The 72,089-nt window shown below is 40.5% G+C and overlaps 2 protein-coding genes across 2 annotated transcripts in view; one reads left to right on the forward strand and one right to left on the reverse strand.

Moving 5' to 3' along the window:
• The window catches only part of LOC145775285 (tuftelin-interacting protein 11-like), a 13,606-nt gene extending 2,340 nt beyond the window's left edge, over positions 1-11,266 (forward strand). The window contains exons 3-17 of the mRNA XM_082586542.1: positions 1,981-2,123; positions 2,296-2,495; positions 2,759-2,970; positions 3,127-3,286; positions 3,406-3,516; positions 3,601-3,702; positions 3,805-3,893; positions 3,969-4,062; positions 4,385-4,561; positions 8,141-8,256; positions 8,747-8,898; positions 8,963-9,039; positions 9,325-9,501; positions 9,821-9,898; positions 10,119-11,266. Coding sequence (XP_082442668.1) covers positions 1,981-2,123; positions 2,296-2,495; positions 2,759-2,970; positions 3,127-3,286; positions 3,406-3,516; positions 3,601-3,702; positions 3,805-3,893; positions 3,969-4,062; positions 4,385-4,561; positions 8,141-8,256; positions 8,747-8,898; positions 8,963-9,039; positions 9,325-9,501; positions 9,821-9,898; positions 10,119-10,355 — 2,125 coding nt within the window. The 3' untranslated portion in view covers positions 10,356-11,266. The remainder of the gene's footprint in view (positions 1-1,980; positions 2,124-2,295; positions 2,496-2,758; positions 2,971-3,126; positions 3,287-3,405; positions 3,517-3,600; positions 3,703-3,804; positions 3,894-3,968; positions 4,063-4,384; positions 4,562-8,140; positions 8,257-8,746; positions 8,899-8,962; positions 9,040-9,324; positions 9,502-9,820; positions 9,899-10,118) is intronic.
• Positions 11,267-19,023: 7,757 nt separating this feature from the next.
• Positions 19,024-41,029, reverse strand: LOC145775413 (alpha-(1,6)-fucosyltransferase-like). The gene is made up of 14 exons (XM_082586706.1): positions 40,866-41,029; positions 39,505-39,646; positions 39,258-39,374; positions 35,999-36,136; positions 34,625-34,743; positions 33,990-34,063; positions 33,734-33,893; positions 27,694-27,802; positions 24,426-24,657; positions 24,129-24,245; positions 23,016-23,157; positions 22,530-22,706; positions 22,274-22,421; positions 19,024-20,226 (listed from the first exon to the last, which is right to left on the reverse strand). The coding sequence occupies exons 1-14, from the start codon at positions 41,027-41,029 to the stop codon at positions 19,921-19,923; spliced, it is 2,145 nt and encodes a 714-aa protein (XP_082442832.1). The 3' UTR covers positions 19,024-19,920.
• Between the last annotated feature and the right edge of the window lie 31,060 nt (positions 41,030-72,089).

The following is a 72,089-nucleotide window of genomic DNA, read 5'->3' on the forward strand; positions in this document are numbered from 1 at the left end:
ATGAACGAGTTGCGATGCTACAATCCAACACCAGACAACAAAATCTGTCATTTTTACATTGTTTAATGTCTACAGACGTTGAATCAATGTAAAAATGACTGATTTTGTTGCCTGGGACATAGCAAAATCTACCATTTTGTGTCGATTCAATGTCATCAGATGTTGAATACACCCAAAAACAACATAATTTGCTACGTAGACGGAGCGTGCGTTTAGCTTTATGCGCTTGCAAACATACTCGATGTCGCTTTCGAGTCGAAACCTCTGCACTCTGCAGTGAAATGTTGCGGCAGTGAATCGCTCGCTGTGAAAATGAACTTGAAGTGTTTTGGATCCCAGCGACCTCGGCTCCAGCAGAGCGATCGTTTTCAAAAGCTAGCCTGACCGTCACGAAGCTGAGATCTTGACTGACCGGTGACCATGTCGATCAGCTTGTGTTCATAAACACCAACATGGGCCTGGAGCTGTAGACGTTATTTTGTGTTCTTTTTTCGAAAATTTTCATGGCTTTTTTTTACGTTTTCTAGCGAATTTTCATGTCGTTTCTTTCAATAAAATCTCATTTTGCAGTTTGGTGAATAGTTGTGATATTCGAAATTCGGAAATCGAAAACAAATTGAATTTCGAATATTCAAATAATCGAAATTGAACACCCCTAGACAACGCTCTACTACATGAAAACATTTCTATGAACCCTATAGCTACAAGTTGCAAGCATAATGGTGTGACTTTGCTCGTTATTAAACCTAGCCGGGGTTTTGACGGAAAACTAAGTTACTCTTCACTCAACCCTACCACCCGGTTGAATATAGGCTACGGTATATTTTTAACTTGATAGTTAATGTAGTTATTATTTGACTTAACTAAAAGTGAACTCAGTCATGTTCGGAAACTTGAATAATTTATTGACAAAGCTTTTGCCGACGCAAACCTGGACTAACAGCAAATAAAGGCCAAACACGCGCATTGAAATACAATATACTTTTTCCGTTCAATGTAACATTTTGTGTTAAAAGCATTGCCGGTTTAAGCAGCTTCACTCACGGAAGCCATGACATAGTTTTTTGTTCAATGTAACATTTTGTGTGAAAAGCATTGCCCTACCTGCCAAGCTGATACAATCTGCAGATTTTACTAGGAATAGCACCTAAATGAACGGGCGCCCCAGTGCTCCGCACCTAAATATCCAGACGCCACAGTGTGCGTGCCTAATTGTCTGCGCCTAAAAGACTTGCTCCCAAATGGAGAGAGACTAGTTCTACCATTAGCATTTTTTAAATTTTTATTTATTGACTCTGTTTTCTAGCTTCAAAAGTATTTGGAAAACTTGGTTTCAAAATGCCCACATTAAAGTATTACATGCACAGTCCTAGTTACTGGGGTTAATGACCTTCCTCGGTGTGAAGACGAGCTTTTAACTATTTCTGGGCACCTCCGATACTGAAAAGTTTGAGAGGAATTTTTCTTAAATTCTCAGATCTTGTAGTTTCTTCATGTTTATTGTGTTACACCAGATTCTTACTCCGAGGTTAAAGTTTTATGTTATTGAGGGTTGCAACGTTCGGAGAGAAGAGTTGCAAGATTTTTGGTTTTGCAACGATTGAAACTTGGAAAGGGTGACTGGGGAACTAGCTATTTGTAAATTACTCCCGCTTACTGAATGTCGTTGAATGGGGTTCATCAGCGCATTGCTCAAACACACTGAGGATTGAACCGTTGTTTCTTGATATTGTTGCATATTTATCTGTTTATTTGTGGAGCATTAGGGATGACATCTATTTGTTCTTGCATGTGGCCAACCTAGGGTTGTTTGTAGTTTAAAAAGTTGTTTAAGTTTTACCTGAATAGTTGATTTGAACAACTCACGTCACATCCTAAAGCACTCGTTCGTGCAGTATCGATAAATTGATACTTATTTGGCCATTCAGTGTCACTCATCTAATGAGGTCAATTGTATTCACTTCTTGTCCTTGTGTTCAGGACATCAGGGTTTACAAAATCAAACAAGGTTTTAACAACTGTCCACCGGGATGCAGGAAAGAGCTACAGCATCCAGAACAAGGCAAAGAAAGAAAAACTTGATTCCAGCTTCGGTGGATTTGAGCGCCACACTAAAGGAATAGGTGGGCAGTTAATGCGCTTCAGCATGTAAAGTGTGATATCGTTAGAATGCACAATTTCAAACACTCTTCGCGTTTCAGAAAAGTTTAATAGTTTTGAAGTTCTCACATGGTCAGTGCTAGTTGTGGCTTTCTATTAGAAATTAGATTAAAATTTTAATCAATAAATCTTCAGGAATGAAACTGATGCAAAAGATGGGCTACCAATTTGGAAAAGGTTTGGGCAAAGGAAACCAAGGAATTTTAAACCCAATTGAAGCCCAAAAACGTTTACGTAAAGCGGGTTTGGGAGCGGCGGGGTCAGAACGCACGAAACAATCGTTTATACATTTTCCCACGCAAGACTCTGAAGAGGAAGAAGATAAAGAGTTTAAAGTAAGATGAATTGTTTCGGAACGACCAGTTTGGATTCAAAATCTTCTTCCAATCAAGTTGTTTCTTGATTGTCTTCTCAAAATGTTGCAGGTTTTCAATTTTGGTTCTTGTGATGCCCTTTTTGCCTTTTCCATGAAATACTTATAAAACAAGTTATTGCAATAAAATTGTATGAAATATCGATAACAGTTAATAAATGAAAAAACTAAATAAGTCTGACAGTTCTGCTTGGGCACTCAATTTGTTCGTGACAACTTTGTCAGGCTGAGCTGACTCAGTGGAAGAAAGGAAATGATCCGAAAGCAAAGAAGCCGAAATATAATTATAAAACAGTGGAGGATCTCAGAAAGTCCGGAAAAGCGATGCTGCGCAAGAAAGATGCTGTGGAGGAGCCAACTCCGGTAGGACCGCCAAGTGCTCTCTCAAACGTGAAAGTGATTGATATGACTGGCAGGGAGAAGAAGATATTCTCTGGGTGAGCAACAAACCTTATGCTTTTATGGCGTTTCCTGTGTTTCCAGCATCGAGTTATTGTTAATGAAACAAGTTATTGCATTAAAAATGTATGAAATGAGTTAACAAGATTGCTTTGCTCCAGATACTGAGCAAGATGTTTTTTTGTTTGTTTAAGGTATCACGCCATAGCCGGTCGGGTCACTGTGGGATCGGATGCTGACAGTCCGGATGAAGATGCTACTTTCCATGGAGACAGAAAGGAAGTATTTTCTTGTCCCGAACTCCTCCACAATTTGGATATGTTGATTGAGGAGACTGAGATGCGAATCCTATCGGTAAGTTTGTCGCGCAAGGATTTCATTCATTGTAATCTGTTTTTTGAAACTATGCCCTGTAACACTGCGTTGTGATGTAAGACAACGCATGTGACGAAGCAATGACGTTACTTTGATAGAACGACCGTCAAAAGCGCCACGAGGAGGATAGATCGGTGAGCCTTCGTCACCGCAAGGAGGAGCTCGAGACTGTCATGGCCAAAGAGAATGAGGAGATGTCGAGGATGGAGGTGAGAACTCCATGGGATGTTGTCGATAGATTGCTCATACCAGAAGATAGTTGCAAACGCTCACCCAATTACTTTGCTCGTCAGGTGTTACTCCGCACTATTCAGCAGTGTGAAGAGCGGATGAATAGCAACGAAGATCACCGCGGTTTACTCGACCATGCAGCTGACGTCATCACCGATTTACAGGTTGCAGATGATGCGATTGTCTTCCAATTGTTGTCGTGATGTTGTGTGACAATTCACCTTGCTTTCAATTACTTTTCCCATAAAACTTGTCTCTTTGTTCAGGAGAATTACTTCGCCGAGTATAGAATGTTTGAACTCGGTGACCTCGCTCAAGTCATGGTGCGCCCCCTACTGGTCAAGTACTTTGCAAAGTCAGTCATCCTCTTCTATGACTTGTAATTCATCAGACGACTCCACTAATTGACTTGTTTTGTTGGTTATTTTAGTTGGAATCCTCTTGACAAACCTACGTTTGGGATTTCTGAAATGAAACGGTGGAAGAAGATTCTGGAACACGATAAATCTTCTTACTCTCAGCAGGTTGGCAGCATTGTGCATATACTGACGTCACATCTGATAAATGCGGAGGGATTCACTTTGCGCGCAGTAGAAATATTTTGTGTGGTGCTTTGTTTCTGTGCGGAATCTTCCATTGGTCAGTAGCTGATTTGAAGTAAGCCAGTTAGTAAGCCGGTAAATATTTAAAAAATGGCCTCATGCCGGTAACATGCAAATCATGGATGTGCAGCTGAGACGCTGAGTTCATTTACTTTGTTCTGTTGCGAATGGTTCCGCTTGGTGGCGATGTTTTTAAGTTGCCGTAAAATTCTGAATCTTTTAATTTTTTTGTTGAAATCTTCAGAATGTCTCAGATGACACTGATCTGTTCCAACACGTGATGTGGGAGGTATGGATGCCACATGTTCGCTCTGCCATCCTCTCATGGGACGCCAGGGATTGCGATTCCGCATTGGATCTTGTAGAATCCTGGATCCATCTCATTCCTTCCTGGATGCTCGAAAACATCCTCATTCAACTGGTATGTTCCTCATTCATCCTCATTCAACTGGTATGTTCCTCATTCATCCTCATTCAACTGGTATGTTCCTCATTCATCCTCATTCAACTGGTATGTTCCTCATTCATCCTCATTCAACTGGTATGTGTCTTTCTGCTGACAAATAAACAAAAATAATTCGCACAGCAAAGATGGCAACGAACTACCAAAATGTCACCAAAGTCAGCTCCCACACGAACACATAAGAAAAACACAAAAATTAAGGAACGTAATACCGGTACTTAACACAATACAGTGAAATAACAAAAACAAAGCAACATAAAGGAATATGTGCAAAGAGATAAGCAGATGATACGTCTTAGGAGTGATTACTGTAAAAAAAGTTTAAGAGACTTTTAAATTTAAAATTACTGTAGGATGTTTTTTTTTCTTTTATAATTTGATCCCATCGCAACACTCCATTGAAACACAGAATCTTCTTACGAAAGTTTGCTTTTATAGATGGCAAATATGAATCATTATTTTTGTTTTGACGGATGCTATACCGGTAAACTTTATTTACAAAAGCAAAGCAACCAGCAAAGGCCCGTGGCAGCATTTTGTGCACTTATTTGTACATAAACTTTGCAGTCTCTAATGTAATAATCTTAATTTTGAGCACATTAAACTTATGATAAATATAGGTGATCTTGACGAAAATAGACACAGCCAGATAAGCTTGTTCTGTATCACTTGAGTTGGAGCAAGTAGTGTAGAATTTGCCCTTCCACGGTTTATAACGGAGTATTGAAATTTGGATGAAAACAAAGCATCATATAAAGTTTTTAGTATTGTTAATGGAGCAATGTATCTTAGCTTAAATGCTATACCACAAACCTTTGCAAGCTGCTTTCTAAGATTAATAATCTGACTATTTCATTGCAATCGTTCATTCAAAGTTACACTAAGATAGCTCATACTTTTCTTTCAATACTTTGGCCACTGATTGGCAAACTAAAATTTTCTGCTGCACTTTGTTTATTGCCGAGAATCATATATATATATATAAGTTTTACTCTGGTTTTTTTACTGTAATTTAATGACAGCTTATTGGATTTCATCCACGCATCATTTTTTTCTATTGATTTTTTTTTTTCGGAGAGATGACAAACATTTATCAGACATATGGAAGTTTGAATCATCAGCAAAGAGTGCAGTTGAGAAAGAAAATGTTTTTGGAAGGTCATTCACATATAGAAGAAAAAGCAAGGGACCAAGGATTGATCCCTGTGGGACACCACATTCAACAACATTGAAATTAGAATTCTTACCGCTAATTTTTGTACTCTGCATTCTTTTTGTTAGATAAGATTTTAAAAGTTTTAAAAACTTGCCCCTGAAGCCGTAATGGTAAAGTTTTTATAAAAATATGTCATGATCAACTGTATTGAAGTCTTTACTTAAATCAACTAAAACCGAGCATTTATATTTGTGATCATTCATGTTAGAAGTATCTGATGCTATAATGAGCCTCAAAGCAAATAAAGCTTTACATGCATTTTTGAAATACCTTCCAAATTTATCAAAATGGCTAAAGAAAATATATGCCCTCTTTTCACAAAAATACAGTGGATGCTCTGTTTATATTGAGAAGAATGCAGGAGGAATACCGAGAGAAGCAGAGAAAACTATATATGTGTTCGTCGACTTAGAAAAGGCATTTGACAGAGTACCAAGGAAAGTGATGGAGTGGGCAATGAGGAAAAGAGGTATACCAGAGGTATTAGTGAGAGCTGTGATGTCTATGTATGAGGATGCAAGAACAAAAGTGAGAGTTGGATCAAATTATTCAAACGAGTTTTTTGTGAAGGTTGGTGTACACCAAGGATCAGTTTTGTCACCTCTGATATTTGCTATTGTGGTTGACGTTGTAAGTGAAGGAGTAGGGAGGGCTTATTGAGTGAAATTTTGTATGCAGACGACCTGGTCTTGACAAGTAATAGTATGGAGGGACTGGAGAGAAAGTTTGAGAAATGGAAAGAAGCATTTGAAACCAAGGGTATGAAGGTGAATCTTGAAAAAACAAAAGTGATGGTGAGTGGAGCAGAAGGAACAGTTGTTGAGAGCAAAGTAGATCCCTGTGGAATATGTGGCAAGAGAGTGATGAGAAATTCAATGCAATGCAAGGAATGTGGAAAGTGGGTACATGCAAGATGTGCTAATGTCAAGAGAACCGCAACAAGATTGGCGAAGTGTTTTGTTTGTGGGAAATGCAGTAAAGGAAGGAATGAAGTGGAAGGCCATGATGATGAGTTCTGCCATGGCATCGAAGCAGTGACAGACTTCTGTTATCTGGGTGATCGGATAGATGGAAGTGGTGGATGTGAAGCAGCGGTGACAACAAGGGCAAGATTGGGCTGGGCAAAGTTCAGGGAATGTGGGGAAATGTTGTATGGCAGAAAATTTTCACTAAGGATGAAAGGAAAAGTATATCGGAGCTGTGTGCGGCCTGCAATGCTATATGGTAGCGAGACATGGGTATTGAGAGAGAGTGAACTGGCAATCCTGAGAAGAACGGAAAGGTCAATGGTGAGAGCAATGTGTGGGGTGAAAACGAGAAGGGAAAAAAGGACTGAAGAATTGTTGGATATGCTAGAGATGAGAGAGACCATAGACCAAATGGCAAGGGCAAATGGAGTAAGATGGTATGGACATGTGATAAGGAGGTAGGAAGGAAGTTTTCTTAGAAAGGCACTAGATCTAAAGGTAGATGGGAAGAGGAAACGCGGTCGTCCAAGAAGAACGTGGAAACAACAAGTGAAGGATGAATTTAAAAAAGTCGGACTGAAGGAGGAAGATGCAAGGGACAGGGTGAAATGGAGAAAAGGGATAAAAACAATTGCTGCGCGGAAGCAATCGGCCACCCCCACTAGTGGGGAACAAACCGACGATAGATTATGATGATGATGACTAAACAATGGGTTTTGCAAGAAAACTTTCCTGATATACTCAAAAAGAGTCTGTACCAAAAGTTACCTGCGCCAAAAGTTAGTTCATCTTTGCACTTTACGAATTTGCGATTAATTTTTTTATTGCTATGCTATTGCTATTTTATTTTTATGATGATTGCCAACTTTTTCCAAAATTTTATATAAATAAACGAATGATTAATTTTATTATCAATTGTATTATTTTAACTCCAGCTCAGCATGGTTTTCGTGACAATGATTTAACAAGTTTAGCATTAGCAAATATGTATGACGATTTGCTTTCTATCTCATATCAGGAAAGCTAAAAGAAGAACATTTGCGGTTTAACACACACGATTCAAACTTAGCGTTTGAATTTAGCTGTCATGGAAGCACCAATATCCGTGACGTAATTATTTTAGGTCGTTTGTTCCATCATCGCATTTTAACTTGGTTCAATTTCATCTCGGGAAGTTCTGAATGTTTCCAAAGATGCAGGTGTTCGGAATAAGTCTGGAGATCTGCTCATGGACATCAGCTTCCATGGTTTGCCTCAATGTGCTGAAGATGTTTTGACGTCAGTTTCTGATGTTTGCTATGGGATTATGTGCCGGATGTGATTCATTCTTCATCTAACCTCAAACATTCGTAGGTGCTTCCCCAGCTTCAAATCCAAGTAGATGGTTGGGATCCCCTGACTGATTCCATTCCTCTCCATTCTTGGATCCATCCCTGGCTGCCTCACATGCAGGAGCGTCTCGAACCATTGTAAGTCTGAGGTGATTTATTGTGGCTGCCTCACATGCAGGAGCGTCTCGAACCATTGTTAGTCCGAGGTGATTTATTGTGGCTGCCTCACATGCAGGAGCGTCTCGAACCATTGTAAGTCCGAGGTGATTTATTGATGCTTGAAATTCTTATAATTTCTTTCTGCTCTCTTTACGATAGAGGTGCATGGAGTCAAGTTTTCTTGTATTCCTGCTCCACTCTGACTCCAAAGTCTGTTACTCCAAATTCCACTTCGACTCTGGGCGTAAACCATAAATCGTGGTCCTGCCAGTGGTATATTATAATGAAATGGGAGAACAAGCACTTTTTATAATCATTTTGTTAGCCCCACCATAGTTTTGTGTACATACAATTCTGCCGAAACCCGAGACTCGGCTCACGTAGTCCAAAACTCCAACTCGTGTACACTTCTGCTTTACCAGAGTCAACATAATTTAATGGCTACAATCGTTTTTGTCGTTATGCTTAGGTACGGACCAATACGTCACAAACTTGCATCGGCGTTACGTCTGTGGCATCCACGCGATCCCTCGGCCCGCATCATCCTGGAGCCATGGAGGAAGGTGTTCAGTCGTGGAAGCTGGGATGCCTTCCTCATCAAGACGATCCTCCCAAAGTTGGGTGAGTTGATGTTGCTATGATCAGCGTGGATGTGACGTCGAAGATTAATGAACGGACTTTGCAGGGGAAAGCATGCGAGAGATGGTCATTGACCCAAGAAATCAACAGATAGAAGACTTTGAAGCACTGCTTGCCTGGGAGGTTAGTGCGTCGTTGATGCTTTTTGTCGTCAAACAGTCTGTTCATGCACAAATCTAACAAATTCTTTTTTAAAACTAAAGAAATTCATTTAATTTTGAAACATCATAACCGCGCTATAAAAGAGTTCACGTGTTGTGCCTGGGCATTACTCTTTCATTGCCTGGTTACGATGACGTGTATGTTGTACAGGGCATTGCTCCTTTATAGCCTGGTTACGATGACGTGTATGTTGTGCAGGGCATTGCTCCTTTATAGCCTGGTTACGATGACATGTATGTTGTGCAGGGCATTGCTCCACTTCCCAGCCTAGTTACGATCCTTGAAAAACATTTCTTCTCGAAATGGCTGAAAGCGTTAAGTGTTTGGCTGAACGGGCGGCCAGATCTGGATGAGGTCACAAAGTGGTACGCGGGATGGAAGGAAATGTTCCCGACTACGTTCTTGAATAATTCCTTCGTTAAGGTCAGTGATTGTTCTTCCTTCAACCAATTGCCCGCTGGCTCTGCATAGCTGATGATGCTGTGGCGCGATGCATCGAGCGACATTGAGGACTAAATCACATCATCCACCGAATCGTGAAGGTAGTCACGCATGGATGACGTAGCAAAACATTGACTGCAGTGTCGTGGCCTGTTCGGTGTAACCTCCTTAAGTTCTGAGTCAATTGGGATTGTCTTGGTTCTGCATGTCCTTTGAAATCATTGGTTTGATTCCTGGAAGTTGAGCATATTAGATTTGCCAGGAATACCTGTTCCAGGATAACTTATTTTTATATTTTCAGGATCGCTTCAAGCAGGCTTTGGAAATCATGCATCGAGCCACTGGGGGGAGCCAGAGAGTGCCTACCCCTGACACTGAGGTAATTGTGACGTCATTATCAATATTTACTAAGAGAACGGTAACCTGCCTCTGACGTCAAGATCTACAAGATTGAGTTTCGCTCTCAGCAAGATCGTTGTTTGCTTCACAAGTGCAGATGCAAACAAAGGCAGAAGCATCGTTTGTACCGTCACTTGTGAAGTGAAGATCTACATATTTGACTCGGCACCTAACGTTTGTGACGTCACTTGTTGTTGCAGAGCTACGAGCCGAAGTCGTCGAAAGTTCCCGCCGCGTCGGTGCCGACTACTTTTCGTGACGTCATACAGATGCGCGCAGAGGAGCGCGGCGTTGTTTTCCTTCCTCTGCCTAAGTCACGTGACGGACAGACTCTGTACAGACTCGGCGATGACGTCATATATATAGATAGCGGCGTCGTCTTCCGCAAGGTGGCGGACTCCTACGTCCCGGTGTCGCTGCAAGAGTTGTTTTGCTGAGTGACGTCATCATGGAACGACGTTCCTGAGGCGACGGGAACGTTGCGATGATGTTTCATCTTATTGCTCATACGTCACAGGGTGACGTTGACGGCGGTCCAAGTGGAGAAAGCACCTAAATTTTACATCAAGTAGTGCGAACACCGGTAGGAACCACTCAGCCGTGACCGATCGTCATTGCGAGACTGACATCCGGTGTTGTGTATGACGTAATTCGACGCGGTTTTAGTCTTTTGACCTCACAATAGTCGGATGCGGCTGCGTGGACCGAGGAAAGCAGCGTAGGATCGGCCTCAACTTCGATGCTGGTTTGAGCCCCACCCAGGTTGGAAATCAATGCTCTCAATTGTCAGTATCTTCATTTTTGTTTCGGGTTTATTTGAAAGCCAAATTGAAGCAGTTTTGCATCGTGCAAGTTGGTAGCTTACAATCATCATTGTGATGCAACAATGTGAAAGTATTTCACCGTCTCGGTTCAGTGCTCACCACAAGATGACGTGGCCACAGCATTGAAAGCAAGAAACTGCACAACAAATAATATTTCTAGAGATGTGAGAATTTTGTAGACTCGATAGAAAATATCGACGTCCTTGATTTGAGCGGGTTCGGTTCTCACTCAAGCCAAAGACGTCCACAATTTCCATCAAGGCGGAATTCACCTGATGGCCCAAACAAGGGTTAAACTCGAGTTGGCGACTTCCATTCCTTTTAATCGTGACCTTAATACAAATGATCGCCTGTTTGTGGGATTTAACTCACGCTATGCTTTCACTTGTGTCGACAATGATGCCAGCGTAGCGGTTACTTGGTCACCCTCCCTCCAAAAAAAAAACGAAGAAAAACATGCATTTTTCTTAGTTTCTGTAAAACGCTTTTTCGCTATGTTTCATCTAGCTTATCAGCGGGATAAATAGATAATGAGCATCTTCACGTGGTCCCTCTCCTGTGAGTAGCCGAGTTCAATTACAAATGAAAATGCGAAACGAAGCTCATCAACAAGACAGAAAAAAAAGAATAAAAAGCGGGATAAAAATTAGCAGTACGGTAGCCTACAGTACCGGTACATAGCCTACTGTAGCTTATAAGATGTGCATTTTTGTGCCCTCAAAAAAGTGCAAAACAAGATTATCAGATATTGTTGGCCCGCCTGAGGAAATGTTTGGACAGTCCTATTTTAAGCGAAACCGATGGACTGTTCCTCTGAACTGAACACTTGCATCAACGTATAAATATAACTTTACTATCTGCAGAGTTAGCTAAGCAAACACAACTACTTTTTTTCCTGTATTTTAATATGGCGAAAAAGCCAATTGAATAAATGAATGGTCCGGACATTTTTCTGTCAAAATATTGAGTCACGATAGGCCAATAGAGGGAGATCTCAATGGTGGAAACAACGGATTTGTGTAAACCGCTTCCTAGAAATAAAAAAGCTCATAGAGGTTACTGTTTCTCACCAATTTTTTCGAAAACGTTGGAATTATGTAGTTATCTTTCATGTTATGTATCGTTTTTGAATTATGCAATTCGATCGTATCAAGTTGCTATCAATGACGTCAGCGTAAGTAATCGATAAAATCAACTTGGAAGCATGAAAGAGTTTCAGAAACTAGCGGGTCCCTGTTGGCGGAACAAGCGCCAGGTCTGAAGGTACAGATGGATGATTAGTTATGAATTTAGTGCAGGTCCTTAGGGGAATCTTTAGGCAAAACGTGTTACACGTTGTTTTTTTGCAGTTGATCAACCCAACTTTGATTTTAGTGGGTGCCGCAACTTTTGGGTCACGTGATCACCCCCAAATCGGGGATTTCTCCAGAAATCACGTTTCAGCTCTTTTTACAACATTTTTGTGTAATTACATATTTGATTTTTGTATATTTTAACTTAAAATGCACATACAAATAAGTAAGACAAAATAATTTGATTGATGACGTCATTATTACGTCATCACATATATGTTTTTGCTTTTTTAACCTATTTTGGTCGTTTGCTGTTGGTTTTAGTTGGAGTACCGGTTACTAAAACCATTTCACAATTTTCCTAAAAGTAGTTTCGTCATGATTGCATCTTTTATGACGTCATCATTACATTATTAAAACTAGACAACTTCAAATTCAGGAACCAAAGGTAAGTTTATTCAGAAAAAAGCGATCAAATACTCTCATTATAAGTTTTGCAAATGCTTAAAATTTTACAATTGCAAGCAATAACAGTAATTCCAGTACAGTATGACGCAATAACGACGTCATCAAGGGTATAACCAGAAGAGCAGCTACCAGGGGTGAATTTCACTTTTAGTCATGCCACTTTAAAATTTAAAATAATATGTAATTATGATATACAAATCAAATTAATACACGACCCAGATGATGCAATGTCAGAGTCTTAACACTGTCAATTCAAGATGAAAAAACTAGCGGTTTTCGATGTTAAATTCATACCATACGTAATTTGATGTTATAAAATTCGAATGCTACGACAACTTTTTTCAAGTTACAACATAGAGTTTAGAAAGTCAAAAGCATTTCTTGAATGATCAGTGTGGATTGGAGATGAAACGTCAATGTGGATTGAAGATGAAACATCAGAGAGGATTGGATATTTTGTGATCAAATTGCATGTTTCGTACTCGCATGAACAAAGACTTGTGCATTTTATGGATTTTTTCTTATAGGAACATCGAGAGCCACAAGTAGACTGACGAAACGGAACAAGCTGATTTGCATCATTATGTTTCCAGCCCCAAGCTAAAGGAGAAGGTACGGTAGTTGCTGAACATTTACGAGGCTTGATTTCCATATTTCAGCTCGAAATATGGCTCTGCGTGTAGGCTATGTTGCAGCTGACGTTGGTGGCAGCTTTTCAATAGTGCAACCATTGGTAAACATCATATAAGGGAACGTTCAAATATTACGTAACGCCTTCGAGGGGGAGGGGGGGGTTTATGCAAAGCGTTACGTTAGCGTCACATTGGGGGGGGAGGGGGTTCAAGCAAAACGTTACGTAACGCTTTCGAGTACGGAATGGAAGTTTTTTGTGCTGAATTCGTAGTGAAAAAGCGTTACATGGGGGAGGGGGGGGGATTGAAAAAAGCGTTACGTTGGCGTTACATGGGGGAGGGGGGGGTCAAAAATTCGGAAAAAAAGCGTTACGTAATATTTGAACGTTCCCTAACGGCATTCGTCTACAACCGTGATAGTAGGACCATTGCCATAAAGAGCCATGACATACTTTTGTATGTCATTTATAGAACTATAGGAGAGCTTGAGAAATTCAGAGAGTTAAATAAGCCACACATTTCGGTAAGATTAAGCATCCAACAATCCCAAGCCTTTTTTCCGAAGACGAAACAGTATCACAGATTGTGATAGCATAAAACAAACGCAAAGAAGCGTAAATCATCGGAGATTGAGGTAAAGATGAAACAATATCATGGATAGGAATGAAGCGAGCTTTTTCTCCAAATTCAACCCATAGTTTACAGATTTCTAACTTGTCAAAACACGAAATTGCAATAATTACCACATTAGTATCTACTGTTTTGACTATGGCATCGGATTTTCCATGTTTCACATGGAGAAACATACGGGTGTCTGTCTCTTCGTGATCACATGGGGAAACCTCAGACATGTCCAATGTTTGATTGTTAAGAGCTGTATCTAACGATGTAACAACAATCGTAGACAAGTTTGGATCGACTGAAGTTATCACAGCTTGTTGAACCAGTTGATATAACGCAGTTTTGTTGCTGTCCAATTTCCCAAAAACGTGCATTTCTCCAAACGTGCAAACGTCCAATTTTCCCAAAGAATGTGCATTTCCCAAAAACTCAGACCAGTTGAAAGGAAGACGAGTATTACTTGTGACAGCCTTGTAACATCCAGACCCTGTATCTTGCAGAAGATAAGCCTCAAATAGCTACTGCCATCACAGAACATGCCAGCAGTGTGATGTCAGGCGATTATGAAGTAGTGAAAGAATCTGCCTCGAAAACCGATCACTACGTCCTTGATGGAGGGTTCTTGTTGCATCGAGTGCCATGGAAACTGGAGACAGTTATGGGTCTATTGCACAGTCGTATGCATATTTTACCATTCGTCATTATCGCTTAGCAACGGTGGTCTTTGATGGATATGGTGGTCCGTTCATCAAAGACAATACCCATCAAAGACGCGGCATGAACGTCCACCCGGTTGTTCATTTTACTGTAGACACCGAGTTCATTGGAAAGAAGGGGCAGTTCTTGTCTCGAGCTTACAACAAAGAAGGATTAATTTCTCTAATTTCTGCTCAACTGAGAAATAGAAGCTGCAATGCGATTAACGCACCAGGTGATGCAGAGACATCGTCAAGACGGCAGATGGACAGCTCTCATCGACATAGCACGACTCCTCTTCATTCATGCATTCACCGGTTGTGATTCAACGTCAAGGATATTTGGTATCGGGAAGAAGACGCTTTCAAGAAACTAGTGAAAAGTCAACCAATATAATCAAAGAATGTGCAAATTGCTTTATTCTCCCAAATCAGACAGACCACCAGTGTTGGGCGCGATAACTCATTTTTCAGTTAAGCGATAACGATAATCGATAAAAGAAAAATGCCTAAAGCGATAACGATAAACAATAAATCAAAAAAAAGTTAAGCGATAACGATAAGCGATAAATTATCGCCGATAATGTCCGATAACGGTAATTTTTTTTCTTGATTAGTGCTGCCCCATCCCATGCCGCACGAACTGTTTTCATCAACATGCCGAAAAATCGAACATAATATACTGTTAAGGGACAAAACTTTTTGTAAGTTATGCATGAATAGAATCGCAACAGCGGCAGTAGGTATCGAATCTTCAACCTCTTGATCCAGAATCAAACCAATGAGGTAACTGCCGTGCTTATAATTATACCTTCAGATACCAGTTTGATGCTTTTATCAATTGAGTTACACTGCCGCTTACGTGCAGTAGGCAAAATAATTAAATCAAATGAAAATACCATAGAAAATTCTAAACTTTGTATTTTGCTTTCTGCTTAAAGGGCTGTTTACAGCCAAGTCAGCAATAATTGAAAAAATTCCAAAAAACGCAAAATGCTTGAAAATTTATCAGTAATCTTAAGCGTTATTGGTAGTAAAAATGTGCATACTGTGAAATCCATCAAACTTGTCAGATTAGTCGTGTTTGTTTAAGAACAATAACATAATTATCGTAATTTACTGATAATTTCAGATAATTTTTTTTGTTTTCTTTGTGAACACCATCATTAAAGCAATGGCAAAACGCTGAGTTGTTGAGATAAGAATTACATTATAGACACTGTATTAGTGGGAATAAAAATATTTGATTGAGATAGGCTAGGTCGCATAGGTAAATGAGGAAGGTTATACTGTATTTAGCATAATTTTACCACGCAACTCGATGCGCCTATTGTCATGCAAAAACTACTACAAGATGCAAAATATGTGATGTCGGTCTGCATGTCAAATGCTTCAAGCAATATCATATTCGGCAATGACTTGTTTCAGTGATATTGTGTTACTTTGCTAATTTTCATCTTCATATTTTTTGAACTTTCATTTTAATAAAATGCTCGATGATAATAATGACATGACAAGACATGAACAAGACATTTCCCTTTTATCACTTTGAGCGATAAGTAAAATGCAATAACGCTTAAGCATTACGCACAAGAAACTTGTGAAATTTGATAACGGATTTGCCTAGCGTCTTTTATATAGGACGGCTTTTTTCAGGAAAAAAATAATTGTGATATGTTCTTTAGGTCATAATTATGCAATATTTAAAATTTCCGAAAACATTTTTAAGTACTTTCACTTTCGGCACAAATGGGTTAACTTTACAAGTTAAATGGCACTTACGAATTTGGTTATTATTTTTGGATTAAAGTTATATCGCCAAGCTAGAAAAAAATCGATCTTACAGTCTATAACCGATCTTGTGTTGTTATTGTGTGTGAATTTTGTCTTTTAAACTGAGTTTGTGGCGTAACCGCACGTCTCAAGGCAAGTTCTTGCAATTTTAGTTAATCTACTCATCTAAATATTTCATCATCATCATCATCACGTGCCGTCTCCGATCCGGAGGTTGGCTGTCACTTTCTACCACAAGTCACGTTCTTCCGCTACTCTTTTTGTTTCTCCGATGCTTGACAAATCAGCCCACTGTATCACGTCATCTCCCCATGTTCGTCTCCTTATTCCCCTGCACCTCTTTCCTTCCACCATACCTTCAATAACCAATTGATGTAGCTGTCCTGCCGATCCTCTCAAAATATGTCCCGCGAATTTCATCTTTTGTTTTGCCAAGTCGTTTGCCCATCTATCTTGCACTCCAATTCTTTTCCTAGTTGCTTCGTTTGTAATGTGTTTTTTATATGATATTTTTAATATTCTTCTGTAGCACCAGAGTTGAAAAGCATTAAATTTTTTGTGAATTTCTTTACTGTAGGTCCAACTTTCACTTCCATATGACATGACTGGTTTGATGTAACAAGATAGAAATCTCAGTTTTAATTGTAAATTTATTTCTCCTCTTAAAAATTCCTTGCATTTCCAAAATGACGCTTTTGCTTGACCGATTCTCCTTTTTACATCATTGTGGCATCTTCCATCTTGTGTAATGTGGGAACCGAGGTATGTGTACGTGGTGACCTGATCCAATTGTTCTCCTTCCAGCTTAATTTTTATTTTATTATTTCCATTGCTTTTTTCAATCAGCATTGTCTTTGTTTTCTTCAAATCGACTTTCATTCCGTATTTTTTACTGATTTCATTGATTTTGTCCATGCTTGAGTTTGTCCAACACTTCCAACGAAAACAGAAAACACAAGAATAAAATAGTTGATCATGAGGTGGCGCGAAAGACCATGTTTCCTATGTAAAAGCGGCCTCGTATTGCGACACTTTCACAAACCACTTGCCAATTTCTTTTGCTTCGCTTCAAAGGAATCTGTACCGCCTGTGCGCTTACATTCTAATTGTAAAATTCGCTCGCGATTGCCGATTGCAGCAAAACAACAAGAGATTTGTTGCATGCATTTCATTGCATTGCAATTTGCAACTCTAAAAATTATTGTGTTGTCAGTGCCGTCGCTGCATGAGGGCGTGCCCTCTCCCTTGACAACGACCTGTGCACATACACTTCAGGCACTGAAGAAGAACTGGTTTTAATTTTAGTTTCATTAACTAGGTGGCTAGTAAAAATATTACTTTTCATGGTCTTTCCACTTGTGTGTTGATCCAAAATAAAATTTATCGGCGATTAATTATCGGCGATAATCAAATATTGCCTTTGGCGATAACGATAACTGAAAAAACAATTGAGCGATAACGATAAGCGATAAAAATTTATCGCCGATAATTATCGCCGATAAATTATCGCCCATAATGCCCATCACTGCAGACCACATCATTAAGGATCTTGGAAACAAAGCTATGACTGTTATGTTTGGCAACGATTGCAGTAGTAACCTAGAAACATAGCGATACAATACATTGGTCAAGAAAATTAAAACAGCCAAGTCCTTTGTTCACCCTGAACGTTTGCCACCTACATCATCCTTTACCAAATTCCACTGCCTCAGAGTTTACTACCAGATTATGGTCAGGATGGGTAGGCTACTGACGATGGTATGGATGCTCTAGACTGGGGATGGAAAATAGACAATAATCAGATGGTTCCAATCATGACGGACACGAAAGCTGCCCGGGCAACCTAGGCTACTGAAGATGATCACTGCAATTGCGAATCGTGTCCACCTCACTGTAGTTGCCGGAGATATGGGCTACCATGCCATGCTGGATGTGGACCATGCCAAACTGGTTCATGTATTCATACAGCAATCACATAATTACAGATGATGACATCGAGAGTGACAGCGCTGAGCATTAGTAATACTTGATCCATTTGCTTTCTTTACGCTAATTATGTCGAGAGTCTACATGACCACATCGCATAAACTCTTTATGCCTGCTCACTGCTCAGTTTACCCAAATATATATAGAAATTTACCGGTTTTTTTAATAAATAATACATTGCTATTGTACATTTTTAATTGTTTTGGCAACCATCTTGGATTGCCATATTGAATTTATAGGCTATCAGATAAGTTAACAATTCTGAGAATGGTCTCATTGACTTTACAGGGTATAAAAACCTAGATATAGCACCAAAACTACATGTTTTGGTCATATGATGACCTAGTTATGGTCAATTTACTATGTTATTTTAATGGTTTGGCGACCATCTTGGATTGCCATATTGAATTTATAAGCTATCAGATAATTTAACAATTCTGAGAATGGTCTCATTGACTTTACAGGATATAAAAACCTAGGTATAGCACCAAAACTACATGTTTTGGTCATACGATGACCTAGTTATGGTCAATTTACTGTTATTTTAATGGTTTGGCGGCCATCTTGGAAGCTATCTTGAAAATAACCACTTTCCAGAAGTTGGATCGCTTAAGATTTTGAATATGTCAATACTGACACCCAATACTAATCAAAACAGTTGAATAACCTTTGGTTGCAATTTTTTTGGGGTCAAACCATATATGCCCAGACCTATAGTTATTGCCTACCTACCATACTAAGCTATAAGAAAAACATCTGGAACAAAATCACATAACAAAATGATGACGTCATTCATGATGCAATACTGACGTCATATTTGAAGGAGTAATTATTATAGCATTGGTAACTTATTGTAACCAAAAAGGTAACACCAACAACAAATAAGCGACTACAATAAGAAAAAAAACAAGCAAAAATTAATATATGACGTCACAATGACGTCATTAATAACATAATTTTGTGTGATTTTTATCTCGTGTATTTTGTAGTGGCAGTCAGTCCAAATGTAACAAAATAACGTATCTAATTGCATAAAAATGCCGAGAAAAAAGCTCAAAATTGATTTGGGAAGAATCCCCGATTTGGGGGTGATCACGTGACCCAAAAAGTTGCGACACCCACTAAAATTGAAGTTAGATTCATTAACTACAAAAAAATGCAAAACAACAACGTGTAACACGTTTAGCCTAAAGGTACTCATTTTTGCCCCTAAGGGCCTGCACTAATTCCATTTATAGATATCTTGCATAGCTCTATGAGATGACCAACTGCGTCACTCATCATATCGTGGTTATAGATTGAGTGAGAAAAAGACGGAGTCGGAAATCATGGTTGCAGTTACTTAAAAAGGGCCCTAGTCTTGGTTGGAAACACGTCACTGTTAGCATTGCAATCGCTAAACACAACCACACAATGTAACATGACGGCAAATCTACGTGTGTATGAAGCACTAGCCAGAATGCGAGTAGGCATTCTTACAAAAATTTACTGATTTATTAAAATTGAAACAAAATAATTGACTTGACTTTCTTGTTGGATCCCTGAGAGAGCAACGTGATTGTGAGGTCACAATTAAGCAACCCGCAGTTATTTTTTCTGACCGGCACCCGAGCAATTGATGCGTGTTGTGTTGAGCGTCTTTACACACAGTGGAAATTCCTGATCTGGGGTTCTGCTCCACATGGTAGGGTTACAGTATTCCAGGGTACTCAGCAGGGATTAGAATCTTTTTGACTTTATGTGCGGGGAAACTTCCTTTCTTTCTCGTTCTTTCATTTCGACCAATTCTGGAAGCCCAGGAGAAATCATGGTAGCCAGGTGATGTAATTCGATCACCTACACTCATTGCTATTTCTCCATCTAGCGGATCATGTTCTTGTATTGCTTCGAACACTTGGCTGTGTCCTCCGAGGAAGTTATACATACTGTCAACAGAAACAGCATCGTAGGTTCGGTCTGCGTCGGCTTGCATCAGCTCGTATACAATCCTTCCCACCTGCGAGGAATGCCAAGTTAATCATCGACCACTGATCATAGAGCTGCTAGGTTTCAGTTTTGACTTTGCCGCATGATAGAAGAAGACTACTTTTTATCGCTGTCCTATGTTTAACTTACTTGTTGATGAGCTAGAGCAGGGGTGGACATCTACTCACCATCACGGACTGCATAAATAAGATTTTGAATGTAATACAGCTAACGTGATCAAAGCAGCTTAACTGAATTAGGCAATAAAACGTTAATTTTCATTAAATGACAAATTTAACATATTCTGCGTCTAGCGAGATAAGCTGACACGAAGTAGCCTAAATTATGTTTGTGGGAGTTTTTTGAACAGATTTAGCAAACAACATAGGTGATTGATCTAATTCTTGGCAAGCATAGTATTTTTTTTGAAAAATTGAAGCACATCTGGCACCACTTTACTCTGAGCACGCAGTTTCGCATTTTACATTTTCAAAAATCTTTTTTTTTCTACTTTTTTTTCAAGAGCATTAATTTTGCTCTGTCGCAACGTTTCAGTGGGTTCAGCTTTCTGTGGCAGGAATCTAAGAATTTTTCATCGTTAGGGGAAGGTCGAGTTAGTTGAGCCACTTTTTGCATTTTTGCAATTTTTTTTGATATGATTTGCTTTTATTTCTTCATTCACAGTGCTCTACCTTCTGCGTATATTGAACAATATTTGTAGGAAGTACAAGCCTTATCGAACGACGACAACCGGGTCCACAGGTGTTTAAAAACTAGTAACTTAGTCAAATGGCTCAACTAACACCAGTCTGTGGCTCAACTAACACCATACGGTAAGGGTTGGTTGAGCCACAGACTGGGGTTGGTTGAGCCTCATTTTGTTGTAACCCCCAAACCCCCCCCCCCCTTGGCTACGTCACTGATTTCATTAAAGCTTGACCAAGTTTATGTGTTTTTGATGAGTTTTGTGTAGTTCAAAGATGTTTATAAACAGACCTATCCAATGGCTGCAATCTATGTAAGGTGTGTGGAGGTATCATAATCATTATAACGCCTTTTTTTACACTGGCTCAACGAACACCGAAGGCAGTGGCTCCACTAACACCTTAACTATACCGCCATGAAAATGTTAAAACTACAGAAAAACTTCATGACACACTTTGCCGCTTTTTATTCAGAACGTAGCTTGTTTGGTAAGCTACCCAACAATTTAAATGAAAATGTCTCACTAACCAAGTATAAAAAGATATTATTGGACATAGCCTACTTCTATTTTCAAAATCTACTTTCCAAAGTCAAAACACAACTTTTTAATTGATTGAGTTTCGCTTTTAGCAGCATGATCGTTGGTTACTTCACAGTGTAGATTCTAACGGTAAATCAACAGCCTGCAGCCTCAAGCTAAACCAAAGATCCACATTTAAGAACCACTCACAGACTGCAACACCATTCGTCATAGCACATGACTAGGGAACTGTGTTCCGAAAGCTAGTGTAATTCGATATTGCCACCACGAACCCGCAGCATCAGGCTAATACAGATCGTTAGAATCTACACTGTAAAGTAAACAACTTTTTAACTTCAGCACCACATATAATATCAATCGTCAACTCAAACCAGACGCGAGAGCACGCGATGACAAACTTTAAGATCACGTGATGATAAAATGTGGTTACCTCACCACCACTTAAACCGGTTGCATAGCCGAGTGGTGAGAACCCTGGAACGGCAATCGAAAGGGCGCCGGTTCGACACCGCTCGAGCATGCGGCTGTGTCTGTGGCAGGACACTTAAAGGCATGCCTGAAGGTGGACACGAAGATTGGCTTCCTTGCCTTCCCGTCTACTTAATCTAAATCTTCAACCACCGGGTGTAAGCCTGGATACGACGACCTCACCACTTAAAAGAATTAAAAGGGGTGGATCAACTAACCCAGTGGCTCAACTAACCCGACCTTCCCCTGCCACATTTAGCCTATTTATCATGTAGGCTACTTCTGCTATTAAAGAAGAGATTGCCAAATCTTCCCTAAACTTTATACAAAAACAAAGACGTGCAACATCACACAGCGCTCTCACATTCGATGAATAGGTTCCGACAAAGAAGTCGCATTGAGACAAGAGCATGATGTCATTGATGATGTCGATCAAGCCGCTGTTGGTAAAGCGGAATCGAATTGTCCGATTAGCGGCGTGAGGATCGTGAATTATCGTGTAGTTCTTGTATCTGAAAGGAATCAAACTGTCACTCAAACCGAGGTATCGGTGGTTCCGCCTCCCAGTCTCATCGAGGGACTCGCAGAAGAGGAAATTGTGTTTCCTTCAGTATTCTTACTTTTTAAACTCCTCGATCACGTGAGGCTCATCGGTTGCTACGAAAAGCCGTCTGGTTGCCATGGTATTCGTCATCCTGTCGTGCCGGTCGAACCATTCACCGACGTGGCGCATGTATTCATCCACGCCGTGGTACTTCGCTTCTTTGACTAGTTTGTCCGTCCGACGTACGTGTACTCTGCAACGTCACAAGTATTTTCAACGGTCGTCAGACCACTAGGCATTCGACAACTCACCATGTACATTTCAGCCACCTACTGCCAAGTCAGCAAATGAGATTTTCATGGAGCATCCGACTTGCTTGGTAATCTCTTGCTGAACTGAATTTGCTGACTGGTGACATGCCAAGTTTCGGCTTGCTGCTCAGTTGTCACTTGCTCAACTGTCATTTGCTCAGTTCACAACGGCTGACTTGTGGGAGATTCATTTTCAATGACGTAGTTATCACATAATTATGACGTAACAAGAGGTCACACAATGTACGCACCCCGCAATAGGGTGCAGGAACCCAATCGCCCGTTTTGTTTCATCGACCATTTTGGACACTCGGTGCTTGAATCGCATCAAATGCTTCATGATCTGGCCGATCCACCAAACATTTGGGTCGTCATGGCAACCGCTCAATCGTTCTGAAAATGTCACTAATTGTTAAAAGGAAATGAAGAGAAACAAAGTTGCCCGTTATTTTTGACAAAATCTTTGTGAGGTGTTTTCGGATAAATAAAACAGTGAACACTACACTGCACAAATTTCACTGTTGTATGATCAGTCCGTCTGCAACAATGAAATGGCAGCAAATTGGCAGCAGTGGCCGAATGGTTAACGCGTTGGGCTCGCAGTCGAGAGCCTGCATGTTCGACTCCAGCCACTCGCACTTGCTGTTGTTTCGCTGGGCAAGAAACTTTACGATAATTGCCTCTACCCAATGATCGATTTCGAGTAATGAGTAGTACCAAATTTAAGTCATAAGTAGAGTAGACAACCGGAAACAGACATTGCCGTCGGCTGCAGCGTGGGTCAGGTGTACGTTGGAAGGCGTACACCGATGCATAGCGCTCAAGTCCGCTTTCCCGCAATGCAGGATAAAGATAATAAAACAAAACAAAAAACAAAAAAAAGAAAATGGGCAACGGAATAACTTTGAAAACGTGTTGGCTAAACATGAGTTTAGTTTGTAGGCTACATATTGGGTTTGGTGCTTTAAAAAAATATTTGTTCATTTGAAGAGGTGTCAACCAGGTTACCAACGTAAATGTTTCTTTTTTATCCTTTATCCTCGAACTGACAAAGCCTTGATAGGTTATTCCTGGTAATTTTGCATACTCGTAGAGGCTCTACAATGTAGAGGCTTTTGACGCGGGTTCGGTTACTAAGATTGACAGAGAGGACTTTCCGATTGTTGAAGTGTTGTTGCCAGGGAGTTATTCCATCCATTAGATGCCGCTCAATGGAGAGCAGTCCTTAGAATGTGTTGCTCAAGCGCACACTCTGAGAGTCGAACCAGTGCCACTTGATCTTGTAGCTTGTTCGTTCGCAAAGTCACGCACTCAACTCAATACCACAATTAAGCTTGAAATCCACACAAAGTATTTGCTATTACCAAGGATTCCTGAAGGAACGGTGCATGGGGCGAACAAAGTTGTGGGGGTGAAAGCGCCTCTGATGATCACCTTCACAACTCTGACGTCATCGGGAGTGGGGTTGTTTGTCTTTTCTCCTGGAGAGTAAATAGCTGGTAAAAAAAATCATTTTGACGCAATAATTGCGTTACGGAATATGACGGAATATAACCCAATGAACCCTAACCCGGATTTAATGGAGTTGTGGAAACTTTTACTGTTAAATTTTAATATTTTGCAATCAAATTATAAATTTCAAAGTTGTGACAATGTTGCACCTTTCCATTCAATTACGTTTGAAGTGTCCACTTGAGGGCACGTCGGAGCCACTGGCTTGAACACGTCATCCATGTTGACGTAGTTCATCTTAGAAAGGTCAAGGGTCAATGTCCGATTAGTTCCGAGCGCGATGAAGAAGCAAATCGCGTAGTGATGAAGCAGACATCCCAATCCACAATCGACCGCCAACTGACAGATCAACCTTCGCGCTGACTCGCAGTCTGCGGGATTCTAAATCGTGATTGACGCTTTCAATTAGAAACTTTTCTGCTCTTCCGCATTCACCAAAAAGACAAAGTAGCCTATACTGTACATTGATCTTGCATCAATTTGCTTTTTCAAGCTGTGCGTCTGTTAGGCTACTTAAACATAATAGTACAAGGACTTTTTATGTTTGTTCATTATAATTTCAGCGGAATTATGATCAGAGATGGGCGTGATCTTGATCTTGAAGATCACAAGTGATCTTGAAGATCAAGATCGTGATCTTGATCTTGATCTTGAAGATCACTATTTTTTTGGTGATCTTGATCTTGATCTAAGATCACTTTTTTTTGTGTGATCTTGATCTTGAAGAACAATAAGATCAAGATCACTTTAAAATTAAAGTTTACTTACAAGATAGAGGCATTTTTTTAGAACTCGTACTGTACAAAGCAGTTAGTGGCAACTACTAACATTAAGCCACTGTTGATATGATATGTGTCCAACAAAAGACGACTTAAAGTCTCCATCTGATCTGGTCAGTATTGCCATTTCAAAATTGAAAAAAAATCTCTGTGTTGGTCATAATAAAGAAGTCAACTTCCGTGTACTTCATGTTGACGTATAATAAAAATGATTTAACTTTGTTCACAATTTCCATGTGTTTATTTTAAAGAAATGTTTGCTTTCTTTGACTCAGTTTTAGATGTTTCAAAAGTCTAGAATGGCGGTGTTAAAAAATCTGGACTCTAGCCGACTTTGGTCATGTAAAGTGGTTTATTGCAGCAAATCAACCAGACCAAGACTTGTTTAGTGTCTGAGTATGGAGGGGTTTGTCTGACCGCAAACCTCTGAACTTTTTTGATAGCAGACAACAGTATCAAGGTTGCCAGATGGATAAATGGTGCAATAAACTTTGACATAATACAGTGAAAGTTAAAACTACTTAATAACACGAATCAAAACTCCCACATGAACCAGACAAAAATTTGGTAAAAAATGATGCAGTTCAAAGTTTATGTTTATTTATTTATTATAAATATAAAGTATCAAATTAATAGCAAATTTTGCGACTTTTTTAGTACTACTGTAATTAACCTCGGCCTTGGGTGTGACGTTGCGATTCTACGCAAACTACGTCAACAATTGATAGACCTAACATGACCGGATTTAGCTGATGGGGGGCCCGGGGCACTTTTAGATCGGGGAGTCCCGGTGCAAAACAATTTTTCGCGCCTGTGGTTTCGAAAAACCACCTCTACGTCTACAGTAGCATTAATCCAGCACTGCACAGCATTTTACAGAAAACTTTAAAAGCTGAAAGGAAAAAAAATAAAACAAAATCACATTTTTTCCAAGTAGGGGGGCCCTTCAAAAGTCGGGGAGCCCGAGGCACCTGCACCCTCTGCCCCCCCCCCTAAATCCGGGCCTGAGGCCTAATAGAAACAGTCACTAACTTATTACAATTCTTAGGCCAGCGATCGAGTAGTTGAAAGTGAAAGTTAGCAATAGCAACTATATACCTTTACCCAGGTTGCTTATAGTAATTATTTTTTGCAACAGTATTGATCAAAAACTTCATTTTTTTTTCAAGTACATAAAAAGTGATCTTGAAAGTGATCTTGATCTTTAAGATCACGATCTTGATCTTGATCTTCAAGATCACATAGTTTGGTGATCTTGATCTTGATCTTCAAGATCACCTATTTTTGGTGATCTTGATCTTGATCTTCAAGATCACCAATACTGGTGATCTTGCCCATCTCTGATTATGATCAACTACCACCCACAATGACGATGGTGGTTCAGCATCACCGCCCACAATGATGATGGGGGTTCAGCATCATCGCTCACAATGATGATGGTGGTTCAGCATCACCACCAACAATGACGATGGTGGTTCAGCATCACCGCCCACAATGATGATGGGGGTTCAGCATCATCGCTCACAATGATGATGGTGGTTCAGCATCACCACCAACAATGATTATGGTGGTTCAGCATCACCGCCCACAATGATGATGGTGGGTCAGCATCACCGCCCACAATGATGATGGGGGTTCAGCATCACCGCCCACAATGATGATGGTGATTCAGCGTCACCGCCCACAATGATGATGGTGGTTCAGCATCATCACCCAAAATGATGATGGTGGTTCAGCATCACCGCCCACAATGATGATGGTGGTTCAGCGTCACCGCCCACAATGATGATGGTGGGTCAGCATCACCGCCCACAATGATGATGGTGGTTCAGCATCACCGCCCACGATGATGATGGTGATTCAGCATCACCGCCCACAATGATGATGGTGGTTCAGCATCATCACCCACAATGATGATGGTGGTTCAGCATCACCGCCCACAATGATGATGGTGGTTCAGCGTCACCGCCCACAATGATGATGGTGGTTCAGCATCACCGCTCACAATGATGATGGGAGTTCAGCATCACCGCCCACAATGATAATGGTGGTTCAGCATCACCGCCCACAGTGATGATGGGGATTCAGCATCACCGCTCACAATGATGATGGGGGTTCAGCATCACCGCGCACAATGATGATGGGGGTTCAGCATCATCGCCCACAATGATGATGGTGGTGCAGCATCACCGCCGACAATCATGATGGTGGTTCAGCATCACCGCCCACAATGATGATGGTGGTTCAGCATCATCGCCCACAATGATGATGGTGGTTCAGCATCACCGCTCACAATGATGATGGTGGTTCAGCATCATTGCCCACAATGATGATGGTGATTCAGCATCACCGCTCACAATGATGAACATGGTCCATTCAGAACTCAATAGGTGTTTGGCACTAAAGCTGTCGGTACAATGGGAGCCACGAGATTCCGTCAAAAGAGTTTTAAGTCGCTCAGATTCTCTACGAGTAACAGATGTCCGGTTTCAGTTGGTTTCCAAACCTCTTGAAATAAAGAACCTTGCGTTTCAGTTGAACAATAAATTTGGTTCAGGACAAACAAACAGTGACACAATGGCAGCTTCTAAGCTTGAACACCTAAGAAACACAGTTATGACGTCACTTCAAACATCACCTGCAAATCATGAATTCTCTTTGCTACAATTTCTTGTAAGGTTTTTAGTTCTTTCTTGCTTTCACTCTCATGTTCTTTTACAAACACTTTAAGTTCGGCGACGACTTCTCTGAAACGGAAAGTTTGTTGAGCTTCATGTCATTGTTTCTCGGGAAGACTCACACGATGCCAGAGTTGGGTAGGTTGCATACTTTTCAGTTCTATTACATTACGATTACACCATCAAAATTTTTGATTACATTTCAATTCCATTGTTCTGAACTTTTTAAATTACAATATTATACCATAATAACATGAAAATAGGCATACAAAGCCGAGCTACTTATGCCATACTATGCCTATGGTTTAACAAGACAAACTCTTTACCGAAGCTCTAACATGAAAATAAACTAAAAATTACAAACGTTTTCGGCCATACTCATGTTACCCCTTTTCAAGTAACCAACTGACTGACGTTCTTCATAATTTGAAATTACAGATCTAATCTACACACACAAAATCGAAAAAAGAAACGCATAAGAATGAAACGGCAAGGCAGAGGAACTTTTTAACTTTTTAAATTACAATATTATACCATAATAACATGAAAATAGGCATACAAAGCCGAGCTACTTATGCCATACTATGCCTATGGTTTAACAAGACAAACTCTTTACCGAAGCTCTAACATGAAAATAAACTAAAAATTACAAACGTTTTCGGCCATACTCATGCTACCCCTTTTCAAGTAACCAACTGACTGACGTTCTTCATAATTTGAAATTACAGATTTGATCTACATACACAAAATCGAAAAAAGAAACGCATAAGAATGAAACGGCAAGGCAGAGGAGCGGCAAAATCACATGACGCCTAATTGCTTAAGAAGAAACACAATTCGATGACGCAAAACTATGTGAACATTTAGCAGATAGGAGGGGCCTGCGGCAAACAACTGCCTATTGAGGCGAAGATTGCCTATTGAGGCAAATTTTTAAAAAATCAAGACACCGAATCTTAGCACATCGAAGAATCCTCAAGAAATATTTCAAGTTTTATTAAAATAAAAGTTGAAAGAAACGCGACGAGAGCTTCGCATTTCAGAGCGAAAGTATGAGGAACGCAAAAGATAAATCTTGAATATTCTCACTCTCCGTGAAAAAAACAATTTTAATTTGTGTGCTCACACAACAGGTCAAAAGATTAGCGATTGAAACCATCAAGACGCACCAGCGAAAGCTTACCAACTTGTGGAGAAGGCAAAGAGTCAAAAGCCCTAAGTATATAATTAATCATATATACAATATCATAAATCAAATATAGTTATTACTATCTGAAACCTTAACAGCCTGTTTTACCTTTAACAGGTCATCAGAAGGACGATCTGATACCAAAGTCAATACCAACGTCAATACCAAAGTTCATCCCATTATTTCTAAAGAAAAGTCCGTTGTGTATTATGTGAGAAAGTACTTCAAAAAATTAGATGAAAACGTAACACGGAAATTAATTCCTTCTGGGAGCAGCCCAGGTTAGCTTTACGGTTTTAATCAAAGTTCATAAAGAAGATAATCCCGCTCGTCCTGTGGTTTCTACCCTTGAATACTGTTTGGCAAAATTTTTGGGCTCTATTTATTATCAAACCATATTATAGGCTACCGAATAATTACATGCTCAATTCTACTAACAATTTTTTGGAAAAACTCAATAATTTTCAATGTGGTACGAATCAATTAATGATGAATTTCGATGTAAAATCATTATTCACCAATGTTCCTTTAAATGAAACTATTGACATTATCGCCAATTGTATTTTTTCTCAAGACCAACCCAATCATCCGCCCATCAACAAAGACATTTCTATTAAACTCATGCATATAGCCACCGAAGGTATGTTTGTTTATAAAAGAAAATTACAGCTTCGGTAGAGAGTTTGTCTTGTTGAACCATAGGCATACGAAGCCGAGCAACGTCATCAAGTTTAACATATTAAAGATTATTATATTTACAAAAAACACAAAACTACGCAACAAATTAAATATCGAACGTTTTCGACATCACACGATGTCCTCTTCAGTAATAACATATATACAATTTTTACTACATCTGAATAAAATACAATGGTTATCTTCTTCTTCGTTTGAACCTTCTTCGCCACTCCAAGGGTCGAGGGGCTCTGCCTTTTACCACCCTTGGGCAGTGGCGGCGACGCGGTCTAGATGTTTGGGCAGGTGTCGAGCAGCCATTCAATTGATTTGTCATCCAGTTCACGCAGACCACGCACACCATTTGGCGCATGGTAGATGGCGCAGTTACAGATGGTGTGGTCTACGGTTTGTTCCTCCTTGCCACACTCACAAATCGCGGATGGAGCCATCCCCCATTTGTGCATGTTCGAGCGGAATAGTCCGACGCCAGTACGCAGGCGGTTGAGCCGCACCCAGGCCTTCCTTGGCAAATGCATTCCGGTTGGGTGGTTGCTGGTGTCGGAGATGAAACTTTGGAGTCTTGAGGAGTTCTTCTTCCACTCCGAGCTCCATTGATGGTCTGCCCAGGTAGCCGCACTGATGGATTGGTCTTCAGCAGTTTTCATCAGGAGTTGTGCGGCACGTACAAATGGGTGTCTCGATTTCAGTCGCTGAGGTTTCTCGTTCACAGACTCATAGAGACTTGAGTAGAGCAAGTGGTTGGGGTTCGTAGCGCGACGAGAAAGAGACAGGATAGCTTCTTCGCGACGAAGCTCAGCTGGTTGGATGCCTGCAAGGACAGGGAGATTTTCCGATGGTGTAGGTCGCAGGCATCCTGTCACGATACGCAAGGCGTCATTTATGGCAGTGTCAATTTGATGGCAGTGGGCACTGCGACTCCAGACAGGTGCACAGTATTCTGCTGGAGCGTGAACTAGCGCGATGGTGGCAATGCGCAGGGTATCGACTCCGGCTCCCCAGCCTGAGCCGGCCAGACGCCTTAGCAAAGCTGTGCGTGTTGAGATCTTTTTGCGTAGTGACTCCAAACGTTGACGGTAAGTGAGCGACCTGTCCAGGACTACCCCTAGATATTTAGGGTTTGGGCAGAAGGGCAGGGTTTTCCATCGGTGTTGATCTTGAGCTCACGCTTCGCTTCCCGGTTGTTTAAGTGGAAGGCTGTCGTCACTGTTTTGGTTTCGCTGAGCTTCAGTCTCCATCTCAGGAGGTATGCCGAAAGTGTCGACATGTCCTGGTTTAGAGTCTCTTCCAATGTATCCCATTGATTCGACAAGTGTAAAATGGCCAAATCATCGGCGTAGGCGTATTTTGCGGATACCGTGATTGGCAAGTCGTGGATGTAGATGTTAAACAGAAGGGGGGCCAGGACAGATCCCTGAGGGACGCCATTTTTAAGGCGTCGTAACCTGCTTGGTTTACCACTTCCGGTGGTGGTTATAACAATGGTTATTATAACTATAAACAGGAAAAAACAAAAACTGCACAGTACTTCTGACTAGCTCAAACTCAACGATATAGGCTCTGCGAGAATCAAAGGTAACTGCATGAAAGGTGTTGAACAGATCGATGTGGTAGAAAGGCAAGGTGCGAAAAAACTAATTTTAAAATACAGAGAGCAAGAAAGATGAGCTGCAAGCCTACAATTGTCTGTTCAAAGGTGGATTGTTACGTTTTATGTACAAGGCTTCTGAGATTTTAGTTTGATACTCAGACCTGCCTCTGGACATGATCTCAAATTGTTTTATAGAAACGTTGTTTTTGCATACTGTACACGAGAAAATGTGATCTTTAATTGCGCTTTTCTGTATGGAATTCAAATTTAAGTGTTCCCCAGCTCTAGTCGATAAATGTCTTGTTGACATACCGATGTATGTCAGGCTTGCATCACGCAAACAACTGAATTTATAAACGACATTAGAACATAGAGCAAAGAGTGTAGGTGACTTAATGACTTAAGTTGGAAATATCTGCCTACTTTGAACGTTCTATATAAAGATCACATTTTCTCGTGTACAGTATGCAAAAACAACGTTTCTATAAAACAGTTTGAGATCATGTCCAGAGGCAGGTCTGAGTATTAAACTAAAATCTCAGAAGCCTTGTACATAAAACGTAACAATCTACCTTTGAACAGACAATTGTAGGCTTGCAGCTCATCTTTCTTGCTCTCTGTATTTTAAAATTAGTTTTTTCGCACCTTGCTTTTCAACCACATCATGTGATCTGTTCAACACCTTTCATGCAGTTACCTTTGATTTTCGCAGAGCCTATCGTTGAGTTTGAGCTAGTCAGAAGTACTGTGCAGTTTTTGTTTTTTCCTGTTTATAGTTATAATAACCATTGTACTTTATTCAGATGTAGTAAAAATTGTATATATGTTATTCCTGAAGAGGACATCGTGTGATGTCGAAAACGTTCGATATTTAATTGTTGCGTAGTTTTGTGTTTTTTGTAAATATAGTAATCTTTAATATGTTAAACTTGATAACGTTGCTCGGCTTCGTATGCCTATGGTTCAAAAGAAAATTATATAAACAAATTGATGGTGTGGCAATGGGCTCGCCTCTGGGTCCAACCCTAACCAATTTATTTTTGGCGCATGTAGAGAATAAAATCTTTGCTGAAACTGATGTGAATGTTACTTACGTTATGTTGACGACATTTTTGCTGTATTCGATAATGAGAATTCTTGTACGCAGTTTCTTAACATACTAAACTCGCAATATCCCAATATAACCTTTACAGTAGAAAAACCCAATCAAACCATCCCCTTTCTTGATGTCAAAATCAAAATTAATAGCAACAAACTTGATACTTGGGTTTGGCGAAAACCAACCAATACTGACCTCCTACTGAATTTCAACGCTATATGCTCTTCCAACTATCAGTCTGGATTGATTAAGTGCCTGCTGCGAGCACGAGACATTTGCTCCAGTTCTGATCGTTTTAATAATGAAGTCAATCGATTACGTTCTTATTTTAATGCTAAAACCGATCTCTAGTGTTTTTTAATAAAGTGCTGAGAGGGTTTTTTGGATTCAGGTTTTAATGACTCTCAGACGGAGGAACGTGAACGCGAATTAAAAAACTTTCTCACTGTTCCTTAGCATCCAAACGTTTTGTCAGCAATATGTCAAGTTTTATCAAAATGAAGTTCAACACTGATATTATTCTCGTGTATAAAACATTTAAAATTGGTTATTATTTTCAGCTTAAATTTGAAACTCCCTCCTTTCTGTGTTCAAATGTCGTGTACAAGTTCACTTGTTCGCGCGACTCGGACTGTACATCATTATGTACACTGGTATGTCAACGCGATACTTGGCTCAAGAGTGAGGAAGCATTAATTGAATTTAACTGCTTTCAACAGAAATAGTGACATTAAAGATCATATACTCGATTGCCAAACTTGTTCAAACAATAAACCATCCCTGGAGTCTTTTAGAATTGTAGTAAATGCTTCACCGAATTTGATTCAACAATCCACTAGGCCTTGCTCATAAAATCTTGCAATCCTCGCCTCAATAGGCAGCTGTTTGCCGCAGGCGCCTCCTATCTGCTAAATGTCTTCACATAATTTTGCGTCATTGATTTGTGTTTCTTCTTGCACAATTAAGCGTCATGTGATTTTGCCTCTCCTTTGCCTTGCCGTTTCATTCTTATGCGTTTCTTTTTTTAATTTTGTGTATGTAGATCAAATCTGTAATTTCAATTTAAAAAGAACATCAGTCAGTTGGTTACTTGAAAAGGGCTAACATGAGTATGGCCGAAAACGTTTGTAATTTTTAGTTTATTTTCATGTTATTATGTTAAATGCCGTCTAGTTGTTAGGTTTTATTTGCCTATGGTTAAAAAAATCATATCTCTACCAAAATTGTACAATCATAGCCTAAGTTACTGTAACTACAATTACCAAACAACAAAAAGCATTAATTACAATTATACTTACAATTACATGAAAACGTGTAAGTGATTACTTTCGATTACAATTACGATCGATTCATCTCTGCACTAATTGAATTTATGACGTCATATTCATTTGTAATATCCACTGAGCAAACATTTCCCTCAGTTACCGTTGCAGAAAAAGTAAATTTTTGGAGTTCTTCTTTCGGTCAATTGACGTTTGATTCACATCCTCAACAAGCTCTTGAATCAATTCCTGCATCTGCAGGGACTTTCCCTCGACCTTTCTAGCGAATTGTCCAACTCGTGCCATGTTGTGATCAATATAATCTGAAATCAAATTGCCAGTTTGAGACCAAAATAATTCACCAAATAATCACTTGACCTTTTTCTGTTCAAGCTACTTGACTTTTGACCTTACGATACCTGAAGCGATTGGAGTACTTGGTGATTGCGCAATTAGAGACTCATTGCTGACGTCAGAGTAGGAAGCCAATTTACTGAAACAAATGATTTTCCTTCAGCTTTATAGTATCATGAAACACTTTCAAAGCTATATGTTGGACTGTTGGTCAATGAACTCCGTTTAAAATAACAGGTAGAGTATGTGCGACTTATACACCTATACAATATACAGACCTTGCCAACGTGGAAACCCATGAAAGACTAACAAGTGTAGGATAATGTAATTTTGATTGCAAACTCTAAGTCTAGGGCCTACGCTAAACGTAGCCTACAAATTTTCTCCCTAAAATGACCATTAAATGTTAAATCACTACAAAACTCTGAGTTTCACTCCCAAAACAAAAAATGACTAAATTTCTCAGTGCAACAGTGTTGCCAGATAGTGTTTGGATTTATAGCACATGTTCCAAGATGTGGTACATTATTTGAAAGGTGACACTGACAGTGGAACAAAAGTAGTTTCAAATCACATAACATATACATAATAATAACATAATAAAAACAAATAACATACAAACAAGAACTTAATTTATCAATTACTAATCAGGCTAGCAACTTTTACGATCGACTTTGACTGCTCACAAGCGTAAGCATACGTCGGCAAGGTCTGTGTATATGGGTCACCATGAGACAGAAATATCATATGCCACCTTGTATTGTTGGTGTGTGGTTCACTCAGGATAGAACACACTCCTTTTATTGCATCTGTCGTGCTCTTGATAAGTGCGACCAAAACATTGTTTCATGTGCAGCTTTCTTGTAGTCGGACTTTGGTTGAAAGTTTGACTTTAGATTCCATTTACAGGTTAAAAGTTATTTTTAAAGGTTTTATGTAAAACAATGGAACCGCTTTTTGCCGATCGAAGACCTGAGTTCAAAGTCTAGTTAAATCACATTTTGTGGAAATAGTTATCACCATCACAGATGATGACGGCGGTCAATGACTGTCCTCGCGCAAAATTTGAACGACTTAATTTCGCTATAACATATTTTTCTGGTGCTTGCATAGAAATAAAAATTTGAACAACATAGAAAATAAATTTAACTCAAAAGTCGTATTTTGTGAAGTAGTTCTTGAACTCAGGTCTTTAATTGATTGACAACAAGGTAGTGAAGCTCACAGTTACGAACAATTGCGGTAACTGCAGAGGTGGGCATCCGCTACTTTGAAAGTAGCCCGCTATCTCTACTCAGACCAAAAGTTATGCGCGCCACCGCTACTTCTACGCGCTACTTTTGTCTTAAACCGACAGTGAAAATCTCTATTTAAGTACATTGTGAAGCAGACATGTAGCATGCATGAGTCGGACTGAGTTTTTGAGCATTTAGGAGCCGGAGTCTCATTTTTTGGCCGGAGTAGAGTTGGAGTTTGATTTTTTTGCCATTTGATATATTTAACATGCAAGTGCTGGCGCAGTGGTCATTTTTGTGCACTTTTGATTTTATTTTTTAAGTAGTAGCCTATTTTTAATTTATTTAAGAATATGCTTCTTTTCATGACAAGGGATAAGAACGGCATAAATGTTAGACGTAGACAGCAATAAAAAATATGGTTTATATTTTGTTTTTTGAGGATGGTAGTTTGGAGTAATATTTCCAAAATATTGGGTGCAGGAGTGGATTGTGAGTCGTAGACTTCGGAGTCGAAGTGCAGCAAGAGTCCAGAAAACATAACTACGTGCACCTTTGTAGTCAAGTCAAAATGGCTTAGAAAACGAATGATCATGCTTTAGTCCACATTTGTTTACTTTGCCATTTCCATGTCGTTATATAAAACAAGCTCCAGGTGAATCTTATGTCTCAGTGTTTTCATAACAAATGTCTAAAAGTTTTTCTTTTCTTTTTTTTGCTCTATAAATTGGAAATTTGAAAAGTAGCAGATGTACGACTGAAGCAAATGTAGTGCCCACTGATTAGCACTGATCCGTGCTGCCCACCTCTGGATAGCTGCAAGTTTATGTTGTTCATACCTCGTGATTTGTTCTTGGAAATAGAAGGAACACAACACCATAAATAAAACAAGAAGAAGAATCACTGGCAATTTCCGCCATGTCATCTTGCGTCCAAAGCTCATTGGGATTGATGAATAAATTTGTATTTTTCAACACCTGCAAAGACATCGAATGAAATCGAAATATGGAAACTCACACAATAAAACCCGCCAAAACAAAAGTTTGATTTGTGAAGTGTTGGATTTATTTCGGGGTAAGAGGAAAATCCACCGTAGATCAGGTCACACTCAAGACCGAAGACATCGAGGATTACTGTGAGGCAAAAAAAAAGACCAGTACTGTCTTTTTAGATAGTACAGCTGCATACGACACCGTATGGCATCGCGGCCTTACTTCCAAGCTGCTTCGCCTGCTTCCAGACCGACATATGGTCCATATGATCATGAAACTTGTCAGAAATCGACGCTTCACCCGTACCATGTTAGAAAACCTACAAGACACATTGAGCCAGGACATAATTATCTTCTCAGCTTATCTCCAGAAATGGCGACTGAAACTCAGCGAAACCAAAACTGTGGAAGAAGCTTTCCATCTACTTAACCGCGAAACTGATCGTCAGCTGAATGTCCTGAACAACGGAAAATCACTGTCTTTCTGCTCCGTACCAAACTACCTTGAGGTGACATTAGACAAATCGCTCATGCCCCTCCACCATTTGGTGTCGCTGTGCATGAAATTCACATCGCGTGCTGCGCTGCTTAAGAGTTTGGCAGGCTCCAGTTGGGGGGCGAGGGCTGACACTTTTCGTATAGCAGCCCTTGCTCTTGTCTACTCTTCAGAAAAGTACTATGCACCTGTTTGGTGCTGCAGTGCTCATTGCCACAGCGCGCAGTGAGCAGGTGTCTGCGTCCCACACTATTGGACAATCTTCCCAATCTTGATGGCATGCAACCAGCTGAGCTTCGTCGCGAAAAAGCCACTCTGTCCCTCGGTCTATGGGCATTGGAGCCCAACCATCTTCTCCATTCCAAATCTCTGCTTCTCCAAAAGAGCTTCCCCGTCGACTGAAATCAAGACACCGATTCGTGCCAGCTGCTCAACGTTTGATTAAAGAAACTGATGAACAAAACATCTCTACGGCTAATTGGACGGACCATAAATGTAACTCTCAATGAAATTTCGACACCACCAGGCTCCTTTCGTTCATCCCTATGCCGACACCCGTCCCACCGTCCCACCACTCGGCCCCAGAAGCTCACACGACGACGACGACTCAGTTTTCAGTTCAGTGTCCCATCTCCCAATCAAGCATATGATAGTAATTCGTTGCGTGATAGTTCAGCTTTGGAAAAATTATTTTTCTAATATTCTTGGAAGGCATGTCACACGTCTTTTCTATGGTATCCAGACAACTGCCCCCCGGAAAATTGCCCCCGGATAATGAATAGCCTACCAAGACAATAATAAAATTTAAGCATGACTTGGTGAATAGGGTGGATCGTTTTTCAACTTTTTTTCTTAATCGCTTATTAATAGTGCGAAAAAGTTGTGCACTGACATTGTAAGCACAACACAAAAAAAATATACAAAATGTTTAATATCTTGGGATGCCCCAAAGATGTTGAAATATTGGAAAACGTGAAAAATTTCCAAAAATTTTATTTTTTGTTTTAGTTTTTAATCCCTTGTTAAGAGCGCGGAAAAGCTGTGCACTGACATTGCAAGCACAACACAAAAAAAATTTCAAACTTTTTTTTTATGTTGTTATATTGAAGTTTCATCAGCATACCTCAGGTTAGACAGGCGTGGTTGCGTCTCAACCATGCAACAATGGGAATGGTTTTTTATCTACCAGTGAACGTGGTGCTGAGGAACAGACCGCAGACCACATCACCAATGACTGTCCATCTTCAAGCCACCTAACGGAGTGGAAGGTCTGCGAGTCATGGATGATGAAACCAAAGACTGGCTGCTCTCTAGTAGCCTTCCAGTGTAGTTCGGAAACATCATGAATCTGGGGTGGTCAAAGAATAGACCCTCGACCCCAGAGGCTCACACGACGACGACAAATGAGCTATTCTTTCCACAAACTTTTCACGTGTATAAGAAAGATACAATTGCGGCAATGCCAAACCATCGCATTCCAAACCATCGTATTCCAAACCATCGCATTCCAAACCATCGCATTCCAAACCATCGCATTCCAAAACAACTGATGTTTGGAAAACTTAGAACCGGCAGACGCCGACTGGGTGGTCAAGGAGAACGTAACTAAAGTGTATAATCATTACATATTATATTGAATAGAAAAAGGACGATTTTTCGCAACCAGCAGTATACTAACAACCCTTATAACTTCATTTTTGAGGCCCAATTACTTTTCTATCCAGTAGGCTATTGATTTCATGTCTTACTGCCCTTAAACAGAGAATGCGTAGGTAGGCTAATAAGTTATTTGTTTATCTAGTTTGTTGACCAAAAAGGAAGTTTGCCTTTTTTAGATCTACAAGTATTTCTACAATACCTTACTCAAATTTGTTTTTACTTTTTAAGGAATTCCTTTAGCTTATTGATTATATTCTTCTATCCTGCACATTGAATGGCCTTTGCCCTTTCAAATGTATTCAAATTGCTATGCCACCCTCTTCTTAATTCCATGAACTGGTAAATTCGTCCAACACTTTATAGTTTGCTAGGTTGTTAGGAACAAAAACTTAAGCTGAATGAGGAAAAGGACATTTTGCCTCTTTACGACCATTGTTTTCTGTAATTGTGATTAATTTTTACATTAACATTGGGATCTGGACAATTGGTTTTCATTTTGACTTTCTGACATTGCACAAACGTATAAGCTTACTATAGCTCACGACGTCGAGTTTAGTGAAATCTTATGATAAAAGGCCACTGCATTGCTTTGCCTTCGGGCGTAAACGATCTGTCGATCGAACACAGAGGAGCAGTGCCGGGTTCACCACCAGACTGGCAAGGCTGAAGCCTAGGGTCTTAAGAGTTAGGGGGCCTGAAAGTTTGAGATATAGCCTACTACGCATGTTAACAAACGTTTAAAATATATTTGAAGAAATTTTTACTTGGTAACAAGGCGAAATTTTTCGAAACCTAAACCAGTTCTAAAAAACATAGTTATTCATAAATAGGTCGCAATGCAATTTTCTAGTCCTCAAGAAAAGCAGTTATAAAAGTTACACAAATGCCTTTCTTTATTGCTAATCTGACTGCATCTAAACAAAAAATTGAACAAGGCGTTCAACTAAGTTACTGATGGAAGAATACCCAGCCACGACAGCCACTTTACAGTATCTGTTCCAGATCTGGTTAACATCCGGTCGTATCCGTAACTGATCTGGTAAAGACCGGGATTAGATGAAATGGCTGTCTGGGAGAAGATGTTGACATGAAACTTACTGATGAACTTTCACACTTTCGCATGTGGCCTATGTGAGACGAAACCATCATAGGCCCCACCCCACAGGAGAGCACGTTTGGTCTTGTTCTGTCATACGGACCTTTATGAAATGCTTGATGGTTACCAGCTGGTCAGGAGAAATGTCCTTTTCAAGACTTAAAATAAGTGCAAATGAATTAAGGTCCACAACGTCTCGACAGGTTGTCTGGCAATGTCTGCACTGGGTATTCTGTGTAGCGCGCCTGGAGGCAAATAAATTGTGAAGAAATTGGATGGTTTTTCTGCGAGGAAGACTAGAAATTTTTTTTAGTCAATCTAAGTATTTTTGTCATAAAAGTTTGTTTTATGTGTTTTAAACCAGACTATTTGGTGAGAACGTAGCCTGTAAGTCTTTGGGAGCATCTATGCCAGTGGTTCCCAACCTTTTTAGACTTACGGCACTTTACGAAAGAGAAAAGTATTTTGCGGTATCCCATAATTGCCCAACAATATTTTACCTCAAATGTAGCAGAATGGCAGATTGTTGCAACAAATCTAAACCATTTCATACAGGATCTGGAAGAACGGGATTTCCAACTAGGCTACCCTGCCAAGAGAAGGGTGCGTAAAGACAAAGTGCTGCCTACACTAGTTCTCAAATTTCAAGCAGAAATGCCACTTCATAGTAGTGGTCGCGGAATCTTGTCTATTCAAAATTAGTTAAAAATCTAATATTAAGCAAAGGTAAAAACAATTCGCAGCCAACTCATCTTGCAATGACATTAGTAAACTTATTTGATCCAAAATGAAACTATAGGCTTGAAAAAAAAAATTGAGAAACTTTTGAAACTAAAAAAATTCGGAAAATCAAAACTACGCTATAAGGAATACAAAATATTATGTGCTAAATTTCTTCCTGGTTATAAGATTGATTGAAGTGATCAAAAATTGCTTAGAGTTAAGTTTGAAATAATTTTTGATGCGCAAGTTTAAGGCCACTATTATTGTAAAATAACATCTCAATTTAAATTTGAACATATGACAACACTCAAATTGAACCCACTCTCTTCTTGGCAGGTAGTTGGACATCCCATAGGCTATTTCTAGAAAACTCTGCTTTTATACTAAAGATTTTAAAAATCGTATTCATAACTTCTCTGTTTGACTCTCAGTTCTAATGCAGTGTGGAGAAAAATAGGTAAGTTTCATTGTTGTGGATGTGCCCTTGGGAAAGGCAATATACCGCCTTCATAGTAGGGTGGATCGTTTTTGACTTTTTTTTGAAATTTAAAAACGGCTAGTCATAAAAAGTGGCACATGCATAAAAAAGTTACGTTTGCAAAATTTCATCAGTTTAGGGGTGCATCTTCTGCCCCCGCAGGAGGGTCAAACTTTCAATTTTTTGAAAAAAAGCAAGGAATCTTGTTTTCGACTGGAACCGAGGAATTTTTTTTCCTTGATTGTGATATTGCTTTAATGTACCCATCTCTTTCAATGCTGTCCACAACATGTGATGAGGCATCTGTCACGAGTTTAATGGCTCTTCCAACGGCTTGTGTGTGGCAGGGAAACATAAAAGACAAATGTTGCGGAGGCATCTTTGTTTTGATGTGCTCTTTTATCACATTGTTGTCAACACCACGCATCGCTGGGGGTTCGAAAATGGAATATTTTGCCAGTCTATCATCTCAAAGTAACGTTCGGAACTGAACTGCAATATTGACAGGGTGAACTTTCGTTGACGAGTGCTGTGAGATAATAATATTCTTGAATTGAAAATTTTTCTCCATCCTAGTACCCTTACATATTCTTTGGTATCACATATCATTGCAATCAAAATGTTTCCAGGGTGGGCATAAAACGCATTCCTCTTTAGTAGGCTACTTTTTTGACGATATTGCGAACTTTATTCGATAGGTTCTGAGCAGAGTGTATAATTTAAAAAAAAATGTTTTGGGCCATTAGTGAAATTGCTTTCATTATTAATGGCAACCCATACTGGAATATAAACATTCATAATATAGTTCACACGTTCCACCAATACAGCTGACGGTTCGTTAGATGCAACGTAGAATTCTATTGGCTGTGGTCAACCATCTTGAGTGGTTCATCATACCTGGACTCTTAGATACGAAATGAATTGATATTTCTCCACTTTTCCCTGCTCTGTGCATGTGTAGAAGATATTTTTGGTCAGTGCTGAGGTCATTTTCATCAATTTAAATCTCTGCTGCCGGAACTACTTTATATTTTACAACATTTAGTTGTGTGACAGTTGTGGTTAGCTACATTCATTCCCAGTGGCGCGGGAACTATTTTTCTCTAGGGGGGGCTGAAGCTGCCGTAGTGTTGTCAGCTTCTGACCCACCCTTATGTGAGAGAGCATTTAAAGCTGGCAGTAAGCGTTGGGTTCCATATTGTGTCAAAAATAACGCCAAATCACACACTTTGTAAATTGTAACAAATGAACAACGGCAACAACAAAGCAGCTGTTCAGGAAATTACAATTAAGACGAACAAATTAGAAAGGGATATAAAAACGATAGCTTGTGGAAATGAGTTCTTATACGCTTCCGAAGATTGCTTTTCGCTCAGGTGTTTTCTCTATGAACTGTGTCATGAGTTTGACATTGGCAGTGTCCAAAATGTTTTTGTGGACATGCATCAACGCAACATGAATACCGTAAGTCTTTTTTGTGTCATTGAGCTTTTCAACCTCGTTTTCAGGCGTCTTAGAGCAGAAAAAGAACGCTCTGATGATGCAGCTGAAACCGGGAAACAAAGGGAGAGCTTCACAAAATTTCGCGTTTCTTTAAAAAAAAGTCTAGTGTGTGAGGGTTTAGTTGCGATAATATCTCAGCAACCGTTTGAATGGAGTTTGCGGTTTTTCTACTTCTACTGTACAACATCGCTGAGTAAGGCAAGTTCTGTTTTTTAGCGATCTTTTCTGATGGTATCGGGTAAGCTGATCTCAGTATCAGATTTTTCCTCACCATTTGCACAGCTCAGAAGGGCCTTCTCTCTGTTGGCTGCTGTAAGCAGATCCGCCTGGTCGGATCTTCGATCAAGCTCAGTTTGAACCAAATCAAGGGCTTTGATGTATTGCTGTGTCCACGCTCCTTCTCCAGCACACAAGCATCCGATTCCTCTGTGTTTCGAAATCTTGCTGGAGTTTTGCTCACTCGGGGATCCTTTGGCGTCTTTAGGTTAATGCCAGACGCAAAGACGTTCGCTGCTTCCATAAGCTTGGAAATGGATTCATCTTTTCTGAGATTTTTGATCTGTCCACTGAGAATGGTGATGGATTCCAAAGCTGTAGAAGCAGAAATCTTGTTTTGGAGCTGTCCTGCGACAACTTCTGCAGGCTAAAAACTTCACCGCTGCAAAAATCGCAAAATAAAGCCGCATCGTGCGTGTTTGTTTTACCAAGCCGAATATCTTTGCACGTGCGTCTTCTCTAATTGCACCATCTTCTGTCATGTCGATCAGACATTGCAGAAGCACGAACGCAGCAACGAGTAGGCTAGGACACAAACCCAGCAAATTGCAGGCAACTTCATCGGAACCAAAAAGCGACATGAAGATTTACGTGTTGAAAAGGAGCGATCTTCCTGGCGTCAGCACTACCTGACTACTCACTATAGAACAGCGAGCATTGTGTTTCGCTAACCATACCGGTGTAGTCTCCACACTAGCCATCAAGACTTTTTAGACGATTCACGAATTACAACTGCAACACTTTGAACAGGACTTCGAACAACATCTGTGTTTTGTACCTTAAATTGTCAGAATTTTCTAAGGGGGGCTGAAGCAATTATCGAAAATTCCAGAGGGGGCTGAATTAGTTCTAGGGGGGGCTGCATCCCCTTGAGCACCCCTACTTCCCACGCCCCTGTTCATTCCAATGGGCCCAGTGAAGCTATCAGGTTCGTTAGTATTGCCATCCAGTTCTTTTATAAGATGCCTAAGAGGCAATTCATTACCGTAGAGTAGGCATATTAACCAATGAAGTGGCTGTTGGAAATGATCTTCCAGGAGCTTTATCACGCCGCCTTTTTGATCTATGTTTACTGCAGTTGCACATCGCATCCAATTGCCATTACATTATCGTAGCTAATTTTATTGGATCCAAGATATTCAAGAATCCCTGTAGCTATTGGAACACTAGATCCGTTGGCTGCAGTAAAATGACCAATGAAATGATAACTTGGCTCCTCAAGTAAAGTAAATGTGCTCTTCAACTGCGAAACGTTTTTGAAGTAGCCCAGCAGTTTTATCTTGTTTGATGGTTTGATCTTTTCGGCCATCAAAATATATGCTTTGCAAATAAATGTATGCACATGATAGGCTTACTTTCCATTTGAGCTGTAAACCTCAGCGTTTTTGTCGCTCTTCTCACTTTGCTTTTATCTATAACAGATTGAGGCTCGCTATCCGTTACAACTCCTGCATCTTGTAGAAGTGATGAAACAATAAGTGCTGCAGACCTATCTGAAATACCAGTACGATTGCATGATTCAGCAAATAGGCTACTACTAAACTGGAAGTAGCTTTGCTTTTTCTGGGGTTTTCCGAGGCAAAACTGGGCTGATAATCATAATCTCCGCAGCGTTGTTCATTGAATGACAAAGTTTCTGAGCTTGAATAAGAAGTTAAAAGTGTTTAAACCAAAGTGCTACTTGTGCCTGCTCCTGGGTCTTCACGTAAAGAACGGAATTGTTTTAATCTTGCGACTCTCCTCGGAAAACGTTTAAAATTAGATTTTGTGGCCGATTTATCATGTTTATCAATCACCATTATGCCGGTTGTTCTTTGATCAAGAAAGAAGTGTTGTTCCGTAACAGGGACACGATTTTCCAGCGGCCAAGTACATTGCTGAAAATTGGAACACTTACAACAACCGATATCAAATAATTTTTGCTTTGCAGATTCTTTCATTTGCTCCAAATTTTGCTGAAATTTAGGTCCACCTTAGACTTTGACTTCAAAAGGTTATTCATTTTTTATTTGTAACTCTTTATCATAAGACATATGGGCAGTGAAAGAGTTTTGACAGAACATAAATGAGCATACAGCGTTAACACCATCTCGCCCTTTTGCGACAAGTTTGTTAATTGAGCAGTGACAAAAAAGCATTTCAAATTAGTGAAAATTCAGCATTTTGGTTGTCGATGCAGGGGCAGTAAACCTTAAGCTTCGAACATGCCTTTGCATAGGAATGTTATGGGTACATCTCACTTAGGCCTACAATTTATAACTAGCCAGAGAAAAAATTATAAAAAAATTATGTTAAAACGGAAATTGAAATTTCCCTTCTTTTTTCAAAAAATTGAAAGTTTGACCCTCCTGCGGGGGCAGAAGATGCACCCCCAAACTGATGAAATTTTGCAAACGTAACTTTTTTATGCATGTGCCACTTTTTATGACTAACCGTTTTTGAATTTCGAAAAAAAAGTCAAAAACGTCCCACCCTATTTCATAATTCAACACAATAATAGCAACACTTCAATTTTACTTAGAGAGTGAATGCCAATATGAAACGGCATTTTGATAAAAAAATAAATAAAGTTTTTTTAATTAAAAGTAACTGTGAAACTTAATATACTGCTCTTCCCTTATTTATAGGCAAAAATCTTTCCACGCCCAGCATTCACCTACTGAACTACAACCGCATCCAAATTTTTTTTATCTTGCTTCCCCAAAAATAGGTTTTTAATGCTATTACAGCGTGTTAATGCTATTGCAGGGTGTTAATGACATTGCAGCGTGTTAATGCTATTGCAGCGTGTTAATGGCATTGCAGCGTGTTAATGACATTGCAGCGTGTTAATGACATTGCAGCGTGTTAATGACATTGTAGCGTGTTAATGACATTGCAGCGTGTTAATGACATTGCAGCGTGTTAATGACATTGCAGCGTGTTAATGACATTGCAGCGTGTTAATGCTATTGCAGCGTGTTAATGACATTGCAGCGTGTTAATGACATTGCAGCGTGTTAATGACATTGCAGCGTGTTAATGACATTACAGCGTGTTAATGACATTGCAGCGTGTTAATGCTATTGCAGCGTGTTAATGACATTGCAGCGTGTTAATGACATTGCAGCGTGTTAATGCTATTGCAGCGTGTTAATGACATTGCAGCGTGTTAATGACATTGCAGCGTGTTAATGACATTGCAGCGTGTTAATGACATTACAGCGTGTTAATGACATTGCAGCGTGTTAATGACATTACAGCGTGTTAATGACATTGCAGCGTGTTAATGCTATTGCAGCGTTTTAATGACATTGCAGCGTGTTAATGACATTGCAGCGTGTTAATGACATTGCAGCGTGTTAATGACATTACAGCGTGTTAATGACATTGCAGCGTGTTAATGACATTGCAGCGTGTCAATGACATTGCAGCGTGTTAATGACATTGTACTACATGTTTAAAGTTGTTTCATGAATATTTGGCTCCGGGACTTTGGTACGGGACGGAGAACTGAAAAAAAATTATGAGTTTTCCGCGGCAGGAAGACTGTCACCAGCACGTTTTGTAAGTTACTGGACGATGTCTTGTTTTTGGCGGTTGTTTGTAACATTTAGGTAGCCGAAACATAACAGTTTCAGGTTAGGTAGAATAATGTTATAATTTCATTTCAAATACTTTTGCGCTGCAGCTGCATGTTTACTATTGTAGCAATGCCTTTTATTTTTTTGTCTATTTTATTTTTGCATTTGTTAGTTTTTTTATGTGATGTTGAATAATTATGGACATTCTTGTCTGATACAAATAAATAATAATAATAATTAACATTCAAGTTAAGAGTAATTTATAAACACTAGAAAAGCATTTGTCCTAATGTCTGAACAATCTCATATTTAATCACATAAGAAGTTTGCTTCAGTTTGTCTAATTTAGTGATTGTAGTATTTTGAAATAGAAATCAAATCTGGTTTGTTGTTTAGAGCAGGGGTCATCAGCCTTTTTTGCATGCGGACCACTTTGGCACTTAGGAGAGCTGTGGCGGGCCACACTAATAAAATTGTAGGTAGGTTGACTCTTATGCTAGAAAAGAACGCATTTTGTACCCAGTATTCAGCGTTACATGTTGTTCACAATTATGCATGTTAGAATACCGCAACAACAAAATTAATCGAACAACGCTACTGCCAGGCCAAGCTCCTTTAACAACACTTTTGACTTCTTTAACAATGCTTAATAAACGAGGCCACTTGTTTTGCGCACTCATAGCGAGGCGAGCGGTTTCGTCAGAATATTCATCGCCAAGCAAGAGTGATGTTGTCACTTCGCTTCACAAAAGATATCTTGCAATTAACAGTTTCAGTAAACATGGAAATGTTTGAAACATCGCAATACAGACAACAATTATAGTGACCTGCAAACATATCAGCGAAAAATAGGCTCCAACAACAGGGAGAAAGAAACCATGCACCCTGAAACAAAAGCTTGTGGAAATCACAGAAAAAACGTTTCTATCGTAACTCATGAACAGTGTTCCCTCTAAAAAAGCAATGAGTTGGTTTTTCATCTTTTTTGTGAGAGTCTATAAAACGTATTTTTTTGATAATTAGACAACTGTCAGTTGCGGTGCTTATCAGCATGGCAAGAATTGATGATTAACAACATTTTGTACTGCTAAGCTAAATATTTTCATAATACAACCAGAAAAAGTCTTTAAATTTATATATAATATTTTTCCAATTTATTATAAATTGAGTTGGCACACCGACCTATTTTGCCAACAAAAACTTGCATAAAGGAACACTGCTCGTGAAACCCACACTAGTGGTTAAAGGACATTTACAAACATAAAATAAGCAACCCTATGCTCACAGACATTTTTGAAATTCGAACACAGACGTTTTAAGCAACCACTGGGACTGTGTGGCTGGACATCGCATTGGAATAACTTTAAACGACCCCTACCTAGAACTACAATCTGATTGGTCGGTCAGTGGAATCGCAAGCAAAGCGAAAATATGCTTCCCGGAAAATATTTTTTGCCTTCATGCTGTTGAACTCCTCAACAAAAGTACTTTTGGTTATACTTGTGCGCTGATACCTTCCGCGGGCCGCACATAACAGCGTGGCGGGCCGCATGCGGCCCGCGGGCCGCCAGTTGGTGACCCCTGGTTTATAGCATGTGTTAAATATAAAAATTTGCATTGCCTTATGATTTTGTAGTAGCCTACCATTGTTACAAAATGTTATCGAAGTTGCTGGTCAGATATGGTTGTTGGTTGGTTGGATGGTTTTGAATCTTTATCCTGGGAATGACAAAGCCTTGATTGGTTATTCCTGGTAGTTTCGCATACTTGTAGAAGCTTTTGACGCATGGCCGGTTACCGAGATTGACAGAGTGAAGTTTTCCGATTGTTGAAGTGTTGTGCCGGGGAACTATTCCATTCACTAGGTGTAGCTGAATGGAGAGCAGTCCTGAAAGTGCGTTGCTCAAGCGCACACCCCGAGAGTCGAAAGTATTTCTAAATATTTTAGCAGATGAAAAACTTGTTTCTAGTTTTTACAGGGTGTAGCATGAGATATATTGTATTGGGTTATTTATGTTGTGTTTCTGCCTGTACTGAATGACTGCAGGGTATAGAACTAAAATAATACAAAAACTGTCACATTATATCAACTTCCAATAGACCAAAATTTGAAACAAAATTGAATGATTGCAATTCCTAGAAAAAAATTGAACAGCTACATCATCACATAGACTATAGAGTATGTGGACTAAATTTCCAAGCAAATGACTTTACTTGTTGACAATATTGATATTGACAAGCAAATACTCATGCATCAAAAAAACTGCAAAGACCTTGTTTAAAACCATTAGTATTAGTGGTATCAACCATCTGTAGGCTACCGACTGCTTATATAGAAAGTACAAGGATGTCATATTATGTCTTATATCTGTCAATAAACTAGCTAAAACTCTTCACTAAGTACCTTGCTATGGAGGTTGATTTGCAATACTCCACATTTAATATCCTATTTCAGCTGAAGTCGCACTTTTCACAGACCACTAAAACACTTGTTGGCTTAGAATTTGTAGTTAAAGCAAAAAATAAAAACATTTCATTGTTTATAGCCTACACACATACACATAGCTTACATTGCGGCAAAGGCCACAATACCACGTGGCCATCGAACCAGCTATACACCATGATGGGACTCTGAGTGTGAAGCTCTCTATCGCTCCTACCTAAACGCCACCCCGGGTATCGGGTATCCCCTAACACCGCCGCCACCAGACTACTTGAGCGGCTGGACGCAAAGAAGCTTGAGCGATGGAATGAAGCCGTTCAAACCATCGACTTCTCACACTCAAGCCGCAAAGCATGGAGCATCATCAACAACCTCACTGAGCGCTCAGCAAACCCCCCTCGCCAGTGCCCCATTTCTGCAAATGCCATCGCTTCCCAGCTAGTGCAGAACGGGGTCTACAAGACAAAGGACCGCGAGACATCCCGCCTTGTCGCCAAGGAAGTGTCTGCCCTGTGGCGAGTGGTAACACTACAAGAAGAAACAATCTCTGGAGATTTCACTCCAGAGGAATTCGCCACCGCTCTCCGCCTTGTGAAACCACACAAGTCTCCAGGGCCGGATAAGATCTTCCCTGAGCTTGTGCTCCATGCTGGCCCTGCCCTCAAGTCCTGGTTACGTAGATTCCTCTCTTCCTGCCTGCACCACTTCACAGTTCCAAAAATCTGGAGAAGAGCTCTAGTAGTTGCGATCCCTAAGCCTCACAAGCTACCAGAGGACCCAAGGAGTTATCGTCCGATATCCCTCCTCTGCGTTCCTTTCAAAATCCTCGAAAGGCTGATCTATGCCCACGTCAACCCAATCATCGACCCGCTCCTTCCAAAAGAGCAAGCTGGGTTTCGGCGCGGAAAATCCACTGTAGATCAGGTCACACTGTTGACCCAAGACATCGAGGACTGCTTTGAGGCAAAAAAGAAGGCCGGCGCTGTCGTTCTAGATCTCACAGCTGCCTACGATACTGTATGGCATCGCGGCCTTACTTACAAGCTGCTTCGCCTGCTTCTTGACCGACATATGGTCCATATGATTATGGAACTTGTCAGGAATCGAAGCTTCACCCTTACCACCGGCAATCCACGGCGAAGCAGACTGAGACGCCTGAAAAACGCCGTTCCACAGGGATCGGTCCTGGCTCCACTTCTTTTCAACATCTACACCTACGACCTGCCAACCATGGTCTCCGCAAAATACGCTTATGCGGACGATCTGGCAATTCTCCACTCCACAAAGTCGTGGGAAAATCTAGAAGACACCTTGAGCCAGGACATGCAAACCATCTCAGCTTATCTCCAGAACTGGCGACTGAAACTCAGCGAAACCAAAACTGTGACGGCAACTTTCCACGAGCCAAGATATCTTGGGGTGACATTAGACAGATCGCTCACATACCGCCACCATTTGGTGTCACTGCGCAGGAAACTGACATCCCGCGCTGCACTACTGAAGCGCCTGGCAGGTTCTAGCTGGGGGGGCGAGGGCTGACACTTTGCGTATAGCCTTGTCTACTCTTCTGCAGAGTACTGTGCACCTGTCTGGTGCCGCAGTGCTCACTGCCACAACATCGAAACTGCCATAAACAGCGCCCTGCGCAGAGTGACCAGATGCCTGCGTCCCACACCATTGGACAATCTCCCCATTCTCGCTGGCATCCAACCTGCTGAGCTTCGTCGAGAAGAAGCCACTCTGTCCCTCGGTCGACGGGCACTGGAGCCTAACCATCTTCTCCACCACAAGCTCTCTGCCTTCCCGAACGGGCACCCGCCAGCCTTCCAGTGTAGTCCAGGAACATCGTGAATCTGGGGTGGTAAAAGGATAGACCCTCGCCCCCAGAAGCTCAGACGACTACGACGACAACAAGCCTACACACACTAGGTTTGCCGTTTTTCCAATAGCTGTTCAGATTATATCAAAATAAACTGATGTGATATGATATAAAGAGTCCCTGTGGAAATCAAGCATGTCTTTGATGAAGCGTTATAAAACATGTAAAACACAATTACAAACGCTGAATAAGTGTAAAATGTAGCATACGGCAAAAACTTTATCCAATACGTGTTCATGTTATAACGGAATTAAAAATGTTATTGTTGGGCAGTAGGTCTCTATAGAGTAATCAACACGCAACAATTTGAAAAAATTCAAAGTTTTATTTATTAAGCTATTATTAGAATAATACTGATACACTACATGTTGCTTCCATCAATAATAAGACATTTAATACAGTTGCCACAATGTTTGCAACATTTAAAGAGGACCAAAGTAGACCGTTAGTTTTTTTGTCAATGTTAGGGGGAAGGCGGGTGAGCTGATATGGAAGGTCAGTTGATAAACTCCTCTTTCAGGAAAAAATAAAACTTTTCGGAGAAAAATGTTGCCAGCTAGCAATAACTCAGGTTAAAAAGCCACAGTGAAAACATCATTAAATGAATTTGCCTGAAAGATTATGGTAGTCGTGAACTAATACATACTTTATTACGCAAGCTTATATTAGCTTTAACAAACTAAATGGATGAACAGACAATTGTAGGCTTGCGGCTCATCTTTCTTGCTCTCTGTATTTTAAAATTATTTTTTTCGCACCTTGCCTTTCTACCACATCGATCTGTTTAACACCTTTTGATGCAGTTACCTTTGATTCTCGTTTGAGCCTATATCGTTGAGTTTGAGCTAGTCAGAAGTACTGTGCAGTTTTTGTTTTTTCCTGTTTATAGTTATAATAACCATTGTATTTTATTCAGATGTAGTAAAAATTGTATATATGTTATTCCTGAAGAGGACATCGTGTGATGTCGAAAACGTTCGATATTTAATTGTTGCGTAGTTTTGTGTTTTTTGTGAATATATAATAATCTTTAATATGTTAAACTTGATCACGTTGCTCGCCTTCGTATGCCTATAGTTCAACAAGACAAACTCTCTACAGAAGCTGTATCAAACTAAATGGAACATCCAAATAAATATAAACAAATGAATCAGTACTGTACTTCAGACAAATAAGATTATCAACCTGAACCGCACCTCAACATAACAAGCAAGTAAACAGAGTGGGAGCGCCAACTCAACAGTTGCGTTGGCCAAAGGAGTTTCTACTGCACAACGCAAATGACACGACAGTCACCCCTTCATAAAAATTACAGTTGCCTACAATAAACACGCAAACGTTTTATTATAGTTCAGCTTTTTTGGCGAGTTTTTTATACGAACAGAAAGCCAGTTTTTCTGTGTTTGCAATTCAACATTAGGTTCAATAGGTTGCGTATTAATAAACGCACCATCGTCTGCAGAGCTCCTCTCATTGGTCATTTTACGTTCGACGTCATCAGAAACATTTCTAATTCTGGAGTTCACATCATTCGATTTCTCCACTTCAGCAGAGTTGACCGGCTCGCGAAATTTTTTTCCCACAAACTTTTATTTTTGCGGTGCACAAAAGCTTTTCAAAAAAAGTAGGGTTAGGGTTAATTCTTAGGGTTAAGGTCAATTCGGAAAATTTTTCTTTTAGAGTGACCAGAATCAATTTCTTTCCTCAACTTTTTTTAACTTGACTAGACTAGGTGTGTTTCCAGGCTACGTTATTTTTCAAGTTCAAATTTGGCTGCTGACTTTGAAAACCGTTCGACAAAAATGAATCGGTAAAAACAGTTATGCGCGCCGCGCGGTAACTAGAAATGGCTACTCTTATAGAAATATGCAAATGAGAGAAAAAGTTTGTGGGAAAAAAATTTTGCGACTGGCTGGGCAAACTCTCGTCCAGGCGCTGCCAAGTCTCTGGCAGATACAGTTGCTTCCATTCCATTTGGGAACTTTACCACAGCATAGTTTGGATTTGTGTTCACAAGTTGAACCTCGTCTACTAGTGGATCGTACTTGTTACGCACAAAACGTTTTACCAGTACTTTGTCTTCTTCAGTCAACCACGAAGGTACACATAACCCAAAAGTTGAGCGTCGTGGAAAATTGAAAAGTCTTTCGTGAGGCGTTTCGTTTGTAGCTGTGCATAATAACGATCGAAGTGAATGCAATGCCAATACATCAGGAACAACCAATCCCATTGGGAAATTTCTAAACTTTTGGTGCGAAGTGGTAGCTTAATTGCATTCCAAACAACACCATTATAACGTTCCCACTGTGAATTGCCACACGGACTATACACTGACGAATGTGTTGTGGATATGCCTCTCTCACTTAGGAACTGTTTTACCTCTTTGGATATAAAGCATTTTGCATTATCACTATGCACTACTGCTGGCGCAACAAACATGTTGAACAAAGATTTCAAACAAGTAATTACGGTATGAGAAGTAATGTTACTACAAGGATAAACAAAGGGGAAACGCGAAAACTCATCAACATCAGTTAAAAAGAAATTATTTTTAGTACTTGACGGCAATGGTCCTTTAGTCAATACTCAATCGTTCAAATGGTTTCGTTGCATTAATCAATGTGGCTTTCGGAGGTTTGCAAAACCTTGGCTTCACTTCGCAACAATTAAATTTTGTTTAGAAAATTTTATTTTAAAAATTTTGAATAGTTTCCCAGCATTGTATAAACACTTCGCAACCCCCGCAGAAAGAATGAATATTATAGCAGCAGATCGGGCCATGTTTAGAGGTCTCTGCATCAACATGACCACCAAGGAATTCGTAGAAGATCTGGCGCTTTTAAAAGATTGTCTTTGGCAGTTATCGCTTTTGTCAGAAACTCTCTATACTGGGAATATCAACTTCGTAGTAGCTAATCGTCACGTCAAATGGACTGTTGATTCTCCATTTCAAATAAAAAAAAAATCTGTTCAAGAAGGAAAGTATTCGTTTGATGAAGTTGTTAACTTGAGTCCTGGAAGTAGCCTAAAAAACTACTCCTTCAAAGGAATAACGTTGGACCAGTTCAAAGCTCGACGTAGAGACTACCCTTCTTTTGATCGTAATCGGTTTATTCAAGCTTTGTTTGACAACATTGGATGCAGGATTGTAAACACAAACAAGGAAAATTCTGTAAAGAGCTTGGGAATTATTGTACCAGACTTATGGCCTGCTGCAATGGAATTTCCATGGCAAGAAGGGGAGCAGAGATTACAATAAATAGAGGAGAAATTTCATGTCATCACTCCTATTTCCGCTTTTCGATTGTATGTTGACAATCCTTGCCATATACCAGATACGATAAAGTTGCCCAAGAACGTATAGTACTAAACATGATTGCTATAAGTTCTGCTATGAATCCCTGGTTCTGCTGAAGCCGAACATGGACTTTCGGAAATGAACTTGTTCATCACACCGCTACGATCACGGCTGACCATATCACTTGTTTCAGCATTGTTGTTCATCAGCATCAATGGACCACCTCCTCATTTATGGAATGGCACTGCGGCAACTCAAAAGTGGTTGCGGACTCATCGATCGGCTGTAGATACTCAGGTTAAGCATTCTAAGCTGCCCACATTGAATGAATTCAGATCTGTGCAAAAACTGTTTGCTGGCTAAAATCAAAGACTGTCGTGGTGCTGTACTTCAAGTTGGTTGCTGTACTTGAAGTTGTCCCTTTGAGGGCCATTAATTTTCCCGAACAAATTTTTTAGGTAAAATTTGTTAGTTTAAACTTCATATGTCATACCAAATACAACTCCGCAAAACAAATTAAAAAAATGTTGCTTCATTTAATTTGAAGGATAGATATCCAATACTACGTTAGAGTATCAGCAGTGGCAATTTTTTTAAAGTTAACTGAGGGGTAATCGGCTAAGTGCATGGGACACATATATCCCAGCGGTCCTCAAAGGGTTACTGTTCGTTAATAACTAAATAAGATTTTAGTGTAACTGTCACATTGGTAGCTTATGGTTCTAGCAAAGCCGTAAACACAAGCGCTCATTTCAAAAAATGCATTTCCTCACGTTCCTACAGTCATTTTTTTTGCAAGTTTGTTTAGAATTGGTTCATACAAATAAATTTACAATTGAGTTAAGAGATTGGAACTAGCTCATGCAAAGCGAGTTTCAAGTGTAAGCCTACCTAGTAAAGAAAAAACAAAGGAGATTGCACTGTAGCAATTAACCAAGCCAAATTTCAAACTTATAGTTTTATTTCGGATTCACACACATTTGATTTTTTTTTATTTGATTGAATCTTTATCCTCGGACTGCGAAAGCTTCTTGCAGAGCTTAATCCTGGCAGTTTCGCATACTTGTAGAGGCTTGAATCACTGACGCAGGCCGGGTCACCGAGATTGAAAGAGTGAAGTTTCCAATTGCCCTGAAGTCTTGTTGTCGGGGGATTATTCCATCCATTAAATGCCGCTGAATGGAGAGCAATCCTTAACGTGCGTTGCTCAAGCGCACACCCGGAGAGTCGAACCAGCGCAGCTTGATCTTGAAGGTTTTTCGTTCCAGAAGTCACGCGCTAACCAACTGAGCTATCGGGGCGGAGGCTTTCACCGCTTTATGCTGCTACCTTTTTCTGTACTTCATGCTATGTTTTAGTATCGGTTGTTTTGACATGATGTTCAGAAATAAAAACAAACTGAACAGTGTTTCATTTTAAAAAAGGTAAAGATTGTTGGCTAACCTACACCGATTAAGCTACTTATACATACTTTGTCTATAACAACACAGCTAGATGTTAATAGAGCCCCCAAATAAAATGCTGGGAATACACCCCTGATCGTAACATCAATAAAAGCTTCACAAATAAACCAGACAAAATTTGGTGGAAAATGATGCAGTTTGTAGCGCCTGCGGCTTTTCTTACGTTTCCTTGAGTCTTTTCGCTGTTGTGAAATCTGTGTTGGAATTTGAAACTCTAGAAATGGGCATTGCCTTAGAATTTGCACCACTTTGTAGGGTTTGATTTGCATATACGTAGTTTTACGTCGTTTTAGCGTTGTGCTTCTGCCGCATGCTGCAGTGCTTGAAGCATTATAATTACACTGAGCTTCCTTAAAAGCAGCCGCTCAGTGCTAAAAACAAAAAGTCGGTATCAGTGTGGGTTTTGTCAGTCAATTGGGCGATGCGTTATTTTAGTCAGTTTACCTCGGATTCTTTTCTTGGAAGTCACGGTGTTAGTTTGGTTATAGTTTAGTTTTTATATTCTGAATCAGTTCAATTCGTTCTATTTGTAATCAAGGCATTATTTGGCTGTGACGTTCGATCTGGAAGCTCGTTCTTTTTATTGCAATAAACTCACACTCCCAGAAGAACAAGGTATCATTCCTCAGATCATCCCCACTACCAAGCTGGTAGGCCTACTCGTGATGTTGCTAGATATGGCCGATGTTCAGACAATTCAACGTCCGCTACATAAATGGTGACCCCGACGATTCTGTGGATTTTGGGACTGCTACGCTGGATTGCAATGAATTTACATTGAACTACATCTTTTTCGTGGATTTACACTGGATTATTTAACCGTGGGTTATATCGAAGTATTCTCTTCACTGGACGCTTCTCTGACACCAACAGTCTTCACATCAACGCCAGAACGATCTAGTCATATTTTGATTTTGATTTGATTGAATCTTTATCCTCGGACTGGGAAAGCTTCTTGCAGAGCTTAATCCTGACAGTTTCGCATACTTGTAGAGGCTTTGAACCACTGACGCAGGCCGGGTCACCGAGATTGAAAGAGTGAAGTTTCTGATTGTTGAAGTGTTGTTGCCTGGTACATATCCTATCCATTAAGTGGCGCTGAATGGAGAGCAGTCCAACGCGCGTTGCTCAAGCGCACACCCAAAGAGTCGAACCTAGCGCCGCTTGATCTTGAAGGTTTTTCGTTCCAAAAGTCATGCGCTAACCAACTGAGCTATCGGGGCGGACAATATAAACTTTAAACGATCAGCAATTATCGATCATAATGATGATGATGATGATGATCAGCAATTACATATAGGGTCGCCGATGCTATCATCGATCGCGATGATAGCGACGACCCCTACTCTACGCTTAAGCGGGCCCTCTTGCGTAAATTCGACCTTACCGTGGGGGACTGAGTGAGTGCCCTGTTTCACAAGACTCCTTTCGGGGCTGAAAATCCTCCGTCTCTGTTAACTAAGATAAGGCGATTATGAGTAATAGGGAGGACCGTCAATGCACGTTTTTGTTAAATCACTTAGCAACTCGGCTCAGATAGGAGGCTTAGGTCACAAACAATTGAAACAAATAATCTGAAAACCCTTTTTAGATCGGGCTGCGGGAAACCGCCGCATAAAAAAAATCCACATCACCCAAATAAAATAAAAAACGTAGGCTATTTTTTCTACCCCAAAAAAATACGTAATTAAAAAATAGAAAATACACAAAACGACGCTAAAATGTCAAAAACATTCAAAGAAGGGTTTTATCCTTTCTGCCGGCAAAGTAAAGGCCTTTAAGTATTGTGCCGAGAGAACTGGAAGCGAAGTGATTCGTCTCTAAACGAAGGCGTTTTTCGTGCACGAACGAGCTTGTTTTTGTCGACTACCACCGTCGGATTGAAACCATCTTTTGTTTCCAGCAACGTTGCGGTTGCGAGGGCATCTGTTGTTCGACTCGGAATTCCATACCTTTCCGCCTCACGCGCAACTGTAGCCTACGAAGATCGAAAGTAGCTTACATCGCTCCTGCTCTTTTTCGAGCTCTTCTCTGTCGATCGAGCACTCTGAAGGAAAACACCTTCTGAGAGTTTCTTCTGTATTGTCGTCATCCGAGTCGTGAGTAGCCTACATTCTTCGCGGTCCTTCCGCTCGTTTTCTCGCTTCTCGAAAGCAGTTGCTCCTTCCGCTTGTCCCTCTTCTTCTCAGATTTTGCCGCCTCTCAATCGACGTTTCCCATGAAACCAATGCGTGCTCCGCGTTGGTCCTTAACGAAATCAACCCCGCGTGAATGCAGCAATTTGTCGTCAACGTCGTCGAAAAGAGTGTCGAGGCAAAGACTGGCCTTCATTGAAGCTTTCCATTCAGCCGTCTTTCTCGCCGTGGGGATTATATTCTTCGTCTTAACCATGGCCCATTCCTTCAGAATCTTCTTGATCACTCCCTCACGCGTGATGATAGCCACTGTGGCGAAGTTTTAGATACATATTGTTATCTTAGTCGCCACTGCTTTCGCTATGTCGCGCAGCCCCATTTCCTTCTTGTCATCTCCGGTGTCCTTCTTCTTTATGATTTTGTAGGCTATTCTTCTTTATTGGAGAACGTCACCACTGATGGGAAGAACCAGCTCATTCATTTCTTTGGCAAAGCCAAACACCGGATCAGCAGATCAAGTATATATGCGGCCATGTTATAGCCTAACTATTACAGACCAATTAAGTGCAATTAATTGATAAACTGCCACAGGTAGGCTACTGATTATTTGTATTCAATCAATCAATGTAGGCTAAAATACGACTGGTAGGCTACCACTATCACTATACGAACTACTGAATACCTGTAATAAATTGCGAATTATTGTGTTTTAAATGTCCCTCCACTTCACGATTGTGAATAACTTTTTTACTGAAACAGAACTCAATTATAATTGCTTCAGTCAGTAGGCTAACACCCTACCTGTTCTGCCTTCTCTGAGCACTGATTAACACTTAGCCTACCTGATACATGAGTAGTCCGTATAGGCCTACCCTGCTTTCACTTTTATACCTACCTTACCTGCAATGCCCATACCCTGCTTTCACCTTTTATATAGGTTACCTAAGTTTTAGTAGCTTACTTACTTGCATACCATGCCACCACCTTTTATATAGGCTACCGTCGTCATCGTCGTCGTCGTCGTCGTGTGAGCGTCTGGGGCCGAGGGTTTATCCTTTTACCACCCCAGATTCACGATGTTCCTGGACTACACTGGAAGGCTACTAGAGAGCAGCCAGTCTTTGGTTTCATCATCCATGACACGCAGACCTTCCACTCCGTTAAGTGGCTTGAAGATGGAGCAGTCATTGATGATGTGGTCTGCGGTTTGTTCCTCGGCACCACATTTACAGGAGGAGGAAGAGGCCATTCCCCATAGGTGCATGGTTGAGCGGAAAAGCCCGACGCCCGTACGGAGACGGTTGAGGCGCACCCATGCTTGTCTTGGTAGTGTTAGACCGATGGGGCGTGTGTCGGCGTCGGGGATGAACGAATAGAGTCTAGTGGCGGTTGACTTCCATTCAGAACTCCATTTATGGTCCGCCCAAGCAGCCGCAGAAATGTCTTGCACATCAGCTTCGTTGATAAGAAGTTGAGCGGCAGGCACGAATGGGTGTCTTAATTTCAGTCGACGGGGGTGCTCGCTTGGGAGAGCAGAGATCTTGTGGTAGAAAAGGTGGTTAGGCTCCAGTGCCCGTCGACCGAGGAACAGAGTGGACAGAGTAGGCTACTTTCATAGCCTATATACAATATAACTACCCTGTTTATTTAACTTAGTTACCTAGCCATATAGCCTAGCTTACACTGAATCCAGGCAATCCTGCCTGCCAGGAGGGTTACAATAGGACAGTAGCCACTTTCAACATGTTGGTTGGCTTTAAATCTTTATCCTCGGATCGACAAAGCCTTGATAGGCTATTTCTGTTAGTTTCGCACACTTGAGGAGGCTCTTGACGGAGGGTAGGTTAGGCTACCGAGATTGGCAAAGTGAAGTTTTTCGATTGTTGAAGTTGAAGTGCTGTTGCCGGGAAATTATTGCATTCAATAGGTGCCACTACATAGAGAGCAGTTGCTCAAGCGCACACCCCGAGGGCCGAACTTGCGCCACGTGATATTGAGCCGAGCGCGTAACCACTGAGCTAACGGGGCTAAAAATATGTTCTGATTGGTTGGCGGTGTCAAAGCTGCAATTGTGGTCTTACTGGGAATTAACATGTTTAAGTGGTTACTGGTAGGCCTAATGAACATGTTCTGGTTGTTGACAACACCGCCCAGTTCTACTGTAATAAATTAATTTGAGTGGGCATAATTGCTGCAAGAAAGGCGGCCGAGGGAAATTAAGAAACTGACCACCCTACTCTTCTCAGTGCCGAAAGCTTAGAACAATAAGAACCTTATCTTCTCATATCCGACACTCGAATTAAGTATCGGACCACCTTTAGCCTACTGTTCCTAATTCTGGCAAATAAATCATTTATGGTGCTATTTTATTTGCACTGTCTATATTTTGTACCGTATACTTTTCTCGCAACAGACAAAATAAAAGGTTTCTCTCTCTCTCTCTCTCTCTCTCTATCAGGTTTGGTGGTCTTGCCTAACTATACTTATCGATGCATATGATGATGATGATGTTCGCCCTTCGTTTCCGAAGATGGTCAATGATACTGAGATCAAGCTTTTTTTTTAGTGTAGGCTTTGGTCAGTGTGGGCTACATGAGTGGTGAGATGGCGGATGAGACCTATCTGTGCGTGAAGCTTCTGCTGCAGGATGGACATTGGAAAGATGGTTAGGGTTAGGGCCAGGGTTGTTTGAGGCTCGGGCCTTGCGATGTTTTCGTTTTCTGACAGCAAATAGCGTACGGTGTTTCTCAGCTGATTCTGCGCCTTTATAAATAAGACTGCGCCATGTTGGTCGTTCTGCGGCTAAGTCTTCCCACGAATCTACGTCGATGGCGAATTCTTTCGTGGAAGCTTTTAAAGTGTGATATATTCATGCACGTCTTAAACCATTAAGGTTTTGCCACTTTTTCCTTTTGTTGGTTTTGTTACTATTGGTTACATGAGTAGGTGCTCACTGCCTACCTACAATCCCTCCTCGGTCTGCCTGAACCATACTTGCAATTGTTTCTTGTTGTTTTTTGATTTTATTGAGCTAGCGAGTTGGGATAAAAACCTGATTTTGTATAAACTTACAATGGCTTTAACACGACAACTTAAATCCGTGGTACACATTCATTTCTCTAGCTTGCTTTTTTTCGATAATGAAATGAAACTCAACACAAAGGCAGGCAAAATTGTGTCCAGAAACAACGGCTCCCGGCACGCAGCAAAAGGCGATAATCAGTTGTGAAATCTCTTTGCAGCCAGGCAAGCCACGTCACGCAGAACACAGAAACAACGCAAATTCAATGTCAACAAAACTTCATCACAATTTCAATTCTGATCAAGAGGGCAATTGACCCGCCGGAACATTGCGGCCCCTAATTATGGCACATAATTAAATAAAAGTTGAAGTAGAAGGGTCGATTCCCGACATGCAATACACAGAATGTACATTAAAACTACACAAAAACGGTGATTATCCTTTGATAGCAGTGCAAGGCACTTGGACACCCTGGCCACAATGGCCTGGCGAATACTTACACGATTAACGATTAATATCAACGTTAGTTTCATGAGACACACACAGTAGCAAACAAATCAAATGCATTACACAGTAACTAACTAGCTACTTATAATGAGGCCGATCACCGAGATCGCTGTAGAGCATACGTTACTAAAACATGTTGTTGAGTTACGCATATTGGAGCCCTGCGGATGACACATACAAATACGCAGGTTAATAACAGATTTGCGCGGTACATATCTACAATACACTACAAATTTAAATGAAAGGCAAGAGTGGTACAGATGCCTCGACGACACCCGCTAACAACAGACCAGGGCGGAGCCGGGTCCAGAACGCAGTCAAGCATTCCCCACAGGAGCAACGCACGATATATCCCTTAGGACCAGGTCCACTTTGACCTCACCCGATGCCTCATCCACCACTGAGACTGCCACCCTGACGCGCCTGACAATCGGTTTTCCATTCCTAATTTGGGGGATGATCTCATGGACTCTCCCCAGACGGTACCTCCCTCTCTTAGTTATATCTTCTGGAGAACCAACCACCACTAATTGGCCAGGCTGTAGGTTTTCCACCAAACTGGCCCACTTTTTTCTACCCTGCAGGGAAGGTAGGTAGAAAGAGATCCATTTCTCCCAGAAACTATGAGATAGAGCCAGGTTATACCTATAGTCTCTCCGTAACTCATCTCGGTCATGAGGATTTCCTACTGATGAAAATGGGCTCAAGAATGGGTTAAGGAGGGCGGCTGGGGTGATAACAGTAGAATCCTTTAGGGTCATCACAGACAGGGACTAAAGGTCTTTCGTTGACTATTCTTGTGGCACTACCAGTAAATGTAAGAAGTTCAACAAAGTTGGGTTTCCGTGATGAGTTCCCAATAACGTGCTGATAACGCGAATGTCGCGGGTTCGATCCCCGTACTGGCCACCAATCTAAAGAATGAAGCCACGACTTCCATTCTTTTATGTAGTCGGGTGGCACTTCGATGTCCCAATCAAGACCTTCAATAGTTAAACGCTGCAGAATTAACCTAGCTTTTAGGAAGAATGGCGCGCCGAACCCTAGTGGATCGAAATTTTGACCAAGTTGGCTTAACATTGAGCGACGTGTGTACTTCTCCAAAGGTCGAAGAGAACACTTAATGAAGAATGAATCTGACTCGGTTTGCCACACACAACCTAGAGTTTTTGCTACTGGTAAGTCTGTATCGTCTTTTTCCAGGTCGACATCGCGAAAGGAAGAAGCTAACATCTCCTTTTTGAAGTTGGACAAAACATCCAACGCCCCTTTGTTGGAACTCCATTTCACCAAACTAAAGCCTCGGCTATCGAACAAGTCAATGGCTTCTTTTGCAATCTCACTGACCTCATCAAGGCTATTTCCAGAGAATATCAGATCGTCCATATACATATTTTTTCGAATGGTACTCAGGGTCAGGTCACTGGCTCCAGTGGGGTTTTGTTCCATCATTTTTTGAATGGCTAAGCAGGCGATGTATGGACTGCTTTTAATTCCCCAAGGGTGTACACAAAATCTAAACGGAATTACTTTGCCCTTTTCGATATCATTATTCTCAAACCATAGCAAACGGAACAAGTCGCGTTGTTCCATTGGTAATTGAATCTGGAAGAAGCACTTGGTTAGGTCTGCCATTAGGCCAAACTTTCCCAATCTAAAGCGAGCCAGAACTTGTGTTAAAGGGTTTAATATGTCTGGGCCCGACAAAATCACATCATTAACACACCTACCCTTAAACTCAGATTTGCCGTCATATACCACTCGCTTTTTTGCTTGGGATGTCACAAAATATGGTAAGTACCACACACATGCCGATGAGTCGTCGTCTTTTATCGGCTCAACGTACTCACTGGACTGCATTTCAGTCATCGTGTCTACTAAGAATATTCGAACATCAGCTTGCTTTAAAGCCTTTCGTCGTAAGCTCAGAACACGTTCAAGAGCCAAAGAGTGGTTATCCGGTAATTCAAAGTCGGTTTTTAACGGTACGGGCATTTCAAATCTTCCTTCTTCAACTTTCAGTTGTGTCTTAACAAATTTTTGTGCTATGACATCATTGCGGGACAGTTCTATCGTTTCATCCGTTAGAGTTAAATCCTTTATTACATGTTTTAAACGACTGATTTCAATCTCCTGGGCATCAAAACTGTCAAGACTAATTAGTGACTCCTCAGCGACGTTACCATTAATGGCAACACGACGTACTTTAGAATCACCAGAGATCATAGAACCTCGACCTCCACTAGCCAGCCAGCCCAGTGGGGTTAAAATAGCATGGGGCTCTTCCCGAGTCATGCCAACACGTTCTTCTAGTACTCGCATCAGGTAAGCATGGTCATTCCCGATTAGAATATCGACCGACATTTTGTTAGGTAACGAAATCAATTCAACATTATCGAAATGTGAAAACCTATTTAAGTCTTGATGCTGCGGCAATGTTTCGACATGGTCACTCCAAGGTGCATTTACCACTGCTTCCACATCACCATACAGTTCGTCAGTAACTAAGGATTGAATAATAAAATTAATTTGCGTTCTTCTGGTGACTATTTACTAGGTTACCTCGTGATGTTAAAGATGATAACTAGCTTTTTTTCCGACGTTTCGTCAGTCAGCACGACTGACTTTATCAAGGTGGCTAAAACAGGTTAATACAACCTGTTCAGCAACGATGGCACAACACAAAAACATACTGATAAAATGAGTAAAGTAAAGCAGCAAGAATCAGAATTAAAACACGCAACAAGATACCTAGAGGTTAAACTAAATGCAGTGAATGCCTGAAACCAGTAGGCTACTTCCCGCAGCGTAAATTTATCTATCTATTGGGCCACTGTCAAGAAACGTTGAAAAGACATCAGACAAGACAGAAAGCAATGGGATTAGCAATAACAATGGTAGAGAAGACGCACTGAGAATGGAAAAGGTGAAGCTAAAGTTAAAGTAATTTGTTGTACACAGAGGGGAAATTCTGACCATCTTTTTGGTTAAGAGCATGTTGTGCCTTCTGGTTTATGTACCATTTTTCTGTGAACAATCTTTTTGTATAATCCTTTTCAGTTTTAAGAATGGTGGCGTTGGTCCAAGTGATTTTATGGTCTGAGTTTATAGAGTGTTTGCAAAGAGCGGAATGCTCTGGACGTTGAAATTTAATAGCTCTTTGGTGCTCGTTGATTCTAGATTTAAGATCACGTTTTGTCTGTCCAATGTAGATTAAATCACAGTCATGACACGGAACTTGGTAGATCAATCCAGAAACTTCACCTTCTTTCATGGGGTCTTTAGCCGAGGGAAGGTATTTACCTATTGTCAGATAGGGTTTCATCGCAACCTTGATTCCTATGCCATAGAGGATACGCTGAATTTTGTCGGTTACCCCCCTTATGTAAGGAAGACAAGTAAAAGATTTATAAGGAGGAAGCGAAGGTTTCGGTTTGGGTCGCTGTATGCAAGCAAGTTTTCGTGGAAATCCGTTGAGCATTAAAGTGTTGTGAATGTTTTTCTTGTGGTGTGAACGTTCAGAATCATCCGTTATGTGTGTGTCCAGTCTGTTGTACAATGTTTTGGCCACTGTGAGTTTTTGATGCTTGGGGTGATGTGAGTTGAACTGCAGGTATCTGTCTGTATGTGTTGGTTTTTTGTGTATGGTAGTGGTTAGTTTCTTGTTGTTGCTATGGCGAACCACTTTAACATCCAAAAATGAAATTGTGCCAGTGACTTCATGTTCTATGGTAAATTGAATGGATGATGAAATGCTGGTAAGGTGCTTGTGAAAATCATTAACTGCAGTTTTTTTGATGATGCTGACTGACGAAACGTCGGAAAAAAAAAGCTAGTTATCATCTTTAACATCACGAGGTAACCTAGTAAATAGTCACCAGAAGAACGCAAATTAATTTTATTACCAAATGCCTGGTGAACAGTCTCTCTCTGTTTTTAAGGATTGGATATTAAATTTAACCAGATCAGAGTGTATTTCTTGTTTGCCTGCTAGAGTGTCCATGCGGAAGGATACATTATCCGTGGCTTTTAGATACAATTCTTTAACCAATCGGCTTGAAACAAATGTGAGCTGAGAGCCTGGGTCGTGTTGACAGTAAACCAGAGTGGTCTCTCCATTAGATGGGTTTATGACCCGCGCAGCCGTGACACGATTAAACACTGCCCTCTTATGAGCGATGCTTACGCTACGATTAGTGACGGCAGGTGCCGTTCTAAGACCATTGCCATTGCCCGATGTTCCTTGAGGATTCACATAGGCGTCGTGCAGTAGATAATAGTGCTTAAATCGGAAATGTTCGCCGCAGCGCCTACAATTACATGATTGGGTGCAGTTTTTCTCTTCGTGTCCTAGACGTAGGCAGTTTAGACAACGACCAGTCGTGGCGATGACATCTCGGCGTCGCGACGGCGTCAAGTTTAGAAACTCAGGACAATTGGGTAGTCTGTGACGCTCTTGCTTATTCCTACTCTCACAATAGATACAGAGTATGTCCTTCCTCGTACCCTCTAAAGAGCGGCTACCAAACGTTTCTTCTCGGCTCCCAGAACTAAAGCCAGACCCGCGACTGCTACCTTGGGTGACATTTCTGACAGGCTGTGCTGAGGTTTGACGAGTACGCATAATGTGATTATCACTTGCCGACCGTTTTGTATCTTTTCTAGCAACGACTTCCTCCATTAAGCGTATGGCGAAGTCCGTAGAGCGACACGTCTCTTCGCAATTTACGAAATCCATTAGGCTTTGGAAGCTTGGTTCCTCGGTGCTACCATATTGCTCTTTCAGATAGTACAAAAAGTCTTTCTTCGCATATCCAGGTAATCGACCTGCCAAGTCTAGTACAAAACGTCCTTCTAGCTGATGACGCTGGTTATACGCTCTAGCGAAGAGGGTACACTGAGCAAGCTCGTCTTTGAATTCCTTTATTGAGGATGATGACATCCCAGATAATTTATTGCCATGCCGTATCCGCCGAATCTCCGGCTCCGCGAGAAATCCGCCTCTAACGCCAAAGCGCTGCGACAAGCGATCCAGCGACATATCGATCCTTTCCTTTTCGCTCCAACCAGAAGTATCCGCGATGTTAAGTTTGAAATGGTTTGCGCGGCGCTCCGTACGCAGGCTGCCTGTAGCAAAGTCAGCCGATTTCCCTCATATGGGCAACTCTCCATTAGTGATTCGATACGGTTTTTAAAAAATATAAATGGCATGTTGTTGCCGTCATAGTTGATCAATGCGGCCCTGTCATAGAAAGTGCGACAATTATGATATTTATAGAACCAGTTTTGTTGATCCTCAGCACCTCTGTTTGCATTAAGCCCTGGCGGGGATGTCGTAACATGTCTAGTTTCACGGCCATCATCTTTAACTAGTGGTAAATTACATCTCTCACTTTTAAGATCTTTCCTTACAGTTAAGGGACATGTGTGTGACGGTTTCACAACCTTCTCTCTATAAAAATCACGTTGATAATCATATTGATTGTCCGATAATTGTCCGATAATCCGATAATCATATTGAACTGATTGTCCGTTCTCTTTCAGCGGCCCCATGGGTCCCCGCGGGCGGTTTGGCCAAAAAATTATCTTTAGTCCACGTGTTATACTTGTTTGTGAGGGCGTTCCCTGGAAAGAGCTTTCTTAGGGGAGTTTCTCTATGTGGCGGTTCCATTAAATTCTCCTGTTTAGCCTTGCTCTGTTTAGGTTGGGCATCTATGCTAGCGGCCCCATGAGTGTCATGGGATCTCCCAGGCGGATTGACAATGTCAGCGTCCCACCTCTGGACCTTTTCTATCGCTGTAGGGATGTAGTCGGTGACTCCGAGACGGGAAGGGAAGGTAATTTGATACACTTTTAACATTTTTGCCTGTTAACTGAAAATTACGTGACACAAACTATTGATTTTAAGCTGAAATAAAAGTTTGATCCCTTACAAACTTTTTAAAAATATTTTCACTTTTCTATTTTTGTTACTTTTTTTTTAATTGAAATTTTAAAAACGTCACTCAAATGTATCAATTTACCTTCCACGGAAGGTAAATTGATACACCCGGAAGGTAATTTGATACAGTAAAACTAATACAGAAATCCCCTTTGACAGCAAAGCAATAAATGAAAATTTAATATGTGGTTGGCGTGCTTGGGTGCAAAGATGACTGTTGAGGCTCATGTGTGCGGCGAAGCTTCTGCAGCGGGATGGACATGGGAAGGATTATTGGCTGGAGTTCTTATTCAATGGGGGTGCTTTGCGCTTTTCTCATTTTTTGACAGCAGATAGCGTGTAGGCCTACGAAAGCCTACATAATAATTGTTTCCCAAAGTAGCAGGTCTTGTTAAAAAGAATAACTTATTTAAATCAACTAGATCAATGACAATATTCATTACAGTCACAAAAAAGACTTTAATATACTGTATCAATTTACCTTCTCCACATGTATCAATTTACCTTTTTCAAAAAAAGTTATAAAATTCTGATTTTTGTATGCTTGGATGCACATTGCAGAAAAAACGTGACATGCCCTTGAAGCCTTATCAATGAACTATCAAATGAGTTTGGTTTCATCTTTCAGGAACTTTTCTTTAATTTTCCAGACGAAAATAATCATGAGTTAAAAATTTTATGAAAATACTCAAAAAACACACTTTTATAATTTTATGCCATAAAAGCACGAGTTAGGTGCATGGTGCAATTTTTGTAGGCATTATTTTCACAGATCTTCCACCTAATGACAATATTTTTGACTAATATTTTTTGTACATTTCTGTAGAGGGGGTGTATCAAATTACCTTCCGTATCAAATTACCTTCCCTTCCCCTACTGGCCGTAGGCCGTCGTTGCCCGCGCTCCGACCCTTGGTCCGATCCACATTGTGAAAACAACTCCAGCTTACTTTGCCTTGCTCTCAGTTCGGCTGCCTTAATCTGCATTTCAATTTCGGTTCTGGCTTCGGCTTCCTTTGCTTCGGCTTTGGCTTTGGCTCTGGCTTCCTCTGCTTCAGCTCTGGCTTCCTCTGCTTTGGCTTTGTTTACCCGCATCTGTTTTTCCCACCTCAACTTTTCCATTTCGAGCCGGATTTCAATCTCTTCTTCTTTTGAACGGCGCGAGCGACTACTCGAAGCACTGGTGGTTGATTTTCCTTTTATTGTACCTAATTTTTTATCTACCCTGGAGATTTGCTTCTGTCTTATAGTCAGTCTCAATTCCTCAATCTCTGACCTGACCTGTTCTGTAGCTTCAGATATCATAGTGCTATCCTTTAGTTTATTCGCAAGTTCAAACAGTTCTCCAAAGTTGCCCTCTAACTCCTCCATATCAACCAAGGCCCGCTCTAGCGACGCTTCATCCTGTCCCATGGGGAGACCTCTCCTTAATTCTCCAACTCCCTGCAGCACCTCTCTTTTTTTTATGTTTGACGTCCCTGAGCACAGCTTCTGCACTGAAATCAGCATGGGTAAGGCTTCCATGAACCCCCTGAGGATACACCTGCCCAACGCCCGGATGGTCTGCCGTAGGCTGCCATCCCCAGACGCAGCGCCCCCTGTCCCACTGCCAGCGAGAAACGTACGAGACACCGGATGGCCACCGTCACCTTCCATTTATCAAATTTAAGAAATTACACTACTGTATACCAGTGACGTGCGGTGAGGTTCCTAGATGGTGAGGCACTACTTTTTTCAAGTCACTTTTACAATAAAATTTTTTAACAACAAAAACGGTGTCATAACTTACTAATGAAAAAAATTAGCAGCATGCTTTCACATTTATTAAAAATAAAATCCATGCGCCTATCCTTTTGGACTAAAACATCTGTGACTTTGTTGTAGAGACCCTTCTTTACTCCAAACATTATCACTAGATATTGAAAATAAGAGACGGGAAAGCAGAAAAGGCAATTTTTAAAGCATAGCCACACAGCCACTTCTTTTTTGAGTACCAATCTCTTTGAAAGTTGCAAGTTATTTTTTTTTTGTTCAGTTGTCTGATGCAAACCTTATAAATTTGGAACAGGTCTTCCTTTATTTATGACTTCAACTTTGGATTGAAAGTTTAGTTTTTAAAAATCTCTCAGATTTGATACTAAATCTTCCTCCATTTTATTTACATTTTATAAGAAACGATCTTTTACGCTGCAAGAAGTCACATACCACGTAGGCTCGCGGGCACTCCAGCTTGACGAAAAAGGTTTCATAGCTGTGACGTCACATTTGAGGCGCGCCTCAAATCGTAGCTAAATCGTTCATGATGATTTCTGGCGACTTTGCGAAAGAAAAAGGCACGCATAGTGCAGTGTATGGAAGTTTTCTGATCTGAAGTGAGGCAAAGCTGGCGTTGCCTCTCCTTGCGTATTTCAACAATTTTGACCACATGAACGCTCGATAGGAATATCGCCACAGAAACAGAAACAAATTAAAACGCAGTTTGGGTGTAGAAACGTAAAATTTGGGGGAAAGGGGGCACGACTACAGCAATTTACACAAACTAAAGCACCTAAAAACGTGCAATATTTACTACTTTTTAACAAAAAATATTTATTCTGTGATAACCATTTCTTTGATATAACTTTTGCTTTGCCAGATGTTGGCAGGTGAGGCACTGCCTCACCTGCCTCCCCTGACTGCACGTCCCTGCTGTATACTATAGCCTACACACAGTAATAGCGACACACGTAACGTAATGGAGAGCGTAACCAACATTAATTAGGAACTTACCGCTCGTTGAGTAACGGTGACGCAAGCCTCTTGACAAACAATACAGTACTTAAAACAAATTATTATACACAATTAGGCTACAGTAGAGTTCCGGTTTACAGCACAATCAAAGTTCATTAAAGTCCTTTCGTTGCAGTTGCAAAATAAAAGAACTTCTTCTTCTTCTTCTTCCTTTCGTTGCAGGAAAGTGCTGACCACCCCTTCTGAAGTCTTCCTTGGTTGAAATTTAAATTTGTCAGTCTTTAAGTTAGTTAGTCCTTTAGTTCTTTTTCTTTCGTTATTTAGATACTTTATAGTTCTTTACTTCAGTTGTCCAATTATCAGGTTTTTATTTTTGGTTACATGAGTAGGTGCTCACTGCCTACCTACAATCCCTCCTCGGTCTGCCTGAACCATACTTGCAATTGTTTCTTGTTGTTTTTTGATTTTATTGAGCTAGCGAGTTGGGATAAAAACCTGATTTTGTATAAACTTACAATGGCTTTAACACGACAACTTAAATCCGTGGTACACATTCATTTCTCTAGCTTGCTTTTTTTCGATAATGAAATGAAACTCAACACAAAGGCAGGCAAAATTGTGTCCAGAAACAACGGCTCCCGGCACGCAGCAAAAGGCGATAATCAGTTGTGAAATCTCTTTGCAGCCAGGCAAGCCACGTCACGCAGAACACAGAAACAACGCAAATTCAATGTCAACAAAACTTCATCACAATTTCAATTCTGATCAAGAGGGCAATTGACCCGCCGGAACAACTATATTTCCTTTCCAAAATATCGTTTCCTCTGCATTCTGACAAAGAAAATTAAATTGATTGGTCCTTTCTCCAAATTAATTTGTAGAGCGAAGTTTCGGTCTATCCCTCTTTTTGAAATCCGTGAGAATATTTTTGTATTTCCGCATATGCCGAGTGATGTGGCAACTGGCAAGTGAAAGCACTGGGTGCTGGTGCCATGGCTTGTGTTTTAGCACAAGATCTTTTCGATCGATTTTTTGCTAAATTTTGTATTTTTTTATCAAAATCAAATTAATATTTGTTACCAGTTTGAGTTTGGTAGAGAATTAAAGACTTGAAGTACAGGTATAATAACTAGGTTTCTGGTACCATACTTAGGCATATTGACCAATTTTACACATTGAGTTATCAAGCCTGACAAGATTAGCTAAAAACTTGATCTGAAGAGAGTACAGTATGTGCACGTCGTCAGACTCCGAGGTTGTGTTGCTAAATAACAAGAGCAGCGAAAAGAATACATCAGCATCAAATAATGAAAATCATTCACCAAGTCCCAAAAAGAAAAAGTGGCATAAACAGCTTTTTAATCGTCAATGGTTGAATGATCCTGAATTTAAAAGTTGGATAGGCTACAAGAAGACAAAACTTGTCGATATGTATGGTAGCCTTTTGTAAGAGTTATGATATTAAATTAAAGACCACAAGTCAAATGGGCTTACTTAAACATAATCTTCTAAACATAAAACTAACATTACTTCAAAACATACGGTAATAGTGTTGATGTGTCTGCATTTTTAAAGCATCTGCTAAATCATCTTTTCAAAAAAAAGTTGCTAAAGCCGAATTGTCAGTTGTATCGTTTATGGCAAAACATCATACCGGTAGGGATGGGCAATATAGAATTTCGAATAGTTGCAATCCGAATATCTAATTATTCGAATTGAAATGACATTTCGAATCGAATTTTCCAAACCGAAATTAAAATATCCACTTTTCCCACTACCAAAATTTTTCATCGATTTTCGCCGATCAATCACATTCGGCTCAGCGATAGCTATTCGCTCTAGCGAAAACGGCTAACCAGCTCTCTTTCAGATGTCAGACGACCGTTGTGTTGTTGATTTGCATCTATTTTCATTGTACGAAACATGGAACACAATTCAACTCTGGGTTAAGCTACCGCTACACCTAGTGTCGGAAGTTCCACAACAATGCAGCAATCCAATGAAATGGATGGTTTATTGAGCTCCGATGTTGAAGCGACAAATACTTCAGCCTTCAGCATCAAGTATATAACGACGACAACGAACAGCTTTCAGCTGGCCAGGAAATCCGATCGTACCTTAAGGCAAAAGTGCCAAACAGCGATGCAAGTGAATGGTGGAACAAAAATAAAGAATAGTTCCCGCTGTTGTTTGATCTTGCGAGGAAGTATTCAGCCACTCCTGCCACTTCTGTATCCTCAGAAAGATCCTTCTCGAGTGCTGGATTAACAGCATCAAAATTGTGATTGCGGCTCACTGGCGAGCATTTAGAAGCTTTAAACATTCTTCACTGCAACAAAGACTTGCTCTCCTAGGCAGTTACTGTTGTTTTTCGTTTCGTTGCCACTTTAAGAATTGGCGCTCCAGTTGTTCCAGGAATGAGGAGGCGACTGATTCTTAACTAATTCATCAACTTATTTTAAAGTATCAGGTTTGGTGGCCGTGCTTAACTATATTTATTGATGCATATACCGCAATATTAGATCCTTTCATGCACGTCTTAAACCATTAAGGTTTTGCCACCTTTTCCTTTTGTTGGTTTTGTTACTGTATTTCTTTTTCACAATATCATTTCTTTTGCATTCTGACAAAGAAAAATAAATTGAATTGAATTGAATTGAATTTTCCATGATGTCTCTTCAATAATACCAGAATAAAAACAAAGGTTTTTGACATTTTCTGAAGCTAA

Source organism: Aplidium turbinatum, chromosome 8 (genome assembly GCF_918807975.1).
Source record: "Aplidium turbinatum chromosome 8, kaAplTurb1.1, whole genome shotgun sequence".
Lineage (NCBI taxonomy): Eukaryota > Metazoa > Chordata > Ascidiacea > Aplousobranchia > Polyclinidae > Aplidium > Aplidium turbinatum.

Coding starts and splice junctions, on each gene's coding strand:
- LOC145775413 (XM_082586706.1), bottom strand. CDS start 41,029: ATGCGTGGTGTTGACAACAATGTGATAAAAGAGCACATCAAAACAAAG. Junction 34,064..34,624: donor TATACACAGACCTTGCCGAC/GTATGCTTACGC, acceptor CATTTGTTTCAG/TAAATTGGCTTCCTACTCTG. Junction 33,894..33,989: donor AAGTACTCCAATCGCTTCAG/GTATCGTAAGGT, acceptor ATTTGATTTCAG/ATTATATTGATCACAACATG.